Raw genomic sequence first — 70,786 nt, 5'->3', positions numbered from 1 at the left:
AGTGTATGAGGCCCATCCTCTCTGAGGCTGGGGATATGGCTTGGGAGCGGCGTGGGTGGGTTGTAAACAACCGGCTTCGAACGCGTGTGTGGGACGTGCGGAGGAGGCTGTGTGGGTGAACTGCATTCCAATCCATCAAAGTCATGATAACAACGTACAGCACATTTAAAATGTTGTCTGCCATAAACAAGCAGCTTTCAGCTGGGTTTTTTTAAGTAACAATTTCCTCTTCAATCACAGAATAGAGACGGGTGCGACACACCTGCAAGTCACGTCCAAGTCAACTGCAACCACAAGGAACCCGGGTATGGGTACAGAGCGGATGAAGAAGCTTGAGTGAATCATTACCTGTGTCACTTTGTTCATGTGGGCGGCTATTGATCTACCACTGGTGCACCTGCTTCGGTCAAAACATATTGTCATACTTTAGTGTTCTTTGAGTAAGACAAAAAGAGAATTCGTTAAGATTTCATCATTACACTGACATTATATAAAGTCAACATCAGTGACCTATCACTTGGGAGCAAAACAATAAACCCTTTTATGGTATGATCTGAGGTTTTTTTTGTAATGAAGGAATCCGACTGAAAACACATCTGCCAGTGCAGCAGCCTTGATGGGAACTTTGATAATGACTGTTGTGCTTGGGCTTGATGTATTTTATGGGCAGCCAAGGGCTGTATTCATGGGAATGGCATGGGCATGGCAGATGATCATCTGCACTGTATCCCCACTTGCAAATACTCTCAGTCATGGGCGGATTATGAACTTTTGGGCCCCTGGGCCCAGATGTATTAAGCCCCCACTAATTGTTGTATATGTGGGAGGGGGGGGTTGGGGGTCCTCCCCCAGAAAAAAAATAATTAGTTTGATGTGATTTCCTGTATTCTGGTGCATTTTGGGAATGGTCAATACTAAATTCAATCAGATTCATAGCCTAAATCCTGATTTGTTTATATTGAGGCAATGATATCATGCAAAGGCTTGGGCTTCAGGGCCCCCTGACCCCTTGGGCCCCTGGGCCTGGGCCCGGTAGGCCCGTGCAGTAATCCATCCCTGCTCTCAGTGTACATAGACCTTCCTGTCAATTATTAACCATTTCGTTTTCACACCTACAGGTTCACATGAAACTCTATGGGCCTCCAGGGCTTTTAGAAAGAATTGGCAGCATTAAGTGGATTCTGGAAAAAGACTTAACTGAATGTGTAGGCTAGGTGATACATTTTCTGGGCATGCTTTCCTTATTGGTGTGTACACACACCAAACACCAATATGCTGTTTGCATGCACACCTATGTATGTACAGTTGTGCTCATAAGTTTACACACCCATGCTAAATAGGAATAAAAAAAACATCTTTTGGAAATTGATCTTAATGCCTTAATTAAAAAAAAAAAAAAAAAAGAGGGAAAATCCAACCTTTAAGGACACCCATTTTCTTTGTGAATGAATAATGTATATAAAATAATAAATAAATAAATGTTCTTCCTTAAAATGCAGGAGCCATAAGTATACACACCCCTTTGTTAAATTCCCATAGAGGCAGGCAGATTTTTATTTTTAAAGGCCAGTTATTTCATGGATCCAGGATATTATGCGTCCTGATAAAATTGGCCTTTGGAATTAAAAAAGCCCCACATCACATACCCTTAAGCATAGCTAAAGATTGGCATGGTTTTATTTCAGTTGGCCTAGTAGCTTGGTTTGCTTTGCATTGAGAGATGATCTTATGGAAAGTACCCTTAAAGGTTGGTGTCCTTAAAGGTTGGCTTTTTCCTTTTTTTTTTTTCACTAAGGCATTAATTAATTTCTAATAGATGATTTTTTTATTCCTCTTTTTAGTCAACTTTAGTATGGGTGTGTAAACTTATGAGCACAACTGTATTTGTGTGTGTGTAAACTATCTTTCATTCACACACACACACACACTGTACTCCAGCTTGGTGTAATCCTGTGATGCCTGAGATTAGGAGCATCCCACGTTTGGCAAATGTAATCGCAACTGGGGCCTTTGGTTTGACGTTAGCGCGGGGGCAGCCCGGCCTCTGCTGCGGTCCAGCCTGCTGACATTTCACCTGTATCCGCTCCTCTGCCGACTGCAGTATAATCTAATCATTATCAGTCACATGGGCCACTCTGCCAAGGCCAACCGAGAGACTGATTTCATCTGTGACGTAGGCAGAGCAGAGAGCGCACTAGCCTGGCTCCCTATCAGGCGCTTAAAATAGCTCTCCATCCTCGATGGCTACGTCACTGGACTAATTCCTGCCTCCCTCTAGCTTGTCCTCCCCCTCATCCACCCCCTGACTTTTCCTCCCATAGACTGCCGTACCTCTCTGTCTTTTTGAATATCTCTCTCTCTCCCCCTCTCTGTCTCCCACACAAGCTTGCCGGACTCACTGAACATGAGCAGGTTTAGTCCGTGCCCTGGAGCCAGTCAGACACAACATTTTGTTTCCTCTTTGCTCGATTCACAGGAGGGTTGCCCCTGCTGTTAAAAACGAGGTATCCTTTTTATCAATGCAAATGAGATCTTTAACACCTTTAGGTTTGTAACCAACCCCTGTCAAAACCAGACAAGGAGTGGGCAGAATACACTAGTCTACACTAGACCATAAGAATAGCCAATGACTAATATAACTAGACTGCATTTCCAGCGGGAACTGCAAAAGTGTGCTTGCCCTGGTCCAGTCACCAACGTGAGCAGACAGTGGCATACGTTATGCTGAACCTGGCTTGATCCAGGCATTGTAACAGTGCCTTTCAGTGTTGGAGCAGTGGCAATATCTCAAAAGCTCTAGGATAGGGCTATTCAACTATTGGCTTGCGGGTTGAATGCGGTTCGTTGGATTTTACCTTTAGGCCTGCCTTCGAATTTAGCTTCTATGACTGAGATCAAATCAATAAAATAAAATGACAGCAGTGATTGGCTGCAAAAGCGGCGTCTTAAGCCCTCTCAAACTGGGCTATCAGGTAACCTACAGAGGAATTGAAATTATGAAATATGACCAAGGCATTAAAAAGCTGCTTGTTTGTTAGGATAATTTTTCACTGATTTATTTAAGAAAATGAGCTATGAGTGTGAATGTTATATATTCCATCCCACAAATTATGTTTTACTGGTTTATTTGACAAATAATCTATATGGATTTGCTCTATAAAGACCTTATGTCTGTTTGGGATTGTTTTGTGAGCCTGGGGTTGTTTTAAGAGCCTATTGATGTGGCCTCAGATCTCAGATGTATCTCAGAATAAAGGAATGCTTCATATTACTCTAAACCACCGTCTGTAAATCAACTGTATACTACTGTCTACATTGCACTATATTTTTTGACCTGTCTCTGTATATTTCATCATCTTTCTATACTGTGCCTCACATTGCAATACAGCTCAGATCTTTGGTTGCTATGAAGGCCAATCGTTCTAAATGGATGGTTGCTATGGCCAAAGGCCAGTTCTATCTCTGCCGTTGTCAAGCGGGCATATCGTAGAATTCTGATTAACCTTATCTTATTTGAAACATCTCTATTTTACTTAGCCCATTTCCATACAGTGGGTCCCATTAAGAAGTGGCCACTTCATTCGCGCTTACCGTGATTTACACAGTAGCATTATTAAATTAATCTGTCACCATATGCCTATGCCTACGTTTGCAAAGAAAACTTTTTAATTTGATTCACATGAAACGTTACATTTAATGTAGGCCTACATGTTGACAATGAGTAGGCTAGTTTTGGTTGTTAGTGGTGTTATTGCATCCCTTAGTTATGCCTACAATGCATCTCATATCAAATGACCATGGCATTACGCTAAACAACATAAATCCCAATTAGCAACATAGGCCTACATCTCCTCCCTATAGCTAGCCACACAAGAAATTAATGATACTAAATCTCTGCTTAGCATGCTTCTCTGCTTAGCATTCTAATAACAGAAGGGGCACATTTATGTTGACCACTACAACACGACTCATTATGTCTGTAACGTTAACTGTATAAAACACTTACTTTCATAAAGGACGCACACCATCCAGCACATACACATGGAAACCGATATTTTAGGTTCTTGGTCACAAACTCAAAACATGTCTCTCTGAAGCCCTGTTCTAGAATCTTTGCTTTGAAGGCTGCGTTGCTATAACCTGGCAATAGCCAGATGAATTTCGCTCCGCCTAGCTCCACTCATCCATCTGGAACCGATCCATTGAAGTGTTGCTTCAGAAGGCTGGGCCTAATCAAAAAATGCTTGCATATGATTGAATAAGCCACTTGTCCGTCATCTATTGACGTGCTACTTCAACCACTCACATCGAAGCCAACCCCGTGACGCTAATAACAGACTCACAGTCGCTTCTACGCTATGTCACATCTATGAAACTCCCACCCTGCGTCCTGATTGGCTAAACCATAAAGTTGGTTGGAGAAATCACTCTCAATGGAAGAGGTCCCAGATGGATGTGAGTGAAGCTAGGCGGAGCTAAGCGGAACAACATTCATCTGGCTAGGGTCAGGTTAGCGTTGCTAGGTAACATCAAATCAAAACGAAATGAGTCTTTCAGTATTAAATGTGTACGTGTGATTCCGAATGGATGTGTGTGGTTTGCAATTAGAATAAACAAGAAATAACATTTCCAATAATTTCCCATTATAAATTACATAATATTTGCACCTTCCTTACTTGTGAAGCTCACATAATTCTAATGATGTCACCGTATGTATGTGAAATGTAATACAACGTTGCCACCTAGCATTCAGATGTATTTAACGTGACATTTCTTGCTTGTGTCGTCAACTCCATGCTTTGAGGAAAACAATCTTTTTATCATTTTTTTTAGCTTATGCACCCTCACATTGGAGTCCCGAGTTCAAATACAAAATTTGGTATCAATATGTGACAGTGTTCCTGAGATATGGACGACTTCCTGTTTCGGAGCTTCGCCGCCGATTTCGTTTGGCTGTGACGGGCAAAATGCTTTCGAAAATCAAAAATCCTTCTGGTAACTTTTGTGAGGCTTGGTCCAAGGATAATGTACGTCAAGTTTTGTGGTGTTCGGACCAAATTTGTGACCTGTGAAAATTTAGTTTCGCTTTCTGTTCAATCCAATATGGCGGACGAACGACACGCCCACCTGACGTCATCTTCGAGAGCAACTTACACCGGTACTGACCGGACGTTTTAAAGTTGGAACGGTGTCTCTGTCTCAAAGGGCCTAGGCGCTAAAGCTGACAAAAATTAGGGAGACGGGAAAAATAATAAAACTTAAGAAGAACAATAAGTGCAAGCCCACTTAATTAATCTTTCCCCATATGCCTATGCCTACGTTTGCAAAGAAAACATTTTAATTTGATTCACATGAAACGTTACATTTAATGTACATGTTGACAATGAGTAGGCTAGTTTTGGTTGTTGGTGGTGTTATTGCATCCCTTAGTTATGCCTACAATGCAAGTTCCATAAAATTAGGATTACCCTGTGCTGTAACGTTATAGTGTGCTAACCTCCACAACCCAACAGTATTCTAACAGTACCCCATTCTAGTGTGCTAATCTCCACAACCCAATAGTATTCTAACAATACTCTATTCTAGTGTGCTAATCTCTACAACCTAATATTATTCTAACAATACTCTATTCTACAGGACTATGCATTTGTCGTGGATAAGATGAAGGGTCTGATAATGGAAGGCAGTGTTTCCCACAGAATTGAATTGTATTTGTGGTGGTAGGTGAAGGGGGGTGGGGTGGGTTCTGTGTTGGAGTCAATAAGATGAACAGCCTATAATTATACAGTTATACTTGCCTTGCACGACAAGTCCTGACTAGTAACTGTAACGTTATAGTGTGCTAACCTGCACTACCCAACAGTATTCTAACAGTATTTTATTCTAGTATGCTAACCTCCACAACCCAACTGAAGGAACTGTAGGGGGCAATGTGGGTTGAGGTAGAGTGAGTGTGTGGCGAACAGGCAGAGCCTCGGTCAGCAGGCTCAATGGTATGGAGTGATGACACGGAGATGGCAGGTTTCGGTGCACAAGTGAACTTTATTTGAGTTTCAATTCATCTGTTCTTTTGTTCTTTACTTGTATGTGTGCTGCATCAAAGAGGAAACAAACAGAAAATGGAGTAATCAGTGAAATGGGGTAAATCAGTACAGATCCCAACTCACAACAATAAACTGAAATCATATCGCTATATAAGGTACAACTAAACAATACTTGACATCCCTAGTCAACCAACATCATCTAATCATCGGGACTCCAACACACCAAACCAACAAACAAAGACCTTAACTTTACACATGATGGCAGAGCTACTCTACAAACTGATAAACATCACAAAAGTCATAGTGAGGGTCATTAAAGTGATGACTTATGTTAACTTAAAGACGCACACAAAGCAGGACACACTGGATTGCTGGGTTGAGATGAACAAAAGAGTGAACTGAGGGTGAGCAAACAATTTATCCTGGTCTGAGCCCCTGCTCCGGAGCTACAGGGTTTTCCAGCAGGTAAACTGGGCATGGTTAGGTGGCAGAGCCAAACAATCCTGCAATTTCTCCACAGCACTTTCACCTCAAGGACTTTGTGCAGATTTAAGTGTACATTCGAAAATGAGAAACAATATAATAATAATAATAATATATATATATATATATATAAACTTAGGGAGTCTTTTCACCAACAGTATTCTAACTGTACTACATAATACTATACTACATAATCTATACTACAATAATACTCTATTGTAGTATGCTAACCACCACAACCCAACAGTATTCTAACAGTACTCTATTTTAGTGTGCTAATCTCTACAACCCAATAGTATTCTGTGTTGGAGTCAATAAGATAAATAGCCTATATTTATACAGTTATACTTGCCTTGCACTACAAGTCCATATTGACAAGTAGCTGTAATGTTATAGTGTGCTAACCTCCACAACCCAACAGCATTCTATTCTAGTATGCTAACCTCCACAACCCAACAGCATTCAAACACTTATGCTTCAAGTGGGATTTGATTTCTTAACCTAAGGATCACCAGTACAAGGCATTATCCCACTGAGCCACTGTCAATCCTACATGTTCGCCAGTCACATTCACATGGTGAAAATGTGTATTGGTAAACACACAACAAGAAAAACTCCAAGCATACATTTGACAATAAAATGAAGGGCTTTCCTAAAAGAGTACACCAGGGGCCTATTGCACAAAACTAGGATATGGGATTAAGCCGGGATATCTTGGTTATCCTGGCTCAATTTATCCGTGATCCAGTTGCACAAAAGCAGGATAGGGGGCAGCAGGATATGTTATGGTATAAATCACCATGGCGATTTATTCTGTGGAGCTAGCCTGCTCCAGAACAGGCTAAGTTCCAGGATCTATTTAATATCATCCCTTATCTCAGTCAGCAGTCACCACAAACGGAAACCAATAGTTATTCCACTGCCCACTCCACATTGTTATCACATATAACTAGACCCACTGTCATTATTTAAACGTTTGTGATCATTAATTAACTTTTACATATCGCCATTCCCGACCTGTCATGCGACAATGTGACGTCACAGGAGTGCCTAACCATTCCGCACGTGGTGGTCGTGGCACTAGTTGCAATATTCTCCTAAACAGAGGTGTTGCTGTTTGTTGCTGTTGTACGCTGCTCGGACCCCTAAATATAGCTGCAAGCAGCAATGAGGGGGCCAAGCATTTAAGCAGTTGAGCAGGAGTTGGGATTGGATTGGACTGGACTGGACTTGACTGTGTTGTGTTAGATTGGATTGGATTGGACTTGATTGGATTGGACTGGACTGGATTCGAAGGTAACCGAATTTATTGTGTGTCCTAAAGATGTACTCCTAAGTCCACATACCAAGTTTGGTTTAAATCGGTGAAAGTGTTGATAATTATAGCACCCCTAATGGTCAAAGCACACCAAATTAATTGTGGGTCCTTAGGTTGTGTTCACGAATCAACGTACCAAGTTTGGTGTTGATTCGAGAAAGTCTTCCTAATTATAGCGCCCCTAGTGGTCAAAGTACATCAAATGTATTGTGTGTCCTCAGGATTGGGTCCTGAGTCCATATACCAAGTTTGGTTTCGATACGTAAAGGCATGGCTAAGATATGAGCTAATTTCCTGTATCTCTAGCGCCCCCCTAGTGGACGAAGGTCACCAAATGTATTGTGTGTCCTCAGGATGGAGTCCTAAGTCCATATACCAAGTTTGGTTTCTATATGTGAAAGCATTGCTGAGATATGACCCTACTTCCTGTAATTATAGCGCCCCCCTAGTGGGTAAAAGACTCTAAATTTATTGTGCGTCCTCAGGATGGGGTCTCAAGTCCATGTACAGAGTTTGGTTTCAATATGTGTAAGCATTGCTGAGATATGAGCCTACTTCCTGTGATTATAGCGCCACACTGTGGTCAAAATGTACCAAATTGTTTGAGCCTCCTCCTGATTGGGTCCTAAGCACATGTAGTAAGTTCAGTCTTGACACGAGAAAACCTTGTTGAGATATCACTTCACTTCCTGTTTGGCGGCTTTGACGACAATTTTAATTGGATGTTACCGGCGAACGGTTTTAGATTTGAAGACAAAAAGGGATAACTTTTTTGAGGCTTGGTCTGAAGATCATCTGCTCCAAGTTTCGGGAAAATCGGACAAACTTTGTGACCTGTGAAAACTTTTAGGTGTTTTTGATTAAATCCAATATCGAATCAATTACGATGACATCACAATTTGGCTTGGGTCAGCCTATGGACCTCCAACAGTACTAACAGACCCCACTAGTACATTTTAATTCCAAACACAACAGCAGCTACAGGCCAAAACACATTTTTTCTAATTGCAGCGCCCCCTAGAGGTGAAAGGTCACCAAAGTTTTTGAACATCCTCCTGATGGAGATATGAGTCCCCGTACTAACTTTGGTTATGATACATGAAATGGTTGCGGAGATATGAGCTCACTTCCTGTTTGGCGGCTTCGCCACAAATTTGGATTGGCTGTTACGAGACAACGGTTTTAGTTCCGAAGACGAAAAGGGATAACTTTTGTGCGGCTTGGTCTGAAGATCATATGTACTAAGTTTCATGAAAATCGAACAATTTATGTGAGGCGTGAAACTTTTTAAAGGTTTTTGACAAAATCCAAAATGGCGGAAAATCCATCATGGCGGAAAATGATGTCATAGGGTGCGTTGAACTTTTCTTGGTCCAAGGATTCCAACGATACCTCATATTTGACAATCGGGCCAACGGGTCAAAAGTTACTTGCATGAACGCACGTCCAACTTTGGCCTGTTGGTGGCGCTAGAGTGCTCGAGGTGCCGACTTGAAACTTGGTGAAATTAATCATTGGACTGTCCCCAATCAGTGTGCCATTTTACAACTTCTCACCAGACGGTTCTATGGGCTGCCATTGACTTCCATGGCGGAATAATAATAATAGGAAAGGAGTGTCTATTCATACCCCTGGTATGAATAGCCTTGGCCACACAACTGGGCTATTCACACCCTGTTACATAACAACAAAAATGTTGCTTGCGTGCCCAAAAAACATGGGCGACATTCGTTTTTTCATCAGCAGAAAGTGAAGAATTCTGAACGGTTTCAGCACTAATATCTGTTCAAATTAAACTTGAGATGGAAAAGTTGTGTTTTATTTTCATAATCTTTGTTCAGTGAACACATACAACCGTCAGTTTGTTAGCTGAAATTTCGTGAATATCACGTTCAGGCCTATAAACTATAATTTTACCTGCAAACCTTAACTCCTTGGGGAAGCAGATAGTGCAGTGGTCACAGGCAAGGGCTGGCACGTATGAGACCGGGGTTCGAACCCTGTGTGATGCATTTTGGCAGAGTGAGTGTGCATGTGTATCAACGTCTCTGGAGAAAAGGCGCGCAATTTGAACAAGAAATCGGTTCTCAAACTGAAGTTTTGATTGCAACAATTAGCTAGTTCATGCACCAGGGTGTAAATAGCATGCAGTACTATAAACATCAGGGTACGAATAGCATCCACTTCTAACTGTACATTGATGCAAACAGCATACCTTATTCAGAGTGTCTATTACACAGCTGAGCACTCTGTTATGTAACAACAAAAAAACATGTTGCTTGTTTTAAAAAAAATATATATATATATTATTACATTGTGTGATCAATATGCAAGATTAAATGCACAGGGGTGCAAATAGCATACACTGATATTTGTACCAGACAAGGTACTAATAGAACACATTGCTGTGTGCACCGGGGTATGAATAGCATACATTGATATTAGTACCAGACGGGGTACTAATAGGACACATTGCTGTGTGCACCGGAATACGAATAGAATTCACTTCTTATTGCACCAGGGTACGAATAGCATACACTGCTAATTGTACCAGGGGTGCAAATAGCCTTACCCTAATAGGAATATAGCTGCAAGCAGCAATGAGGGGGCTAAGCAGAATAGGCCGGAGTAGCCACGGCGACAAGATAGAACTCAGCAGACACCTGTGAGCAACACTTTCAACAAGTGTCACATCAAAACATAGCTGATTTTGTAGGGCTGAAACAGGGCTGAGTATTGCCACCGCCAGCCAGCCCCCCCCCCACCTAATCACCCCTGCCCGTCCCACCCCGTCCTGCCCCGCCCCGCCCTGCCCTTGCACGCACGCACGCATTAGAATGAACTGGATGGAACATGTTGTCTTCAGTTTCACATCAAAAAACAAAAGATCTATAAAACACATCAGCAACTACAGATCAAAATGCAATATTGATAATTGCAGCACCCCCTACAGGTCAAAGGTCACCAACGTTTTTGAGCGTCCTCCTAATGAATCCATGTAGTAAGTTTGGTTATGATACATGGCAGGGTTGCTGAGATATGAGCTCACTTCCTGTTTGGCGGCTTCGCCACAAATTTCAATGTGCTGTTACAGTTGAATGCTTCTGTCAATTGTTCCAAAAAGCAATGCACTGAAAAGGCATGGTCTGAAGATGGTCTCTGCCAATTTTGGTGAGGATCCGCTGAAATTTGTGACCTGCGAAAACTTGTACGTGTTTTTGATTAAATCCAATATGGCGGCCGAATTAATTACGATGACATCACAAGTTGGCTTGGGTCGGCCTAAGGATCTCCAACAGTATTACCAGACACCACTAGTGCGTTTTAATTCTAAGCACAACTGCAGCTACAGGCCAAAAGGCATGTTTCTTAATTACAGCGCTTCCTAGAGGTCAAAGGTCACCAGATTTCTTGAGCCTCCCCCTGATTGGGTCCTGAGGCCATGTATTAAGTTTGGTTATGATAGATGAATGGGTTGCTGAGATATGAGCTCACTTCCTGTTTGGCTTCCGCGAAACTTCGATTACTGTTACGCTGCGTGAACGGTTTTAGTTCCGAAGACAAAAAGCAATGCATTAATGAGGCATGGTCTGTAGATGATATCTGTTAAGTTTGGTGTCATTCGGACAAAATTTGTGACCTCAATGGCCACAAACTTCAATGGCGGAAGCGTAATAATAAGAAAACATAGAAACACAACACAATGGGTGCCTTCGCAGCTTCGCTGCTTGGCCCCCAAAAACGTAGAAACACAATGGGTACCTTCGCTGCTTGGCCCCCAACTAGACTGCATTTCCGGCGGGAACTGCGAAAGTGTGCTTGCCTGGTCCGGTCACCAACGTGAGCAGACAGTGGCATACGCTATGCTGAACCTGGCTTGATCCAAGCATTCTAACAGTGCCTTTCAGTGTTGGAGCAGTGGCAATATCTCAAAAGCTCTAGGAGAGGGCTATTCAACTATTGGCTTGCGGGTTGAATGCGGTTTGTTGGATTTTACCTTTGGCCTGCCTTTGAATTTAGCTTCTATGACTGAGATCAAATCAATAAAATAAAATGACAGCAGTGATTGGCTGCAAAAATAAATAATGTCACACGTCTTGCGCCTCTCAAACTGGGCTATCAGGTAACCTACAGAGGAATTGAAATTATGAAATATGACCAAGGCATTAAAAAGCTGCTTGTTTGTCAGGATACTTTTTCACTGATTTATTTTAAAAACAAATATGAGCTATAAGTGTGAATGTTATATATTCCATCCCACAAATTATGTTTTACTGGTTTATTTGACAAATAATCTATATGGATTTGATCTATAAAGACCTTATGTCTGTTTAGGATTGTTTGGTGAGCCTGGGGTTGTTTTGAGAGCCTATTGATGTAGCCTATCTCAGATGTATCTCAGAATAAAGGAATACTTCATATTACTCTAAACCACTGTCTGTAAATCAACTGAATACTACTGTCTAAATTGCACTATATTTTTTGACCTGTCTCTGTATATTTCATCACCTTTCTATACTGTGCCTCACATTGCAACACAGCTCAGATCTTTGGTTGCTATGAAGGCCAATCGTTCTAAATGGATGGTTGCTATGGCCAAAGGCCAGTTCTATCTCTGCCGTTGTCAAGAGGGCATATCGTAGAATTCTGATAAACCTTATCTTATTTGAAACATCTCTATTTTACTTAGCCCACTTCCATACAGTGGGTCCCATTAAGAAGTGGCCACTTCATTCGCGCTTACCGTGATTCACACAGCAGCATTATCAAATTAATCTGTCACCATATGCCTATGCCTACGTTTGCAAAGAAAACTTTTTAATTTGATTCACATAAAACGTTACATTTAATGTAGGCCTACATGTTGACAATGAGTAGGCTAGTTTTGGTTGTTGGTGGTGTTATTGCATCCCTTAGTTATGCCTACAATGCAAGTTTCCTCGCGATTGGAAGCTCCTGTAGACAATAGTAGACGCATTTCAAAACATCGCGTTAGGAGTCCTCGCCACTTCTTTTAAGCTGTCAACTGTACTACGTCAGCTATAAATAGCTAATGTTCTCCTTGCTACTTCAGTTTGTAAGTCAGTCCATACTACCCCATGGCTGAGCAAGGATTTCATGATTGGGCAAGGTTGCCCGGAGACATTGTGCATACTTGGAAGGCATTGTGATAGATGTACAACTGCAAATGTGGAAGATGATAGTTACCAAATGCGGCTGGATGGTTTGCCTAATGCTGGAAACTTTTGGCATGTTTTCTTTTTTTTTTAGCTTATGCACCCTCACATTGGAGTCCCGAGTTCATATACAAAATTTGGTATCGATAAGTGACAGTGTTCCTGAGATATGGACAACTTCCTGTTTCGGAGCTTCGCCGCCGATTTCGTTTGTCTGTGACGGGCAAACGCTTCTGAAAATCAAAAATCCTTTCTGTAACTTTTGTGAGGCTTGGTCCAAGGATCATGTACGTCAAGTTTCGTGAAGTTCGGACCAAATTTGTGACCTGTGAAACTTTAGTTTCGCTTTCTATTCAATCCAATATGGCGGAAGAATGACAAGGGTCAGTGACATCATTTTGAATTTCCACACTACACCGGTTCCGGCTGGACGTTCCAGAGTTGGACCGGTGGCGATATCTCAAAAGGTCTCGGAGCAGGAGCTGGCCAAAAATCGGGCTTACAGGAATAATAAGAAAACTTTAGAAGAACAATAAGTGTGCTGCTTTGCAGGCACACTTAATAATGCTGGGGGTAGAGGATGAGGTATAAGTATAAAATATCCTATGCTCAGCTGTGTGGAATGGATCTGCCCCTGACTAATGCTGGATCCCTTCCACAGCGTTACCATCTGTGGGATAACAGGTGCTGTTAGGTCTTAATTTGGGCCTATGGCAATGATTTTCTTTCAGGTCAAACTTAATGAAGAGTTAATAAGTCATGCTCCCAAGAATTGCATTTCACAGTAAGTCTATGTTTAGTCAAGGCAGTGTAGGAACTCTGTTTCTGTTATTTGATATGGACCGAAGATCAGCTGTCATTTCACAGGTAATTACTCAGACGTGCTTATTTTTGCTCTCCAGTTGACATACTGGCTGCTAACTTCATAAAGTACGTGTTCATACACCTAATATTAGTTCTGCAGTTATTAAAATAGTTTACAGTCTTCATACGTCTGCAATAGTCCAAAGAGGTCATCATCACGTCATCATATGTCAATTACACGATAACCAACAAAAATATGGACATCTACCAATATAGGCTACCGAATATGAATTTCCTTAGTATTCAAAAGACAACAGTCCAGACTATCTGTTGTTCGAACTAAAATATCAATTGTGTAACACACCAATGATAACAGCTTTTGAATCATTTAGACTACTGGAATAACATCTTTTTATCATACCTGGGAAAATCTTGGGCTTCTATTTGAAGCCAGTACTGGTATAAACTGTCTTTTCCGAAGTGCACATGGTGTACCTGATCTGTGTCAACATTCTGGACATACCTTTGCAAGTCTCACTCGGCCAAAGAGGGCAAAACAGAAGGGAGCCATTTTAAACAAATCCAACAACAAACTTTGGATGACATTTAGTCTTTTTTCAGTGTATAATCTTTAGATCCGGTGGCCCCAAGTTCAGTCGTTTTAGACATTGGGTCATATATGTAAGAGCGACAGTCAAGAGTGACATGATCGTAGGGGGATCACCCTCCCTGTCATTGCAGTGAGTGGAAAGTTGGTGGGTGGTCGGGAGTGAGGTGGCGCGTGCGTGGGGGGGGGGGCACCATTGGTGACGCATGTAGTAGTGAGCAAGAGAGGGCTACTCAGAGCAGGGTCGGTTTTCACCGTGAATCCTTTGGAACGTTCCCTCTCCCCTGGGGGTTGTCGGGGGGGTATAATTCACTGGGAATGGCTGATCGAGGGGTTGCACAAGCCCAGGCCGAAATCCACTGGTGGTACCACAGGCTGAGACTGGTACATCATCACCACAGAGACTGGTGCGATCAGTTGAAACCTTGCAAACCTGTCATCGAGTTTGTTTTTGTCATTGAGTTTGTCATTCAACACCCAGCCCACCCCATCCCTCGCATCAGGCTTACTGACTGAAAAAAGAGAGAAGAGGATCTCAATGAAAAACAAGATGAGATGCATTCCAGTAAGCATGATTGCAGCCGCATGACAAGGTTTTGATCGACCTGTGCCAGTGTCGCCGCAGCCCTATGAGGTGGGGAGGGTGTTCGGCAATTGTGGGCAGGCGTGCGCGGCGGCTGAGCTGGAATCTGCCCTCTGCCCTGCCAGCCCGGGAGGAAGCGTGTAAAGCAAGCTATGTGAGCCTTGGTTGTTCTTGATGGAAACTAGCCTGATGGCATATTTTCCAAGTGCTTCAGCGCAGAGACATGCGATTAGGAAACTGCTGAGATGCGAGCGTGCACGCACACACACACACACACACACACACACACACACACTGCAGCGAGAGAGGCAGTCCAAGCTATCCTTGGTCATGTTAAAATAAGACTGTCATGTGTAGACTCTTTCCAACATGTTCCACTGGGCCGAGAAATACTCCAAGGTCATCTGAAACTCATGACAAAGCCTATATTACCACGCCACCTTTGTGATCTCTTAAAGCATAAACTACAGTGTACAGACAGATCTCTGCAACCAACCATCATACTAAAGGAGACGAAAGTAAAGTGTCAATGATTTCTTCCCTCATGTCTATAATTGGTTTCCTAACCCATCCCACATTCATCCTACATTTGGCAGGAAGTTGCTTTTAGAAGTAAAAAAAAAAATCTGCAAGTGTTTCTATACAGAGATACTATCATTGATGCTCTTGCCTAAACTTGAAGAGCTATTTGAACAAACCAGGTGTCTTCACCAACACTTGTATTATTGAGTGTTCTTAAGTGGTTTAAGACTTGAAAACCAAGAAGCTTGGCAGATCTAAAACGCTGTGCCTCCCTGTGAGTTTTGATATTGCAAAAGTACTCAGTGTTAAAGTGTAGTATATGCTTCTTGTAATGTTCTAAAGAAGAGATTTCCAAATAAGTATACTAACATACGATTTTTTTGAGAAAGCATGGTAAGATTCAGAGCCTTAGGTTTCACCATCAGTAATTCCACACACTGAATGGCACAAAGCAGCCACTCACTGTTCTAGCTAATTGTAGACAATAGCCCTCTTTCAGGAATTTTTTTAGTTTTAAAAAAATCAGGCAGGAATTTTGAGGGTGTCTTTTTTCCCCCCCTCCTTTCTTAATCAGCATCACAAAGACAGCACAGAAAATGGTATGTCATTCCAGTGGCTCACTGCCGGTCTCTGACACCACAGGCCACAGAGAGTGTGGAGAGACAGAAAGAGAAAGAGAGAGAGAAAGAAAGATAGAGAGAGAGAGAGAGCTGTTGTGCAACTGTGTCATGGCATGAAGTTAACTCGGCTGAGTATCCCCTCTAACCCCGACCCCCACCACCCACGGCCTCCTGTTCCCTCCCTGGCCTCTTCCCACCTCCTCACCCGCCCGGAATGTGGCACTCCGCTCTTTGGAATGCGAAGACGGACCGCAAACTTCATTGTTAAGTGTCTACACATGAGCAGAGGAGGATATTTTACATTTTGGGTCTGTCCAGAAAAGCAGCCCAGTCTGAGGCAGCAACAGGGGAGGTGATTTGTACCAATTACCAAATAGATATGGCATGACACACACACAGACACACAGTTTGTGTGCACTGCACAACATGGTGCGTATGTGTGGGGTCGGGGGTGATTCCAAAATTCCATGTAAGGTGTAAGGTGAGCCTGGAATATTGTGGCCATGTTGGAAATGATAAGAACAAGATATGTTTAAAGTAGAGATTGTGAGTATCACAACAGAAAGTAATACAGTCTGTCCCCGGCTTTCAGTTGAAGCAGGACCGGCACAATGAAGAATGCCATTTAAAACCCGGCAGGGGTGCGTGCAAGACCAACACTTGTGATTACCTGAAGAGCAATTCGGTGTAATTTACTCGGAGAGCAAAGCTGATTATCCTCCCCTTCTGCCGAGGAGGAGAGTAAGTGTGTGAGTGCGAGTGTGTGTGTGTGTGCGCATGGATTTGCCATTTTCTCAGAAAATCTCCCACACATCTATTTGTGGAGTCGTACCTGGCTGGCTGGCTGGCTGGCTGGCTTTTGTGTGTGTGTGTGTGTATTGGAGCCGTTTGCGAGGAGGATGACACACACAAATGGGGTTGGGAGGCGTAGGCTGCGGTGTCAAGGCCCAACTCCCACTCGCAGCCTAGATGCAGTATCTAACAGCTGACTGAGAATCTGCAGCCTCCATCCCTCTCTCTCTCCCCCCTCACACGCAGGAACCCAAAAGGTCAGCACTTCAATCAGCTGGCCCTGTGCCACTCTCCACACCAGTGGCTCCTCCACTTCAGCCTGCACTTCGGGATGCACTTGGCAAGCTTCAGGTGGGGGGGGGTCGGTTGGGGGTTTCAATTGCACATTTGTAAACCGCTATGTGAAGATAAAACATTTTGCTGCACTTGATCAGCCTTAGCTGGAGGATGGTGGGGGTTTAAATTGCACATTTATATTATGTGAGAGGGAGCCATTTTGGGGTGTGCTGCCCAGTTTGACAAGTGGACAAATTTTGTGGCCCCTGAAAATCACCTTTCACCTACATGCTAATTCTCTGTTCTTGAGGTGTCTGGTTGTCTAAGCAGTCCAGATTGGAATGGAGGAGCTGGTTACACATCCAGTTACATATCCACAAGGGATGACACGCCGTGACAGCAGGTGAAATATAGCATTTCATGCAAAACATAAATACAAGCATGCGTCACCAGCTACTTGGAGGACCGCGGCGCCGCGTCAGGCTGCCCACAGCTCCTCGCAGCTCACCCACCTGACTGGTTGAGCGAACGCTGATGCTGTGTGTCGCACGTAAAAAGGGTTTTATGAGGCATATCTCGTCTCCCCCTCCCACCGCGCACACACACACACACGCACACACACACACACACACACGCATGCTTACGCCATGTACCTGCATACGTAACACGCCTTGGCAGTGCAGTGAAATGGATCAAAAACCACACAGCCGCGTCGCGTCAGGTACCCACACAATCTGACATCTCACAAGTTGCCATCATTCAGTTTGACTGCGTGTAAAGAATGCCAACATGCACCATGACTCACTTTCTGCCCAATTAGATAATAATACATTTAGTTTGTACAGTTTTCTAAGAAACTGAATGTTTGGGCCTTCTGTATTCTCCAGATTTGTTCATGTTTCATAACTTGTTGAAAAGCTACAGCTGCTCACCTGCAGAGCAAACTGCATGCCGAAGAAGACACTTACGTAAGGAAGTGTTTGAGTAAAGTTGAGTAAAAATGTCACGTAGCACTAAACTGAAAATGTACAGTACCCTGGTGGTGAGACGGCCGTTGTTGAGTGTCAGCTGAGGTTTATGACTACCTCTTTTCGGTAAAGACAACTGGAACAGGTCAGAGCATGCTTCACAGAGAGAGAGAGAGAGAATTCTCATGCTCTCGCAACCAACCACCCAAGTCAGCACATGACCATGCCTCTGAATGCAGCCCTGCAGGTCACACAATCACTGTTTACTAGACGTAGGCCTTTGGCCTAAAGAGACAGACAGACAGACACATACTCAAAGTCTGCAAAGGGCCAGTTTTCCTGGCAAGACCTCGTCAAAGTGAACTCATTGGGATGAGTCACAGTGCAAACAAACTCACACCTAACTACTGCAAGCCATCCTCTCCAGCCCCTGGTCTTCTTCAGGGCAAAGTAGCAAAGTTGGCTACTTTGCCCTGAAGAAGACCATGTTCGGTCGAAACATGTTGGCTCAATATTTTAAATGACCTAAGCCAGATTCAATAAAGGCTTTTTAAAGAATTCCTTCTCCTCATATATTTGAGTGCCTGGGACCTACTATTGCTTTAGCTGTATTAGGTTATTGAAGCTACACTATGAAGACAAAATACAACTAACTAAATAACTGGTTGACACAGGCAGTAGTGGAGGGACTGGTTGACTGGTTGACACAGGCAGTAGTGGAGGGACATTTAAAAAGACTCTACTGCCCTCTTTTGGAAGAAAACTGTATTGCAACAGGCAATCCAATTTGAGTCAAATTTTCACTTGATCATGACCTAGTTTATACGGTCTATGATCATGACATGTCAGACTTCTAATGAAAGACTGTATGTGTCCTAAGCTGGGTGGAGTAAATCACAAGCCACTTGTATTCAAATCAGTAGCAGGGAGAGTTTGGTTGAAAACTAGCAATCTTAGAAAACCCAACACAAATGATTGAAGGCGCACTAACAACTCATGTCTTTAGGTGATGTAGTAATCGATGTGGCGAAGGAACTTTACGAGGAAAATGGACCTGAGGTAACAGCACTAGTTGGTAGTTCAAATGAACTTGGTTACCAGAACTAGTTGCTTGTAAATGAAGCACACATGCACCATGACTCACTTTCTGGCCAGACCCGAATAGATGTTTAAATCTTGGGTAATCTCCAGCTTTCCCCCCCCCAATGTTGAAACTTGAATTATTGAAAAACTACAGCTGCTCAGGTGCACAGAGCAAACAGCACGGCTTATGACATAACACAAACACATTCTTATGTAAGTGTTATGTAGGAATGTCTAGTAACACTAGACTGAAATATGTATAGTGGAACGACTGGTATTCAGCCACTTACAGTGGATTTCCTTAAAAAGCAATTATACTGACAATTATTCGGTCTTATCATTGTATTATATACACACACATGTTGCTTCCAAAAATGCTAATAATTTCTAACTAGTTTTCAGCCAGGTGCAGAGAAAATTGGGTAATACTTTACTTGACAGTATCGACATAAGAGTGAGATGAAACCTAACCCTAACCTCTAACCCTAACCATAACTATAAACCTAACCCTCACCATATCACTTAATAATAGAAGCGTTATGTCAAACGTTTATGACACGTTCATGACTGTCATGTTACTCTTATGTCGACACTGTCAAGTAAAGTGTAACCGGAAATTGAAGTTAACGGCACCATACAACAAGTTAAGACAACTTTCGAGTCTGACTTGGTGTGTGATTGACAAAGGTTGGCCAAATTAACCGTTCTAGAAGTTTTTTATTTTATTTTTTGTCTTAAATGTGGCACGCCAGCTTGCCAACAGGAAAATGTATGTCCTTCACATGACAAATTGTTGCATATGGTTTCTGTGAGCATAATATGAGAAGCCATGGAAGAATTGTGTATTACTCTGTGAAGCCAGCAGGGTGAAGCGTGCAGTTAAAACATTACAATTGAGTGAATAATTCCAAATAAATTTATTGGTAAATTCATTGACTGTACAAAACAGGCCTGGTGGCTTGTCGTTACGGACTGGACAGGACTTGGGAAAACAAGAGAGGAGCAGGTGGTTTTCTTTTTAACCTTAACATCAACACATCATCCTGGAGAGAGAGAGGGAAAAAAACAAGGGGAGGGGAATTTCATTAGTATACATACATACTCCAATGGTGACACTTTTCAAATGAAACCAAACCAAAAGATGACAGCAAGGTCTGTGAAAATCAGGCAACTGTTGTAATCCTTACCACAGGCTGAATAAGTGCTTCACTCCAGGGCCTTGACAATGGCTTCATTGGCCTCTACGGCGATCTGGATCTCTGCACGGGCAGCCTCGTCTGAAACACCGAGTAGATCAGCCTGGGCCTTCTCCAAGTTAGCTTTAGCAGACTGCAAGAGGAGGCAAGGAACAGACTAAGGAACAACCCTTGGCATTATGACAGGTGTGGCATGCAGCCGACACCTACTCAAATAAACCACGGGGGAGCTGCCATCTTTGCCCATATAAGGAGATCTGGGTACTTGTGATTTGTCCTATGGGAAAATAGCATGGGGATATTGAATAATCACACCGGTTTAACTCACAAAGTGACAAATAAGTCTGAAATGCAGACGTTTTGCCCAACACACTTTTGTCACCTGACTGAGTGGGTTTGGTGATCACGCTTAACACTTTAGACATTGAGTGCACCTGCTTTTTAAAAGGCGGAACATTTTCACCAAAAACCATGTGCTGTATCGTGTAGCCATTCTGCGTCTTAAATAGCAAACTCCAAGTCATGATAGGGTAAGTTAAGCTATAAGCACATAGCCAATTAAACATGACCAAGGAAAAAGTGAATGGGACAACACAATGCCACGGTAACGTTATGCTATGAATTAAGAATGCTCAGCTCAGCCAGGTTTGTTTCTGCAGTCAGGATGTAGGCCTATGAATGTGAACAAATTATGCCCTTCTCCAGTAGCAATAGGCCACTTTAAAATGCACCAGAATAAAGCCATCACATCTACACCCCCAGCACCCCCACTATGAGCACCCCCAGGTGAAAATCCAGCATCCTTGGTTAAAAGTTACACTTAAAAAGGTTTTGCCTATATTTTTGTAATATAATAAACACGTTCACACTTTTTTGAAACTATTTCAGCTTGTGTTATATTTGAACACACTTTTAAAAATACGGCGATAATACCGAAAACCGTGATAATTTTGGTCACTATAACCGTGAGGTTAAATTTTCATACCATTACATCCCTACCCACAACAAATGAATCACATTCTGCATTCAACCCTTCACATAAACATGGGAATTCCTTCAAAGTCACACCATTTCTGTGGCACTTCTAAAACAATATATTTTTGTTGTTGTTGATACTGCATATGCAAAACAAGTCATATGAATGACAAGTGTCTGTCAATGTTTTCTTGACCCTTGTACAGAGTAAGGCTGGACTACCTTCATTTGCGCCATTATGACAGGTGGGTCTACTGATAGACTCAAGGGAATACTCTGTCTCCATACTCCTGAAATACCAAATCTAATCAGTGGCTTATATTAAAACATTGATTTGAAGAGAATGACATAGTGGGGCCCTCTCCAAGACCCAAACAAATTAATATGGCCTTTCTCCGCAAAAGACACTTGTTACAGTGGCGATTACAAAGTATAAATGCCAAACATTACTGAGAGTTAAAGGTCTCTCAGTGGGGATTTGACACCTCTGTTCCAATTCAACAGTGACTGACCTTTCCATACCCATTAACAGTGGGAGCCCATGAGTACTGTCATCAGTGTGAGGAAGAAGAAAAAAAAAGGTCATCCACCTTAGAGAGGCCAACCTGGAGTTCCGAATGTTTTGCCCACCTGTGCCTACCACTGTGCCTAGCACAAAGCCTCTTTTACGTTGTTCTCTGTTAACATAGACGGTATGCAACTTCTGTACAAAAAAACATGCCCAGATGCTATTTTACAAGTCCATTTAACCTATTATTAGCTGGGGAATAAAACAGAACATTTTAGCAGATATCTAACGCCTGTCATGGTTATCAGCTATATGACTAATTTGATTTAATTGATTGGTTTGCGTCAGTTTGTATTTGCATCACAGACTGTCTTTGTTTAGACTCGCCTGTTTTTAGTGGTCATTTCAAATTCCGAGATTTACATATGGATTTACATATACACATTTTAGGTCATCTTTAGTAAGTGTCTTGACATCTGGATGAGCTTTTGTCAACTATAGTAAGAGGAAAAAAATATGCATGCATATTTTCTATCAGACATGCAGAAATCGTGATTTATTAATCGATATTGGTTGAAGCCGATATTGAATGTAATCGGAAAGACTAATTTTCTAACCTAGTTAGGCAAACTGAATGAGTTGTCATATTGTAAACATCTCTGACTTATGATTTAATTGTAAATTTCCACACCGCACCATCTGTCCCTTCACTTGACATGCTCTTTATTTTTAAATCAAGATAACTGTTCTCTATTCCCAGAGTTGTATGCCCACACTGCCGCTGATGGAACTTACATTTGATATACATGTATAAAACACTTAGCATATCTTGAAGAAGAGTTCTGAAGAATAAGCATGTCATCTTAGGGCTTCTCTCAGAAGTAACATACTAAATTACCCCTACAAACACACAGATTTCTTTCAAAATGTTTAGATAATGTTCTAATAACACTTATTTGAAATAATTCCAATTTGAGGAATTTGATTATCTGATTGGCTACACGCTCTCCCCTCAGTTTGTTTGTCTTTCTTTGTCCGCATGAATCCTATCACTTGCTGAAGAAACACTCAAGACTAAATCAGCCATAAAGGCTGGAGAAATATAGAATATAGCCCTTACTAATCAACCATGACAAAAGACAAACCAGGTCACTGGAAAGCAGTGTTTTTCAAACATAGTTTTAGAGAACATTTGATCTGCGATAGGGTCGTATTTTGAAATAAATAAAGCTAACTTTCTTGATTCCCTGAATTTGTCTGGTCATCTGTACATCAAGATGGACTTTTTCCTAGCCAATGCCACAAGACAGAGGTTGTGCAATTGCAATTTGAAATGTGTAGAACAACTTATAAAGCTCAGACATGCACATACACAAATTACAGACACGGGCACTGAGACACTTTGTGGTTGTCTAAAGGAACTAAAAAAATAAAACTTTACTCAATCAGCTTAATTGTTACTTATGTCAATGTGATATTTTACTAATGACACTGCAATGGCACCTAAAAACCTTCAATCAGGCATATGTACCTAAAAATTATTATTTCAATTGAACTACTGCACTAAAACGCAGGTCAATGTACAGGATTAGGCATGACAAATGTACTTACAGGGAGATCGAGACTGTCCAGAGTCACTGCCTCCTCAGCAAGGAGCTGCACGGAGGAGTCCGCATTCACCGTGACCGAGCCACTGCTCACTGGTCATGGAAGGGAAAAAAACAAAAACACTAAACATATAGTCATCATGACCTAAGCGCAATACGGATGGAATAGTTTGTCTTTGGTGCAAAGATTTAGAAGATTTTAGAACAAACAAAATCCATCTGAACAGATACCAAACGCTCAAGGTGGTTTAGAACTAGGCTACTGATTCAAGGGCTGATATGTTGGCCTAGTTTTTAGGTCCACAACATACAATTGTTTCCAGTCACCTGGGGTACCTGTTGCTTGGGCATGCAAGATTTGCAAGGTTGCTACCTACTGGCTTACACATGTCTGAATAAAGACCAGTAAAGAGTACACTTCCTGCAGACGGAGTTTACCTTTTGGAAGAGCTATTCCTATGAAGAATCAGCACTATAAAACTATTTATATTAATGTACAATTAGGCAAAATAGTATAATAGTGACATGAAATGATCTAAAGACTTAGAATTGTTAATCACAATAATTGACAGCCCTGCTATTCTAATAAACTACCAAACGGTATGATAAAACAGTAAAACATATCAGGTAAACAGCAAAAACCCTTTCAGTTCTGAGTGTCATCTCCCACCATATATGGATTAATACCAAAGCTGTGTGCATATCATGTCCACATATAAGCAATGTTGTTATTTAAAATGATCCTCTTTTAAGGAGCCTATTTTCTAATAGGTTACAATGAATCTAAGCAGGTGCACAGCACCGAAATAGGGGAAATTAATATTTGAATATGCTGCAAAAAGCATTGTTGTCCAGACTTTCCATGATGTACACCGCTACTCAGAATGTCCAACCCTTGTCTCTGCCCTGCCACACAAGAGAGAATTCTCTAAAATCCAGTATTCCAAGCCTGGGAAAAGGACATATCACATGAAGAACATATCAATTATATGACTTCAAATTAACTGAGGAACAGGGAATGCTGCCATGCCAGACAAGATACTGTAGGCCTATGTGGCTCAGACTGACCCACCCGCAAATATAACTCCTTGTTTTTTTCAAGACTGACCCCTACAGAATAACAGACAGACGTAAAGGTTGCAGTTTGTCATACCATTGTTTCTTTACATGTAACAAATTGGGTTGCTGTCTGACTACCCCTCCACAAAAGAGCACAGTGGAACACACTGCCAGTTCCTACAAGGGCAGGGACATCCCTCTCCATTTTCAAAAAAACTCCTGAAGACCCAGCTCTTTAGAGAACATCTCCTCTTATAGCACCACTTACAACAAGTCTTGCTGATCCTAGCACTTACCAGAGGTCTTGAACTGACACTCAACTGTTTAAAAACAGCACTCACTGATGCACTTATTCTTACTGTACTCGACCGTTTTTAAATTGTCCTAAACTTGTTGAGAGAATTGCTTTAAAACTTAACTGTTACCATGGTGTTAGTCGCTTTGGTTAAAAATGCATCAGCCAAATGTAATGTAACGTAAAAAGATCCGGGCTAAAATTGAAGCTGCTGGAATCAAAGATGTGTGAAGGATATCTCACCGAAGTACTTTGCGGATGAACCATCATCACTATAGATGGTGACAACTCCAGGCCTCAGAACCTGTAGGGTCGGAACATGAGCTGGAAGGATGCCGAAAGCGCCTGTCAGTGTTGGTACATCGACCTGCTTCACGCTGGCATTTTGGAAGAACACCTACAATTATACACAATAAAAAAAAAAGTGACAGGTGAATTTGTAGTTTCTGAACAACCCTTCTGCTGCGACTGTTGCGGATTAGCAACTACTCACAGTCGTTGGTAACGTTAGACTAACATTCATTTAGTGAATACCTCAGTAAAAGCTTAACATGGCTTTGAGGACACATGAGAATTATTCTAGTTTAACACCGACTGACGTGATTCATTTAATCAACAACTCGGGCCAAAATGCTTAAACAGTTCAAGGTGAAAGGCTATCCATTCAGGGGAAGTTAGCAAGTCGGCTAATAGTGGCTAGCAAGTCGGCTAATAGTGGCTAACCAGCCAGCAACATTGCCTGGTTGTTGAATTAACTGGTGGCTAGCATAACGGAGATAACGTCAGATCCAATTGGTTGGGGCCGATCAAAGGAGAATACAATATTTACTACCATTGCAAAGTATATTCGAGCAAACAATTTAGCAGCTAATTTGGGTTAGCGAACTGGTTGACGGCAGCGTTGCAGTCGAATACACACTACCTGACTATCCGTCTCTGGTTGACATTAGCTTCCATTAGGCTAGCTTTAGCATAAATGAAATGGACCACAGGAACATGGCGTTCTGTAACTTCATAAGCTTACGTCTTAAAGCTGAATGAGTTACACAATTGACACGTTCACAGCATGCACACATTACATATACTTTACTGCTCCTTCTCGTCTGACTACGTTATTGTGCAATGCTCGAACATGAAATTACGATCACAGGGAAGGCCAACCCCTCAGCAATTGAGCTATCAGTCTTGAAACCAACATGGGCTAACTTTACCTGGGTCGGCGAGGCAAATGTGAAGGACATCTGCGGTGCACCACCGGGTGCATCTGCATAGCAACGCACTTGTCTCAAAGCAGGGACCGCACGACGGAACAAAAACCTTGCTGCCATCATTTTACCTAATTTTTAGGTAGTTCTGATATAAACTCAACCGAGAGAGAGGCCAAGGTTCTCCCCAAATGCAAGCGTGATCCCAGTCAGCGTCTGAGCTTCATACAAGGGCACTGTACAGTTACCCATAAGGCCATATCGAGTGTAACAGCATTCTGGGAAATTAAGTTTGCTGAGATCTGCATCGTGATAGGCCTACCCCCGCCCCAATGAAATGACAGGAAATTAACTTATAAGCGAAAATATTTGGTTCAGCCTGTCTATGTTTTCGTAAGAAATTATTCGTGACTTCACATCGAAAGACCACTGTTGATTGAATAAATCTTTTTTTTATATCGCCTAACTTACTATAATAAATTACACATGCATAAACATTGGAATGCTAGCTTCTGCCAGCAGATGGCGGCCTTACAACTTGAACTTACAACATAAACAGCAAGGAAGACTGATGCTACTCAACATTTTAGCAGAGCCTTATGTCTTATTAGACATTCTCTGATTTCAATATCCTCCAATAAGAGATCATTGGAAATTGTTTATATTATTTCCTGACAGCAGTGGTTTGTTTTGAGCAATGTGTCAACAAAGCTATGACAAACATCGTTACAGGCCTTTTTAGATATGGATTGAACGCTCTGAATCTAAATCAGTTCGGGGTATACCCCACAGTTTAATCAAAAGCCATGTAGACATGGGGGCCAATCCTTTCGCGCATCCTCTTGCAGGGTACCTCCTCATCTTCCAGCTTACGTCACGTAGTCTTTTTCTGACTGGGTGTTGAGAAGGTGGGTGTGTCTTAAACCTCAGGGTTTCATTCATAAATAGTTTTAGCTTTTAAATCAAAATTAAGGTGTTCGGCGAAGGTTTGGTGCTATTGGCTTTTGACTAGACATTACTACATCCACATGAATTATAATTAGGTGAGTTACCTTTCTTCTGCTATTCTAAACTGAGATACATTGGCGATCGATAATAACCTTACTATTGTATTGTTGTATTTGATTGAGTATGCATGGGCTAGGGCAAAGAATTCGATGTATCTTTCTTTAGCCTACTTGACAATATATGTCTAAAGAAAGGGAATTTCCGAAGAGTAGCCTTGGCTAGGTGTTGCATGCATTGTTAGCTGGCTACAGCTGTATAGACTCAAGCTTTAGATGGGGAATCATCAAATTCAAGGTAGGCTAGCCTATAGTCGACACGAAACGCTCATCTATGTTGTAATTCTCATTCCATGTCTTTGACACATTCTTCAGTATAATATTAGCCAGTCATTTCCACCATTGACAGGAAATCAGCGATTAAACGTGTCCCTTCGTCATCCCCTTCCATGTCAAATGCATTAAGTGAATGCATTATATTTTTGCACATTTTATGCATGTATTTGTACACGCACGTTGAATAGAATTTACACATAGTCTACTTATATAACATTTAATTAAGTAGGCCTAATCATGGTATGCAAAGAGCCTATTACATTATTCAGTGGGTGTAATTGATGAACATGATAACTATATGGAGTTTGATAGTCCAACCATCGGGAGACCCAGTGAAGAGGCAGAAGATGGTCATTATGTGATGTACAGTAGGATATATAGAATTCCATACAGTAGCAAGTCTTTGAACAAAATTGGGGGGTTCCTTTTGTGTCATGCTGTTAGTAATCATTGTAATGCAATCACAGCAACAAAAATGGCCTGACAGTGAGATTTCACATGCATTTGTAAACATGACACTCTAATAATACTCTAATATCTGAACTATAATATATGATCATTTGTAATTCTGACCTTGATCACAAAACTTATAGCCTGCGTTTTTTCAGGGAGTGATGTAACAGGACTTTATTACAATTGTAATAATAATAATAATAATAATAATAATAAAAAACAATTTCATGCCATAACATTTATTTAGTTGTTCTTGTGTTGATCTATCTATACATTTTTTTCTCTTTTAAAATGATGTGAACTCTGTTTAGGATGATTAGGCTCTGATAGTCATTATGTGAAGCTTGTGAGCAGTGAACTTGCTGTGTGACACTCCAAGCGTTTGCTCTGCAGACACCGCAGCCATTAGGAAGCCAGAGAACCAGGTGGGTGGGCAAAGGCAAGCTTAGAATGCAGAGAGAGCCAAGGCTGAACAGGCTTATCGCAGGGAGACACACCGAACACTGCTAGGCTTCCACTGAAAAACACAGAGAGAGAGAGAGAGAGAGAGAGAGAGAGAGAGAGAGAGAGAGAGAGGGTGGAAAGAGAGCAGAGTGAAGTGACACTGCTAGTGGAAAGCTCATTCTGTATTTTACCTTTTTCTTGCTGTTTGATGGGGAACCGCTGAGGAGGTGAGTGTTTGCACAGTGTGGGAAGAAGCTGCAGCATTAATGGCTATTATCTAGCAGACGGACCACATACCGCTGGGCCTCAGCTGCTGCTAAAGGTGGAGTCATCACTTTATAATGGAATCACAGTGTGATATTCTGCACTCAGGGACAGAAAGAGAGCTGGGAGAGAGAGGGTGAGCGAGTTCAGAGATTTGATGACTTGAGATTTGTGATTTACGGCAAGGAAGCGTGAGTGACTGTCTGGCACCTTGTGTTCTCTCACCTTCAGATTTTAGAAGCACTGATCTCTTCTGAGTGATGTTTGTTTTTCACTGCAAGCTGTACTAGCAGATGTCAGAGGCATTTCTACAATACATATATCAAGGAGGGAAATGATGCAGAATTGCATTTAACACACTAACTTTTTAGTTAGTTTGGTAACAGAATTGTCCCTTTTCATGTTGTCAGTTCTAGTGAAAAAAAAACATGTTTTTAAGCAAACATGACACTGTCGGATCACAGATATTTTCAAACCCCTAGGGAGAGAGAGAGAGAGAGATGGTTAACTGGAATCAAAATTGCTATAGTGCCATACGGACTGCACGACTTCCTGTGATCATTTCCTCAGGGGGAGAGGACATCGCTCGCGTGGACCATGAGCAATGAGTCTACCGTCTGGAAAAACCTAACTGAAAACCCCACAGTAAGTACACACAGAGCTCTCATCCTTCCTGTTCTGCTAGCGGATCTAACTTCATTCAAAGACGACCCGCGCTAATAGAGGACATCCTGCTCTGTGTTTCCAGTAATTAAATCCGTGATTTCATCTGAAGCTTGTGTACCTTTGAGGAAACTTTGTTGCAGACATCATCAGCTGAAGGAACGGAAATAGAGACGTGGTTATAATCACATATTGTGGTCATTCTGAAACTCACAGGTCCTGTTTTTCAGTGTCTTTGCCAAGTTTTTTTTTTATTTAATCAGGTGATCCTTGCAGTTGGGAAATGTGCTGCAATTGTGTTTGAAGACAGACTTTTTAAAATGTGAATATCAAATGTTGCAAATCTAAATGTTACAAATCTATTTGGGAGCTTCTTTTTATTGTATCTTTTAGTGAAAAATACAGCGAGGATAGCTTGAGTTGAGAGTTATTTATTGATTTAAAGGTGTTATTGATATGGAAATGTGTTTTATTGATAATTCAACAGGTATTGAAACAATGTAAACTTCTCAGACGACATTTTTGCGTTTGTTAGCTCTCAACATGGAATCTACACTATTGCATACAGATATGCTTAGCCAAATAACCAATGCAGCTCAAGTAACCAAAGCAGGAAATGCCTAGGGAAATGTCTCAGTTTCAGCACATTTCAGGCTTATCTTACAGAAATATTTTCTTTGGTTTGTCTTTTTTTGTTTTACTGCACACATACTATAGTCTATACATTTTATACATTCATGAGGTGCACAGTGAACATTTTAATCAAGTGCAGAGCCTGGAGAAGCTATCCCAAGTCTTTGATGTCTATTAGGGAGAAACCTTTCTTTCTCTCTCCCTCTCCCCCTCCCACTCTCTATCTCTCTCTCTCTCTCTTTATCCTTGTGTCAGGAGCTCACGTCTCCGCCTCTGCCCCAAGCCCTGCAACTCTTTGGATCTTTGAATACACCACTTAATGTCTCAACTCTAGAACAAAGAGCACACCTGCGCTCTTTCTCCCCAAGGCCCCTCAGCAAGCTCAGTCTACAGACACAAGGGCCTCCCCTGACCCCAATCAGTCAGGTGGCACGATGTCTTAGCAACACCATATTCAAGCCATAATGCTCAAAGGGGTGATTCTCGGGATGTCTGTAATTTTACAGAAAGGATTAGGCCCTGATGTGGCCCAGTGTCTGTCCACTGTCAGGATAAATCTGGTTGCCATTAAGTGATGAAGCCATTTATTTACCCCTGACCTCAGAATTGTTTGTGCAGGACTTTCCATTGGAAACGGGGAAACAGGATGGCTACGTCCTCCTGTTGGTCCTTCTCTCCATCTTCCTTGGGGGGACATTGGTCCTGTTGTCCGTGCTATTGATCGTCTGTCGCCACTGCTGTGATGAAGACCGACGCCACGCACGGTGAGATCAAATACACACTCCCACTCTCCTTATTTGATGTCATGTAGAGAATATGAACGGACACATGCACACCTTTGCCTGAAAGCCAGAAGTGAGTCACCACTGTGCCCTATTAGAAATGATGCAGTTTATTTATTTGTTTGTTGGGGGGGGGGGTTAATGTTACTGTGCTATGATTACACACGCAGGACAAACATTAACAAAATCAATAATTGCTATTCTAGCCACGCTGAGAGAAAGAACCGCTTCGGAGACCTAGAGGGTGTTTTTGCAAGGAAAACTCACATTGATCTCACCATTTTCTGAAGTTAACTCTCTCTCTTCACTCTCTCTCTCTCACACACTCTTTCTCTTCTCTCTCTTTCCCTCTCTCTCTCTCTTTCCCTCTCTCTCTCTGTCTGTCTCTGTCTCTCTCCCTCTCTCTGGCTCAATTTGGCGCTGTGCGCTGCTGTAACATTAGTCTCCCCCCTCTGCCTCTATGCAGTGCGTTGCAGGCTGGTTGATGTCTGGCTGGGCGAGAGCTGAGCAGACAGGGACAAATGATGAGTGTAATGAGATTTCATTGCAGCCATCGGTGTTGATTAATCTCCCCTTCCTGCAGGAGCATAAGCTCTGGCTGAAAACCGTGCAGGGAGAGGGTGTGTGTGTGTGTGTGTTGGGGATGGAGATGCAGCTTGGAAACTTCATCACAATCTGTTCCCCTCTCACCCAGAGATCTGGTCAGGGAGGAAGTGAAAGCTATCAGAGGAAACAGCATTGCAGCAGTGACCATTAGCATTTAGCTATGTTATTTGAAGTAGATTGTTTCAGCTGTTTTTGAACAACATTCAGAACACGGTGTATACAGTTTGGACATTGCAATTTTGACACTGGAGATCTTGACCTTAGATTCACCGTCTTCTGCATTTTAGGGCCAGTGATGATCCAGAGAAGACCAAAACATCTTATCTTGAGGAATCTCAGCCTGTACATGGTAATCATAACACAACCTTTACTATCTACTTCATTGCTGTGGTTGGCAGTGTCTTGGTGTTCATATGACATTAGATCTGTGGAATATCTGAGAAAGGTTCCCTTAAAAGTTATCGGACAGATCTGTGTGAGATTGATAGCAGCTGTGTAAAGAAACAAATGACCCTGGTGCCTTTTGTGCATGTGTAGAGCCTTGTGCTTGTGTGTCCCCCTGCCAAAATGGACGGAACAATGCATTCTGGCACATTGCAATACTGTAGGCACTTTCATAAAAACCTCAGCTATTTTGCATCGATTTTTAAAATAACATCCTCCTGTCACCCTTCCAAACCACCCAATATCCTCCCACCCACCCCCCTACAGAGATCACAATCCGGGTTGATGAATCGGACTGTCTGTCAGCCGCCAGCTCCCATGACATGGAGACGGAACGCTTTCTGTCCACCGGCACCACCGGCCGCCGGGTCTCCTTCAACGAGGCGGCGCTCTTCGACCATGGCAAGAAGGCACAGGAGAAGGGCCGCAGGTCAGACGCCCACACAGACACAAACAGACAAACACTTCCCTTGATTGCCCTCTGAGTCCCTTGTTGCACCGTGCCCTCATTAATTCACCCGTCTGCACACAGAGTCTCAGAAATGCTTCCTGCTCCAGACTTTAGACAGTTTATGAAAAGAAACCTTTTGAAAAGAAACCTTTCTGTCAGAAAAAAAACCCTCCAGAAATTGATTAGGTAGTATAGGGAGAGGGTGTCTAATGTGTTGGTCAGAAACAATGTTTTGGTATGTTGTTTTGTCAAAGGAATCAATGTGTTGGTCGGAAATGTCTAATGTATTGGCCGGAAATGTTTTAGGAATCGATTGGCCTGGATCTCACTGTATCTGCATGACTTGAATTGTGAATTACAAAGAAAAGGTTTATGATCACTCATCCATAGGGCTGGGCTATCCTGCTGAAATAGTCAATGGTGTGAGATCTAAAGGTGCTTGCCTTGCACACTGCCCAGACAATGCCCAACTAACGTCCCCAGTGTCGGACAAAGTTGGCTGCAGTTGCTTGCAGTCTTTAGAATGTTTACAAAACCAGCAGTCATTTCCCCACTTCCCAGACAGCTGACAAGACAGACATTTGTTACCAAAACTTGAAAAACACAGACTGATGGCGCACACTGAGCCAACTGTTGGTTTTGGTTGGACACTTGCATTTGTCTGACCAGTCTCCAAGTACCTTGAGTCCCCTCCGATAGGCTTTTGTGGTGGCCTCACTCACTGACCCTTCCATATGTACTCAGGTACACTCTTACGGAGGGGGACTTCCACCACCTGAAGAATGCCCGGCTCACGCACCTCCACATTCCGCCGCCTGCCCTCAAGATAGTCACCATCCACGAGTGTGAGTCATCGGAGAACAGCATTGCCATGACCACACGGCCCGCCTCCAAGTCCAGCCTCTCCATCTTCCAGGTGAGAGCGGAAAGAGAGCGCAGAAAATAGAATGAGAGAGAGGCTACTATAAGTCGCTATGACGCCCAGCATTGGACAGCACTCTGAGAAAACAAATCAGACAAACGAGGGCAAGCCCAGGCACTACTCGACTGTGACACTTTGATGCACAGAGGGTATTGATTGAGACACCGGGGGAGCTGAGGAGCCTCACCCAGCCAAGCTCCTTATATCAGTCCTCCTTCTCGACATGATATTGACATTCTGTCATGAGCATTGACCTCTTTCGTTACCTTAACTGCCCCCTCTCTCTCTCTCTCTTTCTGCTTGACCGTTCACCTAACAGCCCTCAGTGCGCCCCCCTCTGCCCCAGACGGCACTAACCGGCCTGCACGTCAGCCTCAGCTCAGCCCTCCCTGGGGACGCACTCAACTCCACCGTGGACACGAGCTTCAGCATCAGCGTCCCAACTGGTGCCCCGAGCCCCAAGCTCGCCCCAAGACCCTCCATGGTGAGTCACTGTGTTTATGCACCACACAAGTGAATACCACAAGTGCTTGCGCATGTTTGTGTGTGTGTGTCTTGGTGGGGGCGGGGCCCTTGTGTCAAGTGAGCAATCACTCTAGCGACTGGGTCTGTGAAGTCTGTGAAGTGTGTCTGTGTGTGATTTGGTTGTGTGTGTGTGTGTGTGTGTGTGTGTGTGTGTGTGACATTCAATGTGCAACTCCAGCCTTATAGGCACTTACAACTTTTGCCATTCAACCCACAAGTGTGGCTGTCTGTGACACAGAGGACAAGAGGTTCTCTTCCATATTTATCTCCCACACAAAGGGAACACGTTACTTTCTGCGCCCTCTTGGTTCTCCACACTCAGATTATATGAACTCTTGGTTTTCCCTGTCATGCTCAGATCGAGGTAATGGGGTCCAGCTCTCGGAACGGAGGCAGTCCCAGGAGTTTGGGTGAGACGGGGATGTCCTCCGCGGGCACATCTTCGGCCAACCCTACCCAGGGCCCCGTGCTGCAGTTCTTCTCCAAACTGAGGCGCCATGCCAGCTTGGAGGGTGCGAGCCCCTATTTCAAGATCAAGAAGTGGAAGTTTGACAGCACCCAGCGGGCGTCCAGTCTGGACACCAGAGGTAAGGAGGGGGTACTCGTCATTACAGCCAATACATGACCCCCACCCCCACCACCATCACCACCCCAACCCTCCACCCACCCCCCGTTCCCAGAGTTGTCTCTTCACTTGTACCCTAGTTCTTGCTCTCAGATAATAAGCTTCAGCAGGACACAGAACAATGAACTAAATTATATTAAGGAAAAGGAAAAGACATAAAGACATTTATTTGTCTGTGGTGTCTTTCCGACTTAAGCTATGTACTTTGGCCAAGGCAAATTCTAGAACAAAAAAAAAAACCTGATTAAAATAATTTCCGAGTTTTTTTCAGTTTGATATGACGATTCATCATTTGAAAGGACGTTGTTTCAATGTGGACACTGAGCTTGAAGAGTGCTTGTATGGTGGCCAAGAGGGAGTGGCTGTGTTGGTTAGCCAAGCCTTCTCTAGAAGACAGATGGCTGGGTGACGCAGGGCTCTTCCTCTACCGAGCTTTCCGGGGTTCAACGCAGCTTCCTGGCAGCTCCCCGTGGACTACTCTCTCTTCTTCTTCTCTCTCATTCTCTCTCTCATTCTCTCTTTCTCTCTCGCTGACTCTCTGTCTCTCACTCTCTCTCTCTCTCTGTTTCTGTTCAATTCAATTTCTCTCTCTCTTTCTCTTTCTCTCTCTCTCTGTCTCTCTCTCTCTCTCTCTCTCACACTCTCACACTCACATATACACAGAAAACACTGACTCAGAGAGAGCTTGTTGGGAACAACATCATCATCAACAATCATCTCAGGAAGCCTTGACTTGCCTGGAACCATTCATGGCATTTCTTTGGAAAAGGCTGTTGCTGTGGACATCTTAGAAGGAAAGCTGTGTATATATATATATATATATATATGGAGAGAGAGAGAGAGAGAGAGAGAATGAGACATTAGCAGTTTCCTTGGAGCTGTCAATGGGCGACTGAGGGGGGAAAATAAATTTGACAATGATGAGGTTTTCTTAAACCTCTTGACCTTTCCCACTGCCCTTTTGAAACATGCAGATGTGACGTTAAACGATAAACTAATTGGTAGAAAGGCCGCTCTTTCAGTCTTGAATTAATGTTCCATTTATGTGCCATTGGCAACAGGCTGTGCAGAAGAGGCAATCCATGCATCCATTGTTAAGAAGATAATAAGATAAGATAATATTTGGGAAAATATTATAGTTTCATTTTGACTTTACCATTCATATCACCAGTACATTTTGACTTTAACCCATTTCGTAGGGTATCTACATATATGCTGCCATATAACAGCTACCTTTACCATTACTGAACAATAGGATTGTGTCCATGTTGTGTGCACAGGTTCGCCTAAAAGGAGGCAGTTCCAGCGCCAACGTGCAGCCAGCGAGAGCATGGACCAGGAGGAGCACGACGCACACCACATCGACCTCATCCAGTACATCGCCGGCACCAAGGACATCGTGTACCATCCCACCCCCCGCATCCTCTCGCCCCCCTCCACGCCACCACCTTCCCTCGGCAGGTATCTTTAATTCCCTCGCCATCCATTCCCTCGCCTGCACACGCCGCATGGCCTCAGACATCCACCGCTGCTGCTGCTGTGCTGTTGCCCCGACCACACTGGCCTGAGATCAGAGATCCATTTCATCCAAGGTGCCCCAGGTTGACATTACAATCCTGTCCATCTCACAGGAGGTTTCTCTCCGTAAGGAGATGGAGCCTATCACGAATGTTGAGAGTAGTCTCAAGGGGAACCTCTGACTTGTTTAAACACCTTATATGTGTGGCCTGTCAGTCACAAGTCACAAGCCATTAGGTATCAGCATTAACTCAAACTTGCTAGAGCAGCTTTAACATTAAGTCATCTACCCTCTACCCTTTATTTCTCTCTCTCTCTCTCTCTCTCTCTCTCTCTCTCTCTCTCTCTCTCTCTATCTAAATGCCAAAGTGCAAGTCATGCTCTTCACAGTAGTTTTTGATCACCTTCAGAGCTTTGCATAACAGCATCTGGTGGCGCGAGCCATTAGTTGCGGGTGTGTGATGAGGTGCATAATGCTAACCCCATGGTAATTAACATGTCATAATGAAGTAGCTGTGGTCACAGTCATGGTGTGCATTGTCGATGTGCGGTAGCCCTAATTGGGATGACGTGCATGTTCTAACTTGGACCCCCCCTCCCCCCACCCACCCACTCCCTTTCCTGCAGGTTAGAGGTGGAGGTGGTGGTGGAGCCCAGCTGTAGCTCAGGGGGTAGCCTGGTCGGGGCGTCCTTCTCTGAGCTGCCGGACGAGGCTACCGCTGGGCTGGGCTGCCGTCGGGAGAGCTCAGACCACCAGGCGCTATACCGTGACATCTGGACCCTGCGAGCTTCCCTGGAGAAGTGTGTGTCCTCTGACCAGAGCAGCAGCAACGACAAGGACTCGGTCCGCAGCGGCGACATGGACAGTGTGTGCTCGCTGGGCGCCAAAGCGGAGAAAGGGGCACTGCGGAGTTACCCCTCGCAAGACATCGGGGACGAGATCGAGGAGGACGCCGACACGTCGTCGCCTACGGACGAGGTCGAGCCGAAGAGGGGGAAGCAGGACAGCGTGGACTCGGAGAAAGGGAGCGACGGCGAGTCGGGCAACCGGAAGCTGCTGCAGATGGACAGCGGCTACGCCTCCATCGAAGCGCCGGCCCGCGCCCCCGAGGAGCTCCGGCTGTTCGGCAGCGGCAGCTGTACCAGCAAGGACGGCTCGGCGCTGGAGCGCCGGCACTTCTTCACCAGCTCAGGCCACCGGGGCACCGTCTGCGAGAGCCTGGAGTCGCACGTCTTCGACGAGGAGCTTGAGGAGGAGCCCGGCGCTAGTGGCGGCGTTGCCGTCGGCGGCGGCCTAGGCTTGAGTGACACAGAGGGCGCCGTGGCGTGGTCGCCGTACGGCCAGATGTTCACGCCACGCAACACTCAACAGCAGTCGCAGCAGCAGCCGTCGTCGGCGTCGTCATCATCGTCGTCACACCCTTTCCTGCACCGTCGCGACTACAGCATCGACGAGAAGACCGACGCCCTCTTTCACGAGTTCCTGAGGCATGATCCGCAGTTTGACCAGCAGGAGTCGCCGCTGCGCTTGAAGCACCGCTCCTGCACCCACCTGCGGAAGCAGTGGCAACGCTCCAAGCAGTACAGCGACCCCGGGCAGCGCTTGGCCACCTCGTTTGACCGCCACCGGACTCCACTTCGGCGTGGCGAGAGCGTCAACTACCCGATGGAGACCAGCTACCACAGCACGCTACCGCGCATCGTCAGCGCGCCGGACGAGGAGGCCAGCGAGGGTACCCCCAGAACGCCGGACACCCCCAAGCAGGACGAGGAGCGACCAACAGACGTCCAAGAGGAGCAGGAGGACCAGAGAAAAGTCAGCCCTAGCAATAGCTCAGGGACAGTGAGGGACAAGGACGAGGAAACGACGTCTCACTCCGTCCTCGCATCGGAGTGCGCTGCGACCGAGCAGAGTAGGCAGGCCGGACTTCCGCCTGAACCACAGGACGAGCGCTGCTCACCGCCACCGCCGCAGCCACCGGAAAAGGGCTACGGGCCGCAGACCATCACGGCAGAGCTGACCGACAAGCTGGCGGCCAACCTGGAGGAGCGCCTCTATACCAGTCTTCGCAGGACCAAGGACGCCTCGGAGTGCGTGGTGGCCATTACACACGCCTCCCCCGACCACAGCCCAGTGTAGCATGGCTCCAGTCACAACCTCACACACGTCATACCGCATCTGCTTTCACACACACACCCCATGACTCACTCGTTCAGTCCGGTCGCATCCTTGGTTTCCACCAAAGATATAGAAAAAAATAGGACATTCAATAGTCTGACCATTTTGTATATTGCTGGGGTACAAGATGACACCTTTTGCTGTGGATACCATTCAAATCTCTCATCAATGTGCTCTGTTTGTAGCTTTAGTTTAACTTAACTGCCATAAAATGAACAATTATTAAACGAAGCATGTCATTGATAAGGTTCACTCTAAATCCTCCTCCATGTTTGACGTGCGCTAAAATGTTGCCAGGAATTGTGTTGCGCTCTGCTCTTTCTCTAGTTCCCTGGTTTCAACCCAGATGTCCTTGTGTCTGTATGTAGGCTCAATACTCATGTACTCACCAAACCATTCCAGCTAGTCTGTGCTTTTCTTATTATGTTTCTCCCTGTGAATGCCTCTCTCTTCCTCTCTCTTTCTCATTCTCTCTTTTGTTTTTTCTTTCTCTCTCTATTTCTCTCTCTCTCTCAGTTCAGAACCCATTATGTTCTTCAGTATGTTCTCTGCACTAGTTGATCCACTGTGAAATTGGGTGCTAATAGATACGAACATAAAGAATAGCTATTTAGACCATGTTTACTGTATGTTACCCCTGAGAGAGTGAGAGTGTGTGACTATAGCAGGGCACACTGGTTACCCGTAAACAGTGGCTGAAGTAGTCAATATTTAATAGTCATTGTGTTACCTGCCACATATCAGTGGAATGATATATCTTTCATCTTTCTTTAAAACCTGTGAAGATTACGTGATTTTATTTGTCCAACTGTGAATTTTACATTATCATCTTATGTACATGTGTACAATGGATATACATTACTTTCCTGTTGTATAAATTACAGCAACAGTAAATAACTGCAACACATTATTTAAAGTTACTTAAAGGGACTTATGTTTCCCTCGTGGCATCACACCGTGTACCTAGTCTGAAAATCTGTGTGTGTGTGTGTGTGTGTGTGTGTGTGTGTGTGTGTGTGTGTGTGTGTGTGTGTGTGTGTGTGTGTGTGTGTGTGTGTCCTCTAGTGAATGTGGCATTGTGTGTGCGGTAATGGAGGAGAATCTAATGTATCTGCTCACTGGCATTTCTACACATATTTGGCATGTAGGCATGCAGAGGCAGCTCAGCTTGATGGATTCCCTCTCCATGTTCTTGTTAATTTGTTTGTTTGTTTTTTTTTTAATGTTTTTCTTACCCTACATATCACTTTGCATGATGAGGCCTATGCTGAGTCAGCATGTATGTCTATGTGAGACATGGAAATCACCCCACAGCAGGCCACTACACATCAGTGTAGTGACATTTGTTCCTATGAAGTGTCCTTGTAATTTGGGGGTATACGCTGGAGTTAAGCTTGTGCTTCTATTCAAATTGAATATCGACAAGAGAGGGAAAAAAAACTGCCTGGTGTCACAACCAACAATGTTTCATTTTATTTATTTTTTTCCTGAGAATGTGTTTTTGCTCATGTCTGATGTCTTCAAATGTAATGACAGAAAAACATTATATATGACCAGATATCTAGTTGGCCAGAGATACGTGTGGTCCTATACAGTGAGACACTGACCAGCACATCCATATGGGCAGATACATCATCATGCTGTTCTACATGATTGCCCTTTTTTATTTCCACTTAAAAGTCAATTTATCAGACTACATTTGATAGAAGTTACCTTAATCATACTTTTCAGCAAGTTACAAGCAGTCTGTACTAAATGTGGCCGGTGGATCAACTGAGATCTGTATTGGTCCTCCCTGTGCCACATTGAACTGCTAACTGCAGGGGATTGTGATCTTTTTATGTGCCTAAAAGACGAGTTTCAGAAGGTCTGAACGAAGCATAGGCGGTGTTATTTGTGTTTATTAAATTTATCTATTAGATGAGAAAGGCTTCTCTCGCATGAGGTCCACAAAACAGACTACTGTATTTGTTCACTGGTGTTCTTTCTTTATTCCTCTCTAGTAGGAATGGGGTGGGGTTACGCAAGGCAGGGCATAGTCCTTGAAAACCATGCCATTTCCTGCCTTTACAAAGTCAGAACAAAGATACTTTTTGTTGGCAATTCTGCATATCTCCATCGCAGACATTTGCAACTAATGCTGCCATTCAATTCAGTTCCAATTATCAAATAAAACCGTTGGTCACAACATGGCATGCCTATTCTAAAATTACCATGGAAGCAATTTTGCACTTAGCTACAGCAATTCCAGGAATCTGTTCCTATATCTGTAGCATAGCTCTCTAGCTCTCTCTCTCTCTCTCTCTCTCCTTGCTTGTTCAAGTCACCCACTAGTCTGTGACCTCTGTCTGTACATGGACTGATGCCTTTCTTACAAGCACATAGTACATACTGTAGTCTCATGTGAAATAATATAAAACTGCTGGATTATGAAATAAAATACTAAAAAAAGCTGTGCAGGCATAAATTCTACTAATTATATAAGTTGACCTGGCACTTAGGAGCAAGACAAGCCATACAATTTTGTTCGTAAAACGGAATTTGAATAATTTGATTTGTGTCAAAAAGAATCTAACGGTTCTTTATTTTGTAGTTAGCTCTTTGGATCTATAAAGCTATATATTGATCAGAATTCCTTGTCATATATTGACAGCTCTAAGGCAGAAACATGCTTCTGGCCAATGTGTGGAGATGAAATGGCACATTCTACAGTACACTGTGTTACACTCTGATAACTGATGATTCTCCTGTGCAGGTTTCAGCACCCACATGGAAGATTCATGAGGTGTCATTTCATCCATTGTCCTATCAAGGAGAATGGAACTGTGCTTTCTTCCTGTCTCTGCAAAGGCTGTAGGCATTTTATGCCCTTTGGGTAGACAAATACAGAGACAAAAACAGTCAAATCTATTAACAGATTACTTTCACTGAATTTTGAGGCTGTATTTTTTATTTATTTACATTTTTGCCTCAAAATGTCAAAATTTACACAAAGGTAAAAATATGTCAATATATGCATTTCTATACAGGTTGTTTAGAATGTTGACCTGAAATGAAATGCCAAATTGCCTGACATATTTCCGGGTCCCGTACTAGACATGTATACAAGCACAACTATAATTGAGATAGATCAGTCAGTCGTACTCCTGTTGAAAGATGTTTCTGAATACTTCCAGGTAGCCCGTCCAATGCATTGATGCGTTCTTGTGCATAGTTCCTGCATGTTAATCAATGGTTTTAGTAAAGGTACAGTATTTGTTTCATATAACAATACAATACCAAAATCAGTGATGATACGCCTATATTACTTATTGTGTGAGAAAGCAGGTAGAAATAAAGTCATTGATATTTATAGTTTTTAAATGCAGAAATTGGGATCCCTGTTTATTTTAGAAGTCAAGCCATGCAGACTAAAGAGATTTTTCAAAATATATTTCCATGGAGAAAAAAAAAACAATATTTATGTATACATATTATTGCATTAATTGCTGAATTAATTATTTTAGAAATAATAAAAAATGAACAAAAGACATGAAAGAGCTTTCTAAAAAAGTATTTGTTTGCTTGTTATCTACTGAGCTTTAAGGGACCAAACAATGTAAATGTTACATTTTTGGGTTATGTTTTTTTTTTGGGGCTAGTAAATAAAGAGTAATGCATTATTTGTTGTGTCGGGTGTTCTTGCAACATGAGCTCCAACAACTAGCTTAAAACATGGCTTAGAGAACATAAAGCTTGTTCATCTTTCTCCACACACACAACACAGTCTTTCAGGGCCATTAGTCTCTGCTCTATGGCTCACTGCCATGCCTTCCCTCAGGTGTTTACAAATAAAATATTCATGATAGCAAGTCAATAAAATATACATGACACATTAATTACACATTTAAATCAATAGAAACCTATGGCCACACAAGAGACAACCTTTTTTTACTTTAGTGTAACCATGACTCCCTAATACTCATAAATGATAAATAGTGTGACGAAATTAGGCTTTTATGACAACAAACTTCACACCGATGCTGACTGTTCTTGTCTTTTTTTTCCATTGGATTTGACATGAGGCTGGGTGTGATAAAAAAAACAGTCAGTGTAAACAATATGGATCTGGATGTGACAAAGACATGAGGAAAGCCACACAGTGCTGGGCTGACTGGAGCATCTTGTAGCCGAGTCCTGCCAGATGGCGATGGCAACAACACAACGATAAACCAACATAAATACAACCCACTCCTCACTTGTCGCACACGTAACAGAGGCCGGGCTGGGAACAGAGCTGTGAGGTGTGTGATTCTCACCATACCGTCCCTCCCCACAAAGCTTCAGGACATGAGCCAGACACTGGTGCTGCTGATCGAGCCTCTGTGGCAGCATGCCCGACTCTCATACCCCAGGTTGGAGTTCAGGGCAGAAACAGCACAACTAACAATGCAGATTATACTGACATACAGAGCCTATTATATGTGAACAATTTTGAAGGAATATTCGGAGGATTTCGTCCCCTTAGAATTATAGGGTTCTATCTACGTTCTGAGTAGTTCTGAGATATTGAGCTTCAAAGTCTTAGAATTGCATAGACTTATACTGATAAGTGGAACAAACCTCTTCAGATATAATGTCCAAAAATGCATACAACTACAAGAAACACCTCACCTCATCTTCTTAAGGTGTCACAGAATAAGAATATGTAAATAACTCAATTTGACAAAAATGTCAGATAGAACTTATAATTCTAAGGGGACGATTTATAGGCCTGCTGCTGGTACACTGATTTGGTGAGTTTGCAAAGTGAAACATGTCTCTCAACACTATGACCTGACATGTAAGAGCAAACCATTACCTTACACTGTGTTCTGTGTTGCACTTTTCACTTGCACCAGGTAATTTTCTAACCTGACCCTAGCCAGATGAATTTCGTTCCGCTTAGCTCCGCCTAGCTTTACTCACATCCATCTGGGACCTCTTCCATTGAGAGTGATTTCTGCAACTGATTTTATGGTACAGCCAATCAGGACGCAGGGTGGGAGTTTCATAGATGTGACATAGCGTAGAAGCGACTGTGAGACTGTTATTGGCGTCACGGGTTGGCTTCGATGTGAGTGGTTGCACGTGCAAGTAGCACGTCAATAGATGACGGACAAGTGGCTTATTCAATCATATGCAAGCATTTTTTGATTAGGCCCAGCCTTCTGAAGCAACACTTCAATGGATCGGTTCCAGATGGATGAGTGGTCAGGTTAGTCATTTTCCCCCATGGTGACAGATAGCACAAAATGCTTCCACTGGAAGTCCACTGTAACGCAGCATATCAGAAATGAAAGCTTAAGCCAAGCTCTATGGACATCCTGCGGTCAACCAGCTCCGCATGTAGGAGTCTTCTTAAACTATTAGCCATTCACGCTGCAAATGTATTCAGCCCCCTCTTTTGGGCTGAAGTCTCCTTCCCCCTAACTCTTGTCTTCAGTGTGGCTGTGTCTGATTCCGCATGTGGGTGGACAGTCTGTGTCTCAAATCAGACCTGGAGCACGAGCATCATTTGCTAGAGTAGATGGTGGTGCCACTGCACACACAGACACACACACACACACACACACACACACACACACACAAACTTGTCTGTTCGGTCCATTACAGCTATCCAGGCGGTGTTCTAATAGGGGTTAGCCAGACAAAGCCCCCCTCCCCAACCAGCCCCAGCTTCGTGCTTCGTTGTAAAAACCAGCCATGTTATTTCACACGCTTACCTCTTGGCGCTGTATGTAGGAGATTGCCGCCCTCCACCACCTCCATCATCATCGCCACCACCACCCCTCGCTGATAGTCTTTTAACAGAGCTAGTCCTAGGCACTGGGAGAATGCGTGGGAGTCAGGCAAGTGACTCAGAGAGTATAGAGTCCACACTTTTACTGGGAGCAAATTCAATCTTTTCCACCAGATTATATAGAGAACATTTCTGGTTACACACACACACACACACACTCACACAAAAAAATAAAAATGACACTCATTACATACTGAACTGGAAATCTCTTTCACATGACATGCCTCTCCATAATGAAAGCAAACAGAAATGGGTGCCATTTGTGATTTGTGACAGAGTTTCTGCTGCCACTGCAAGCTGTGACGGCGTGGTCGTGCCACATCTCAGAGGAAGCTGTTTACAAACACTGACCTTGCCATTTGAATTGCCACATTACACAACTGGGAATCGAGGGGGATGCAATGGTGAATTGTCTGCCCCGGCACCTTGTCTAACTTCCACGTATGATGCACACTGAGTCATGCACGGAGGGAGAGCGGCGAGGGTTAAAGCAGTGGGAGCAGGCTAAATGTGAAGCGATCTCTCTGAGTTCCCATTGCAGCAGGAATGTGGGAGCTTGTTAAGCGGCAGGGCTGGAGCTCATGAATGAGTCACTGGCAGAGGAGAGATAGAGAGGAGCCCACATGAATGGGCAGGTGCCCGCTGGGAGAGGGACATGGAGAGAGAGAGGCAGAGAGATGAAGACGGACAGACAGACAGAGAGTGGAAGAGGCAGACAGAGAGAGGAAAAAAGAGAGATGGAAACAGAAAAATAGACAGGGAGAGAGAGAGATGGAGACAGAAACACAGATAGGGAGAGAGAGAGAGAGAGAGAGAGAGAGAGAAAGAGAGCTGAAGAAAGAAAGACAGACAGGGAGAGAGAAAAAGAGATGGAGACAGAAAGACAGACAGGGAGAGAGAGAGAGAAAGAAAGAGAGACAGAGAGACAGACAGACAGAGGAAGATAATGAGATAATGAGGGGAAACAGACAGAGAAGCAGAGGAAGAGATAGACAGACAGAGAGAGTGAGAGAGATGAACAGACAGAAAGACTGAGAGAAAGAAGGGCCCAGACATAGAGAGAGAGTAGGAACAGATATGACAGACTAAGACATGAGGAAAAGTTATACAGAGATATGAGCTAGAGAGGTAGAGAGATATAGCAAATAGCAACAGGCTGTAGTGGAGGCTAACCGCAAGTAAACGCAGTTTATTCACCTCTGACACTTCAGAAATAAGAGTATATCCACCTCTCAAAAGAGTTTATTCACCAATTGCAACTTTCAACATTCAAAAACCACACTGTATTATCCACATTCACAATATGCACACTCATCAACACTCTAAGAACCATTCGACACCGTCATAAACATTGGACAATAACCTCCACCATCATCGAACATGTTCTTTTTTAAAAATGTGAGACTGCATGGCGCAGTCCATCTTTTCCGTGATCACAGAATTCATAGTTTAACCACCTTTTATTTAACCACTACACCCCTGGACAGTATCACGGAATTGATAGAGATCAGAGGCAGACAGACAGAGGGCGATGGGACAGACAAACAAACAAACAAACAGACAGACAGAGATAATGAGAGAGGGAGAGAACAAATATAGACACCGATAAAGAAGAATATGAGAGCTGGAACAACAAAGAGTGGAGAGAGGAAGAGGAGTGGAGGATGAGGAGAGAGTAGAGATAAAGAGATATGTGGCTGAATGAGAGGATGGAGAAGCAGGGGTGAGCATGTGTGTGTGTGTGTGTGTGCATGTGAACGTGTGTGCGTGTGTGTATATGTGTGTGTGTGTGTGCATGTGTGTGTGTGTGTGTGTGTGTGTGTGTGTGTGTGTGTGTGTGTGTGTGCGCGCGCGTGCGTGCGCGTGTGTGTGTGTGTGTGTGTGAAAAGAGAGAAAGCACTAGAAAACTGATTAACGCGCTGCTGTGTCTCTCCCACGCAGACGCCCACACGCCTCTCCGCTCACGCATGCAGCCCATCTCCGCCAGACAGCCCCCACCCCCCACCACTCTCCCCCAGCTGCGTCACCAACGCCACAGCCTCCTCTACATGCAACTCTCTCTCTTTCTCTCTTCTCTCTCTCTCCTCTCTCTCCCTATCTCGCTGACATTCCTCTATCTGCTTTTACACGCACACTAACTGCTTCCTAACTGTCATTCCTTTGAATCTAATTGCCATTTATATTGCAGGGATTTAAGGGTTTGGTAATACGTGTGTGTGTACATGGGTTATGGCACAGAGTCACAGCTATGTTGATGTATAGCACACTGTTGATAGAGGCATTGGCGTATTGGCAAATATTGACTACATAATGTTTCACAGTTTGAAATTACTTCACGAGGTAAATCATTGTTGTCTGGTTTGCCTCATTTGCAGGTGTCCTATGCTGAATACTGCTAATAGGTCCCTCTTATATGTAAAACATTTTTACAAACACAAAAGATCTTTGCAAAATTACTTGTAATGACATGGTAGAATGGTGAAAAAACATTGTACATTCTGAAATAAAAAAATTAAAAGAACAATCAACAGAAGAAAGCTAATCATGGAAATTGAAAGGAGTCATACAATCAAGCACATGGCCCATGAAGTGAAGCACACAAATAAGCTTAGTAAAGCTATCCAGCTTTGTGTCTCATCAACCTGAAATCAATTCATCCCAAATCATTCTAATTGCTTCCCCCACTGTGCATTAGACCTGGTTAATCAGAGGAGCACAGGAGAGAGAGAGAGAGAGAGAAAGAGAGGGAGAGAGAGAGAGAGAGAGAGAGAGAGCTCGTTAATGAAGGCAGGCAGCTACTCTGGCAGCAGAGCGGGCTAACAGAGTGACATCACTGATTAGCAGTCTCTATAAATAAGTAATCAAAGCCCAGGGAAAGATACTCCAGTCTCCAGCATCCTCCTCTCCCTTCCCTCCACCCCTCCTGACAGCACTCTTTAATTGTTGGTGACCCTATGACTGCACGGGGGTGGGATGCCAATCTTCCCTTCTTTGACGCCAGTGGTGGGGGCTGGGAGGGGTGAGCTGGAGGTGCAGGTGGACATGTGTGTGTGTGTGTGTGTGTGTGTGGAGGGAAGGGGGGTTGAAATCATAGCTAAGCCAGAGAAATACACTGTGACTAAACTGACTGCAGCAGGATGACTCACAGTTGCCATGGCGACTTTCCCCCATGTGCTCTCCAATCAGCTTTTTTTCAGCCACTTTGGTGGGAGAGAGAGAGAGAGAGAGAGAGAGAGAGAGAGAGAGAGAGAGAGAGAGAGAAGGGGAGAAAGAAAATAACAGCACAAGGTTGACAACTTAAGGAGTTTCATAAAAATGTACACTTTGCACACTGCCAGACTTTCAGACATGTCTTTGAATGTGTGCTTTTAAACATGTGCATGAACATGGACATATACCCACAATCCAAAGCCTGATCCAGACAGAAAGCAAGACATATTGGCACACATCTGGCCCCTGACTTGACTTGGACTTGACAGGGGCATCAATTCGACACAGATCTGGCCCTGCTCTGGCATGGGTCTGTCCTTATTTTGGTCACAAGCTGGCGCGGAGCCACAGTGTCATCTGTGCCCTGATGCACTGGAGATGAAAGGAGGTTTGTGTTGGAGGGGGAATGGCCGCCTCTCTGGCCAATTAATAACCATCTACAGCTCTGAGTAAACACAGCCCATGAGCTGGACATCCGATCGCCTCGTCAAAGGTCCCCACAACAAAAAGCCTGAAACTGAGTACTTCCTGGTCACTGTGGACAGAGACAACAGTGAAGAGTAAAATATAATATAATATAATATAATTAGCGCTGTCAAAATAACTGATTCATTTCGATTAATTAATTTGAGAAAAAATAACTGATTAAAAAAATTAGTGCAGATGAATCGATTCCGTATGACCTTTGACCCCGAGCTGTTCTAGTCAGTAAAAATTAGACTGTAAAATGAAGGAGAGAGAAGAAAACGTGCTGCCTGGATCATTGATTGGAACATTTACTTTTAAAAAACGGCCTGATGGTGTTGATAAAAAATAAAGTGTTGAAAATAGAGTCCTCTGCAATGTCTGCAGCAAGGAATTTGCATATCACCGGAGTTCATCAACTCTATAGTCGCACATCAATGCAAAGAAATAAGTGTTGACATTGAGGGGAGTGTTAATTTATTTTCATTGTGTCCCCTAGGTTATATCTGTGGCCTGAAATGCCTTGTATGTGAAAAAAAAAAACTTCTTCCCGAAGCACTTTTGAATTTATTTCCTCAGCATATTAGGTCATATCATAGATTATTATGGCAATTATTTGAACAGTGAGAATAATTATAAAAAAAATAAAAGAGTCTTTGAACTTTAATGTCACTAATGCTGATTATTCAATGATTCATTTGAATTTAAATTTTTAAAATACTTTCACAGCAAAAATTATATATGCGATTAATTTAGATTAATTAATCACAGAGTATATAATTAATTCGATTATTTTTTTAATCAATTGACAGCCCTAAATATAATATAATATAATATAATATAATATAATATAATATAATATAATATAATATAATATAATATAAGTCCCTTTGGACAAAAGTGTCTGACAAATACCATAACCATAATAATGCAGCATAAAAGCTATATTCTGAGTAACTATGAGGCAATAAAAAATATATTTACCTGTCACAATGGCTCTGTACCTATCTGTTGGGGGAATGTCTCGTCAGTTCCTATCATCCTGTTATGTGTCAGTACACAGTAATACATTATAAGGTCACACAGTTACCAATGAAATGGCCTTGACGCAGAGCAAACCATAATTGCATTACATGAATTCAAATGACAAATACTGATCTCTATTAGCCTGGGAAAACCCAGACGTACTTCCTAGTCTAGGTCCTGGGTAAGATTTGTATGCACTTCATTTAGCGGAGAATATCTCAACTGTTATAGACTATTATGACCCCATTGAACAACGTGGGATGTGTGTCAAAATCTCTACCCGGGACGAAAGTCCTGAAAATGACCACAACAGATGACACCATTATCACACTACAGGTGAATGGGACTTTTTTTTCCCCCTTTATAGATATCTCCATACATTTTTACCAGATGAATCTTCATATTAAGAGAAATACTTTTTGTATTACACTTTGCCTAAAAAATAAAATAAAATATGCAAATGAGGCAATATCTCGCATACATATAAATTCTTGAAGGTACAGATTTTATGAGGTGATCACAATGTTTATATCACCACATGTGACATTTCGGGCCCCAGCCCTTCATCTGTGGCCCGAAACGTCACATTTGGTGATATAGCCTACCATTAAAAAAACGCTAAGGAGCAGATTCTGGTGTGCTGACTCAACGTTCTTCTACATGTTTGTGCTTTCCTGTCCAGCACCCAGTACTCAACGTTTTGGATGTGGGTGCTGCACCCTTGAACTCTTGATCACAATGTTTACAATGACCATGTAGTGTATGTGTACGAATTCTGGTTTGATATTTTTAATTGTGTTTTGTGCTGTATTGAATGGAAAATGAATTGTATACAAACAAGGGATGCATAAGTGGTCAAAAATGACCCCAGCGATAGTTTTTTTGCAATATCTTGGTCATTTTAAATTGTTATCGTTTAATCTTCCATGTATTCCTCAAATAGGTTGTCTTTGACATGAGACCATTTGGATTTGTATCTAATTGGTATATTTTTTAAGTATCAGTACCACACTTTTCCATACAGTATGTGGGGTCAAAAATTACCCCAAGCATTTTCTATGGAATTCCAAAGGTTAATCCTAGGAACCTTTTATTTTTATCAACTGTGACTATCAGGTATACATTTACAGGTGTATTATCAACAACTTTTCATAACATATCAATGTAGGTGTCATAGAAAATTACAAAAAACTGCATGTTGCCCTAAAGCAACATTGAACCATATCGAACTTGCATATGGCCATACCAAATATTCTAAGTAGGGAAGCATCTGTATATGTGAAGTGCATGAGTGTGCTTCATGAAGTTTTATAGAATGCCATCACTATGGTTGAGTATGTGCCCTGACTATCATACCAACATCCATGGCTTTTTGATGTTGCTGTGAAGCTGCAGACTTGCTACCTTGTACAGTAGCCACAAGTTTGAGGCCTGACTGATCCCTCTATTTGCTATAGGCCTACCCCCTGTGTTTCTCTTTTGAGACAAATTGCTTACTAAACTTTCAGAAAATCAGGTGCAGGTAACTTGCATGAGTGTGCATCAGTGCGCATACATGAGTATGCATGGGTGTAAGTGTGCAAACTCATGGATATATGTGTGTGGTTGTGTGTGTATGTATACTGTACCGGAGAATGTGTGGGGAGATTTATGGAGCTTTTAGCTAGTACATAACAGTGATTTAGATGATTTCCTATAATTTGTATTATTATAACTTCATATCTGTAAATATTGATTTTCATTCCGCAATGGTACAATGTTGCCTGGGGGCAAAAAGTATGTTTATATCCAACCTTGCTATTATCATTGGAAAGTTAAAGTGAAAAATATAAAACAACAGGTTTATTACCTGTGTTGCAAGGTAAAACTTTCACAACAGAGTCCAGGTACAACTATCGCCTCCCTTGCATTTGCAGTACTTGCAACAACGGATACCAGCTACCCGACAGGGACACCCATTCTTGTGTGCACACTTGCCACACGAGCAGGGATCTGGTAAACCTTCAGGTTTTGAGATTACAATCTCAGGGACTAATAAACTGCCCTTTCTTACTGGTTTGTGGACAGTGTTCAGAGCTGCAAGTTTGGTTGATATTTTGCTGGTTGTATCGCACCCAGTCAGCAAATGTAGTGCTGGGAGACTATGTGTGAGCTCGTCTCCCAGCGCTATGCAGATATCATAAAGTGGTAATATTGATCTTTTCACTCCTGAGTTGCGGATGAGCCAGAACAATTGTTATGTGTATAGGCACACAAAGACATCTGTGTCACCTGATGACAGTGTCAGTGATGTAGATCCATAAGTTGTTCTCTCACTTTCTCCAGATCTTTTTGAATTTTGTAAAATAAGGTTTCAAATATGAGTAATTGGTATGTACCAACGTATCTGTTCTTTGTGAGGAATAACTTCATGACATGAAGACATTGTAACTTCATCAACTTGTCTGAGACAATCTGGTGATGACATTTTTCCCATTTTGCAAAAAAACTAAACAAAAACACTAGCAGCTAGCTAGCTACAATACACACCAAATTAAATATAAAACTGATACAAATTCATTATAATTATTTAAATACACAAAACTACAACTCATGATAATGACACGTAAGAAGACACATGCCAACACAAAGAATAAAGAGTAGATTTCCTTACTTTTTTGATCTCACAAGTCATCTTGCTTTACAGCCATGTGCTCTGCTATGACCTTAGGTCACTATGGCTGCCAGGTAAACTTTTGTTGTAGAAAAAAAAGTTGTAGGTATTGGCGTGATGACAGCAATATTTAGAACAAGTAGGAAATGTAAGCTTTTAAAGTTTAGGTTAATAAATAACTGGCAATTCATGTATGTCACTAGTTGTATAGGTTGACTGTTTTTTAGCCATTTTCTTTAAATCAAATCAGAATGCTTACACTCTTCTAAGACCTTATAATTATGGTCACTGTGAACATTGTGATCACCTCAGAAAATCTGTAGCTTCAACGGGTTTATGTACGCATATTTAATGAGATATTGCCTCATTTGCATATGTTATTTTAATTTTTAGGCAAAGTGTAATACAAAAAGTATTTCTCTTAATATGAAGATTAATCTGGTAGAAATGTATGGGGATATCTATAAAGGGGGAAAAAAGTCCCATTCACCTGTAGTGTGATAATAGTGTCATCTGTTGTGATCATTTTCAGGACTTCCGTCCCGGGTAGAGATTTTGGCACACATCCCACGTTTTTCAATAGGGTCATATTAGTCTATAACAGTTGAGATATTCACCGCTAAATGAAGTGCATACAAATCTTACCCAGGACCTCTACTATCCGGCAAATTCGAGATTCGCTCTGAAAGTCCGTCTGGCCAAGAACCCATTCTAGCCCATTTCCAATTTTCCTTGAGGTGGGCTTTACACGATGATGATAGCGCACCCTGTTGAAGAAGCCGGTTTTTTTAAAAACTTATTTAAAGCTGCTAATGGTTTAAGACAGGGAGTTAGAAGTTTCTTAACTGCTTCCTTATGTTGGAATATGCAACACTGTAAACATGTAAGGGGTAGCCTACCTATGTGATATCTGCAACAGTGGTAGCTAGGCTACTGAAAACGGTTTGATTTTCTGTTCATTTATAGGCTAGGCCTAGGACACGTAGCCGACAGAAAACACCTAGTTGGTTAATGAGCATTTTCATCTTGGGATTTAACAGGGAACCTGTGTCCACGTTGTTGGCTTAGTAGCCTACATTACGTCAAGCTGTTGCAAACGCGAGAGACGTCCGTACTGCTAATGAAAATATACCCCGTTTTCTAACCTCTCGGGGTACCAGCTATCAGAATTAGGCCTACACGTCCCCCATGCAAAATGTTTTACCATGGTTATCCGTCGGGGTTTTTTGAGTTAATAAACTCCATAAATAACCATTAATTTGTCATTTTATGCCTGCTCCCTGTTGTTTCCTATGGAGTTGTCCGCGCTGATGTCCGAGTCCCATTGAGGCTGGACTGTCATTGGCTCATCAGCGTTCTAAGGGTATTATTGATGCACTGTGATGGATGCTGATTTTGAAAACCAAGAGCACTGAAGTGCAAACTTCATGGTGATGTTGTACAGCTTGAAACAAAACAATAATCAAATCATTACTCATGCCAACTAAAAAGTATGGTCACATTGAATGAGCTTCACAACACAGGAGGTAGCCTACATTTTAGAGGTCCCTATAAGCAGAGGCGGACAGAGTACACAGCTTCATAACTTGAGTAAAAGTGGAGGGGGAGGGGATACACCGCTCTACAGTAATTCTTACATATGGTTCCTTTAAGTAGGCCTAAAAGTACTGAAGTACTTGTTTTTAAAAGTACTTGAGTATCAAGAGTAGCCTACATTTTCTACATATTGCATTACTACTGCAACAGTGCATATATGTATGGAGTACAGAAACGTCCTGGAGTTGTGAAAAATGTTGATGTTAATACCTTGGAAAAGGAATTGAAAGTAAAATCAAGTCATTTTCATCTTTTTACCATATTGCCAGGGATGGGCAGTATTTTCTAATACATGTATTTAAAATACGTATTTCAAATACAAAATACTATTTTGTAATTGAAACACCTGAAGCGAAAACAATCATTAACTTGTTCAGCAATTGAAATAGTCTGGCGAGGTGGCCCACAGGTTGGCACATTCCCTGCATCCAGAAACCTGCTGCGTCCTTATCCATCGTTTTGTCCATGGTTTCGTCTCTTATCTAAATCTGACCATGGAGTTGACTTTGGCGGAAAGCTGAAGGTGATTGTTGATAGGCTGTCCCAATCAGTGGCGCCTGCACAATCCAATCATGTTTGAGAGGGAGACAACAAATTGAGGCTTTCCGAGATTTTTCTTTTTTCCTTTTTTTTTTAGAAGAAGTAACGGGTACTCACAGTTATGCATAGAAATGTAGTGGAGTAAAGAGTACAATATTTGCCTCTCAAATGTACTTGAGTAAAGTCATGAGTACTCCCCAAAAATGATACTCGAGTAAAGTACAGATCCCTCAAAATTGTACTCAAGTACTGTACTCAAGTAAATTTACTCTGTTACTGTCCGGCTCTGCCTATAAGATGACTCTACAATGTCAACAGATTAGAAGCCTTCCATTGTAATGTAATTCAATTCTAAATAAGCTGAATTTCAATTGCCAGAACACCAAACAGATGTAAGAATGTACCTCAAAGTGCTTTATTATCCATACCCTAAGTCATCATGAGAGCATAAAGATAACAAATACCACAGGTGAAGTTATAAGAGTAGGAGGAGTCTTGAAGTTACTATAGCAAACATATCCTTAAGCTAAACAAGCAGATAGGCAGCAGCAATGAAGACACGCTTTCTCAAAAGGTCGAACACAGCAGACATTTAACAGGAAGATGTGTGACCCACAGGCCTGGCACTGTGGGCAGACTGAGCAGAGAGCACCAGAGCGGGGGCACTCCAGAGTCTCTGCCATTGTGTGGGTGTGACATCTTAATGGCAGGCGAGGATTTCACATCAGCTCGCACCTCATTAGGAAGCCCTCCCTCCTTCTCTTTCTCACTCTTTCCCTCCTTCCCCCCCCCTCTCTCTCTCTCTCTCTCCTCTCCCCCTCCCCCTCTTCTTCCCTCATGGGAAGTAGAAGAAGGCACATCACAAGACAGCCCACATGCTGCCTGATCGGGTGCTTGATCAGGGCCAGCACTGGGCCAGAGTTGTGCCGGATTCGGTGGCTATCCGGGAGAACACTTTAATGAGCACCTCAACAAAACGGCTGCTTCCTCTCTATACCTCCATATCCAGCACCACACCATCACCTTCACTGTTATCACCCCCCTCAAGCACAGTCTTTTGTCTGGCGAGTCACAAAGCACATTCTTTCTCCTGATCCATCTCCATAGGGAATCAAATTATAAGACAAAAAATCAGCCTTTATTGCTTGGTAATATAAAACTAAAGTGACATAAAATGTCATGAAGAAAAACAGCTCTAGGCTTTTACTTGTAATGAGTGAGCATAAGGATCTCGTTCAACAAATAACTTCATTTGATTTGTCTGATGATTTGCCAAATCATTGCTGCAGTGGCAGAAAAGGGGTAAGCTGCCGTCTGGCGATGCCTCGACTATGCAGAATTATCAATACAATGTTTCAAATAATCTCTATGATCTGAAGTTTTGAGGCTTTGCATCAGATACCCACCGTCATTCCACATGAACATAATCTATCTAGCCCCAGATAAGGAGTTATATATGATTTAAATAATCACAAAATTGGTGGAAGTTTGTTTTCTAAATCCCAAAATGGACAATTTTTTTTATAAATACTTCAGCACTTTACATTTTTTATTCAAACCTGTTGCATAGAAAGCAATCACACCATTTCAGTATCACTCCCATAGCACATTACACAATCTGTGAAACTGTAAGCATATGCAGCTCAAGCGTTGCTTGCTGGCAATGAAAAGTAAATGATCACAAATTAACTACCAGACATGTCAATATCATCACGCTAATTATATCATGGTACAAGTAAATGACCAGCACACATTCATGTTAAGCATACCAGTGAATAGATACATGACCAGCATATATTGGTGATACTAGTGAACAAATAAATAACCAGCATATAGTATTTTCATGCTAGTAAATGACCAGCAGTAACATGCCAGTGGTGCCACTGAACATGTAAACAACCAACAAGTAGCAATCATGCCAGTCATAACGATGAACAGGTAGATGACGAGCAGTATCAATCATGCCAGTCATACCAGTGAACATGTAAACGACCAGCAGTATCAGTCATGTCAACTGAAGAACAGGACACCTCATGAGAGGCATCATTAAAACTGCATTCCCTCCAGCATGCCCCGCCGAATGTTAATATTTGCACAGAGCTGCATAATTAAATTTATGGAGCCATCTGCCCTTTTGCTTGGTTAAATATTTATGTGAGCCTCTCCTTCTTTAGGGTGTCCCCCCGCTTCTGTTGTTATTGAACTACGACGTAGCCTACAGCTGTGTTTCCTTGTAATGTCAGTATATGACTTAGATTTCTTCTGGCCTGACTGAGTCTGTATTGTTAAAGTTGTGCGAAACAGTTCATTATATTCAGATTCAGTTGGATTCAGGTTTTTAACTTGCCGTTTGCATTCCTCGAAAACAGACTACTGCATCATCTGTTCATTTCAGCTATCTGTCTTTGCTTATTTTACAGCAGTCAGCAGAAGCTACTATCAAGGCATGCATCATCCTAAATGGGTGTTCATTCTCTTTAAATTAGCAGTTTTTCTAATTGAAAAAAAGAACCTGAAAAAAAGATGTTCTAGAAATTAAATGATATAATAAAATTCTGAAGCATGCATCAAAGCCTCTACAATTCTTTAAAAGTACTTTATGCAAAGTGAAAAATCAAAACGAATGCTCAGGAGTAGCCTATTGGGAGACTTTTCACTGACTAGGCCTCCCAAAATCATAACATGTTGGTGAATAATCATGTCTCCACATTGTAACATATTATGAGCATTAAAATACTTAATTCTTTAACTAGCTTCAGTTTAGACAGAGTGAGGAAAACCCTCGAAACAGATAGGCTACTTGCTATGTACAGCATAACTATTTCATAATATTCTCTCTGTGCCCCCCCCCCCCTCGCCTCAATAGTACACCCACCTGCCCCTCATCTTCCGTCAACAGGGAGTTTGGAGTTTGAGCACAAGGATACGCTTTAGTCATTTGTTGTCATGGCAACTGCCGCCAGTATTTGCCACAGCATCATTTCTCTAGTCGAGAGTTTTCATGGCCGAAAAAAAAAGAGAATTAAAAGTTGGGATAGAGAGACAGTGTCTGGAATGGTTTACTGGCTAGAAAGAACAATGTCCTGCAGTAACACAGCTATAACCCCAAAATCAACCGTGAGTCAACATTCACCCTGTTTATATTTTGAGAGAAAATATACTGTCCCTCTGCTCCAAGTAGAATTAGGCAAGATGCCAATGAACAACATCACAAAAATATCCCCAAAGGGCTTTCCCCTCTGAATATGTGATGTCCTACTTACAATGATGCTTGAAGACATATTCTGAATGGCCACAACAACATTCACACTATGCTGGTCAAAAATGTCAGATAGGCTACTTGCATGATATCGGCTGAAAAGAATCAAAATCTAATCTAAATCAAAAAAATTAGCATTATTTTCATCAAAGCCAAAAATTTGCTATGCATCAATTAAAAGGGCATGTGAAAAGGCCACACAGCCTTTCCATTTGCCAAATTACGCTATTTGCATAACAACAATGCTTTGATGGAACACATTGTTTGTGAGAGCAAATCCAAAATGATTACTGTGCAAAAAAACAGCCTTCATGGTTTCCAGGTACATTAGGGACATTCATTGAAAGAGACCTCCTTCTCAGGCCTATATTTGGGTAACAAGTGCCTCACTACTTCAGACAATACCAGTGGAGATGCTTGTTCGGTTTTGTGCAGTAGAATCCTTCATTGGAGGTCGTGCTTAAGCAGTTATCAAGCACCATAGAAATCTTTCATCACAAGCTGAACACAGGCATGCACACATACACACATACACAAATGCACACACACACACACACACAGAGAGACACACGCACACACACATACTCTCTCTCTATCTATCTATCTATCTATCTATCTATCTATCTATCTCTATTTCCTTTAATGCAACAGTTTTGTACTAATGTTATTTAACCCTCAACATTATCAAGTAACATTGGTCAGTAAAGACTCAAGAGCAGCATAATAAATTTTATATCATCAGAGCACCATCTAGAGGTGAACATGCATCACTCTGCCATCGTGCTTGGGATCCCACAATTATATTCACCGTGGTTCTCTCTGTGTGTAAGAACACAAATGGTTATATTACTCTAATATATCAGTTTAGCTGTTAAGCTCATGTGCTAGTATCAATCACATCTGACATATGAACTCATCACTAAATCAGAAGTTTACACAGAAGATGACATGAAGGGTTCAGATGCAAAAGCCTCTAAATGCCACCTACGTCAAAAATTAGATAAAGATGGTGAGTGAATGCTCTCCTCACATAGTATACGTTAATCAAATAATTTAACTTCCAAACCCACTAAATAACACTCTCCTCCTGGTCTGAAATATCAATTTCTATGCAAAAACCTATAGGAACCGGATTTTAAATGCTCATTTAAAAGAAATGTGGTCAGATGGATTTAGAGGGTTTTGCATCTGAACTCTTCACATCAATATTATATAATCACATAAAATGTGCAGCTCAGGTGCAGTTTATTTTCCAGAGTCAGAAGTCTCAAATCACCTCTCTCGTTCAGTGCCATTTAAAATGCTAACTCTGTCGCATTACCAGTTGGATTCACAGAGATGGAAAAAATTCAACTGATGCATGTGCAAAACCCCTCAGTCCAGTGGCATGCTTTCAGTCCACAGTCATTGCAGGGAAAGTAGTATGGCAGGCTCAGGCTGCATCCTCGTCATGACTGGGAAAGAGCTTAAAACTAGCTACACTGTCTAAACAGGAAGGTAAATATTTGTGTCAATATAGCTAGGACACATAATTCCATTATGAATGACTCATCTTGAATGATTTCAAGGATTTGATTGAGGTGATGATTAAAGTTCATGGCATTTACCATCATAGGGATTTCATAAGCAGCCAACTGTTCACACAAATAAAACACTCACTGTCACTGTGAAAAGAGTCGGCAGCACCTACGTGAAATATACAAAGTAAACATTCTGAGAAAGAAAGACATTCTGAACATAACAATGAAATCATCACATTTCCTGTCTGTGTTTTGCCATTTTGAAATGCTTAATTGTTCCTGAGAAATAATAACTTCAGCAGATGCAGTAATCATTCAGATCTTGAATGACAAATCACTGTTTGACACACAGAAAGAACATCTGTTGCATCACTTACTGTTTTCATCTGAACTGACTTATTGCTCAGTGAATGAATCAAACTTTTCAACAGGCTGTAAATGTGCAAGGCTGTGTAGGTAGGCTGCTGGGATATGGTAAGTTGAAAAAGGCACAGTGTGTTCGACAAATCTAAAAACAAACTGTGTTCTTGGTTCTTGTTGTGTGTGTAGTAGAATCAAAGCAGTCACAGGCAGAGATGATCTATAACTTTCTTTACTCAACGTCTTCACGCATGCTTCTCTCTCCTTCGTATACGTATTCTATTGAATAACATAGGTGGCACAGTGCCACTAACTGGGCAGGAGGTGTATTGCACTATACCACAGCTCTTTCATGTGCTCTACTGGGTCATGCAATTTGAAACCAATAAAATGTCAAAAACTGAGAATCAGATGACATGTGACTACTGAAAGAACTGTGTATCTGAATCATGAGCTTTTTTAAGTGCTTTGACACCAACAACTACATATTGCACTTTCAAGGCTGTTACAGTTGCATCACTGTATTTCAAAGCATCACCAGCATGCAGCTATAGTGCTTGACTTGTGTCACAGATCAAATTATTAAACAGATAAAACATTTCAACTCATAGTATGCCTCCCACAACTAATTGAACACAATTTGAATTGATTCATGTGTCATAAATACAAAACAGATAGACAGTTTGGATGCAGTTTGTCCCCCCCCCCAGTTGATGGCAGCATTGTTAGAAAATACATCTGCAGAGCTCAGTACCAAACTCAACTCATATGATAACATATGTCATTCATAAGTTTCCATGAGGCACATTTTGCAGTGCTGTCATGTTCCCATCCCACCAGTTTGGGTGGCCACAGCTCTACTTTCTCATCTGTGGTTTCATAACATATTCCCAGCTTGACTGCTAACAAACCGCATGGTCTGCTGAACAAATGCTGAGGGACGCAAAGAAACAATATGCCCAGGGGCGGCTCCAGTGAGCTTCCAATTCCACAGTCAAGTTATGCAGCTCGGGGATCCCAAATATGTGACCCAAGATGAGATGAGACGGGATTCCACCGTTCGGCTCGCCGGTGTTGGCCACCCACCCAGTTGGTAGAGCAACATGCCCAGGGTCACAGCATTCCATTTCTGACCAGGGGACCCCCTTAGCAAGAGCACAAACAGGGCATGTCTACTCAGGAGTGTACGCAGAGCATTCAGGAGAGCATGTGCTCCGCTCATTCCTTCGCCATCAAAGCAACTCTAAGCCAAGGCCACAGATGGGAAGACGGGAGGAGCGGGGGCTGGAAAGGGGTGATAGTAGCTCGCCTGATCCATCATACCAGTCCTGAGTAGGAGGGAGGGATAGAGGGCCGGATAGTTGGCCAAAAGATGTCAACACGGGCCCATCCCGGCACCAAGTGAATTGCCCATGCATAGCCCATGTGCCGTGTCGTTGGGACGCCTCGTCTGCAGCAGGTGCCAGCAAATGACCAACAGGGAAGGCATCTGGGTGTGTGTGTGTGTGTGTGTGTGTGTGGTGTGTGTGTGTGCGCGTGTGTGTGTGTATTAGACGATGAGCGGAAGGGAGCGTTGACACAATGATGTCTCACCCTTGTGCGTACTCAGAGGGACGGTGGACTTTGTAATGGCTAAACCGTGTCTGAATGACAATCATCCACAGCACCACCATGCCAGACAGACAGAGGCTGATGTGCACTGCCAGATTTGTCCTTGTCGTCCTTGGTGGTCTTGGTGCATCAAAATTCAATTACAGTTGAGACCACACTGTGAAATGCCATCACTGGGTATTATCTCAATTATGGTGTATTACTGTAACATGGCAAAAAATCCCCAGTAAATTATCATCACAACATAAAAAGAAAAGAAATCCTACTTCTTGCATGGTAATTAAGATCATAAGCTGGTTTAACAGCAAGGTTAAAAGCAGGATATTGTGTTTGCTTGGCTAATGCTGCCATATGGTTCCTATTAATCCAGACAGATTCAGAACATGACTTACTAGGCCCATGTAGCATGTTTCATTAAATGGATTAATCATTGTAAAAGTTTATGGATTTTGAAATCAGTTGACGTCACTGGAACCTTCGGAAGAATACTGGAAATGAAATCACTCCAAGACTCATGTTAGTGAGGTCCAACTTCATGTGGGCCTCTTCAGCGAGGTCCAACTTCATGTGGGCCTCTGTAGAAAGTGAGAGAAATAAGATGGACAACATTGTATGAATAAGAAATGTAACTGCAGCTGTATGAATCTCTGGACATCAGGAGAAGCAATCTCATGTACTTTTTAAGTTCTAACACAGCAGCTGTTGGCTAGCCTATATTGTGTCCAGTGGTTGCTTCTGTGATGGCTTTTGAAACTCTAAGAGACAAATCTGTAACATAATTAAGACTATTCAACATGTGTGAACAGTAGAAGCACGTGTTTTAAAATTGTTTCTCACCATATCAGCAGGGGGATTGATGTCCAGATATCACTCAAAGTCCAAATTTTCATTTTAATGGTGAAGTTACATGCTCCGTAAACCCATGATACTGACTACAAAGTGTAGAGCCTAGACTTAATGTTACGACGCTCTGGGGCTTTTCCCATATTTGGCTGGACCTCAAAAGTCAAAACTTCCCGTCGCAGCAAAATAACTGGCTGAAGAGCATTGCCCATCCCAGAGGCATAACCCAGGCAAGGCAAAATATTTATATAGAGGCGGAACGACATCATCCACAACACACTCATTCACGTCAGAGAAGGCAGCAGAGTCCTTTTGGAGGAGACGGCTCCATTCTTTTGAGGAACGGACGACACGACTTCTGACGTTTTTAAAACTTATCATAAACTTTTTTGAGATCAACATGAACGCTTTCGTCGGTCTGCATTGCACATTACTTTTTGCGTTGAGCCTGATATTTGGAAAATATCCTGCCGATGGTAAGATACATTTAGGTCAATCACTTTTGACTCTTGTGAGTTGCTACATTTCAGATGCTCACGAGCAGGCTAAAAGATCAATCTGCCTGCAGTGCTATGAATATTATGTCGACTTTTGTCGTCATGCTTGATGTATTTCCTTGCTTGTTTCCTGGCTTGTAATATGTCTATTCACACAATCAGTGTGAGAAGTGAACTCTCTGAACTTAGGATTTAGGCACTGGAACTCAGATTCACTTTCCTAAAGACTCAAGGTCTCTGCAGATCTCTAAAAGCTTTATTGTGCGCAGGTGCACATGGGATTTATAAACGTAACGACTGTAATTATTTTCCCAGTGTAGGCATTGGACAAAATACTTTACTTTCCCCCAAAGTATTTCTTGCTGACAGATCTGACTCAATTTACAGAAGAAAACAAATAATGTGTATATATATATATATATATATATATATATATATATATATATATATATATATATATATATATATATTACCTTTAAATGTTTTACCTTTTATTTAACCAGGGGATTAGCCTGACGAGCCAGTCATCCCAAAGTATTTCTTGCTGACAGATCTGACTCAATTTACAGAAGAAAACAAATAATGTGTTTTTATATATATTTTATATATATATATATATATATATATATATATATATATATATATATAACCTTTATTTAACCAGGAGATTAGCCTGACGAGCCAGACCCACATTAAAATGTAATTTCTTCTGCACGCAATAGGACAGCGCTATGAGTCACATGGTTTCCCACCAGCGGAGCTAGTTGGCTAGTTCAAACTTTTGCCAACTTAATAAAAGCTTAACTCGTGTCACACTGTTCGCCAACAGCAACATTATCTTATTTGTTTTCAAGTAGCAGGGAATTCAAGCCAAAACGTTGCAACTCTGCCATCAATCATTATGTTAAGCCCGCCTAACAACTCTATACACGATTTGATTGGCCTGATAGAAGTTTAATTTTTCAAGCTCACAAGCCAACGGAGAGTTGCTAGACTAGCCCTGGCAGCAAATGTAATTTGTTGCCGCTGGGGTGCGTCTAGGTTTCTAGGCTTCCAGGGGATAGAATACGTTTATATTTGTATCTCTTTTTCAAGTGGGCCCTGGAGAAGAACTCAGCACACAAAAAGTAACATGACCAAAGGAAAAAGACAGCAATGACAATAATGATATACAGACATAAAACTGAAACAATATCAAATTTAAAAACAGACAGATTGATAAAATTGATTTAGAAATTCCTTAAAATTGATTTATGGGATGAAGAGCTCCCATTTTAAGTGTTTCTGCAGCTCATCCCAAGCAGCTGTACTACAACTAAAGGCTGCTTTGCAAAACTCTGATCCTACTGAGGGAACGTCAAACAGAATATACCTGCTAGAGTGTTAATTGTACCTATGCCTTACTAGTTTTTAAGAGTGAAGACATAAGATGGAGGCAGACCTATAATTGCCTTGTACACATTACACAAAGATCAATGAGTGCATTTCTCTTTGTACTTAAAGTGAAGGCCAACCAACCATTTCATATACACAGTGATACACTTGGATACACATTACCATAATCTAACACAGGCCCAATCTTATTAGGTGTAGCCTACATAATTGATCAGATGTGCCATTCTTACCTATTTCTTGTCACTGACATTCGAAAAATAAGCTCAAGTCTTTGTAAACATGTAGTTTGGTGTGAGAACCAGGGGATTTAAAGGGTTTATCTGTGTGGTGTCTGGTGGAAGAACCAGGGGATTTAAAGGGTTTCTCTGTGTGGTGTCTGATGGGAGAACCAGAGGATTTAAAGGGTTTCTGTGTGTGGTGTCTTCCAGCCGGGATGTGCTGGCTGCAGCAGAGCCAGGAGCCGCGTTGTGACATGGTGCTCAAGAGGGGGGTGACCCGTGAGGAGTGCTGTGCCGGTGGCCGTCTAGACACCGCCTGGTCCAACACCACTCTGCCCATCAACGAGGTCAGCCTGCTTGGATTTCTGGGAATCGTGTCCTGTAAGCCTTGCAAAGGTGACCCCACGCATACATTTCCTCAATACTTGATATGGTGCCACTTAAATGATGATAGTTTGGTCTTCGTGAAGAACCTAGTAGAATTGTTATATATATAAATATAATACCTTAATACTAGTAGATGGTGTATTATTTGAGGATAAGTTAATTTTGTGTACATCTGGTAAATTGGGGTTGATATGTTGTAGTGTATACAGTATCAGGTTTGTAATCGCTGATTGTAGTAGCATTTGGAAATACTTATGTGGCTTTTGAAGCTGCTGTATATTTATTTATGAAAATGCAGTTAGTGTGCTGTTAAATATTTATGTTGGTTACACATGAGTTCTAGACCAAACACTCTTCACTTTCTCACAATATTGTGATGCACATAATTCTACATTCAGTGTCATTCACACAATGCATGGGAAAAGTGACTGGCACCAATAACAAATGCAATTATGTGCTGTGGCCTCTTAAATATGCCTTATAGTGTTTCATATTTGTGGTATGGATCTAAGCCAGATGTTCCATCTAACTCTCTCCAGCTGTTTTGAGTAGGTTCCACTCTCAGAAGTCTTAGCCAGGTATTCAGGTTCACTCAAGGATATATTCAGTTCCCCCCACCCCACCCAAATCTCCCAAAAGAAGATTGTGGAAACATTTGGACACCCTCCCACAACCTGTTAGCATGACACCAAAGCATACACATGGCGAGGAGGAAGTATAATAAATCAAAAGAGGTGTTGAAAGAGCAAATGCTGAAGATATTACAGGCTTTGCTGGAAAATGGTGTTTAAGATAACGATTAGGTCTGTCTTACTCAACAGTTGCAACACAAGTGATTAACAGTTCCTGGCTACATTGAGTGTATGAGTAAAGTTTTTGTAAATGCTACATTTACCACACTGCTAATCTTCAGCACTGTGAGCTAATCGCATGGTTACATAACAGTCTACTCAGAGAAAGCATATTGATGGCACCATATGTCCTTCACATTCTTATGAAAGGCCTAGATGTACTGCTAGATGTATTGCTTGCCGGCAGCTGGCTACTGGCTGCTACACCATGCTGGTCTAATCCAGTATATTAGATGCAGTAGCCAAAAGTCTCCATTTCTCCTTCTCTTGAAGTCCTGTTAGCATAGCAGCTTGCACAATGCTGGACAATGCTCAAAAAAGATTGGGGGGGATCTGAATTCCATCTTACCACAGGAGAAATGTCTGCCACATGCTCAGATGTTTTTCATAACAGCACACACAATCAACATCGGTGAAATTTTTGAAAGACAGAATGAAAGAGACTGTTCTGGAGTTTTTTCTGTGTTTGTTTGTCTTCTGTGTGTGTGTACAGTATGTGTGTGGATGGGTGCGCTTGTGTGTGTGTGTGTGTGTGTGTGTGTGTGTGTGTGTGTGTCAGTGCTGCTTGACTTCGATTGTCATAAAAAAGGAGTGTGGACCTCACAGAATGGCCTTACATGTGTGCTACCGATGTCAAGTGCTTCAAAGCATTCCTCAAAGCTTGACTAATGTTCCTTACCTGACCCATCCGCTTTCTTACATTATTTTTTTCTGAAGGCTACATAAATCCTGACTGTCTGTCAAAAGATCCCTCCTCCCCCCACTTCTCCTCTCCCTCACAAAAACAGAGTGGAGGATGATGGGAGGTTTCTCCATCAGGCCTTTGGAGTCTGCATCAGAGGACAGCAGGGTATCCCAGTGGAGACTCATAAAACGATACTTTAGTACAACATCTAAAGGAAACAGAATGTTCATTATATAGATACCCTAGATAGCGTCTGTCTAGGGGATGATCCTATCCTGATCCTCAAAGCCAACATGGTTCCTCCACAGAGTCTAAGCCACAGCTTGATCCTTACCCATCAGGTCAAAAAGCCTCCAGTGTCAAGTGAACTTGTGGGATCCAGGTTCAATTCAGGAACTTGAACTTCATCTTTGTTCAGTTTCTCTGATTGAGTTGCTGGTGTGTGTTTACAGAGAACTGCGATGGTGTCAAGTGTGGCCCTGGGAAGGTGTGTAAGATGAAGTTGGGGCGGCCCCAGTGTGTGTGTTCCCCCGACTGTGGCAGTATCTCCGGCAAGCACGCCGTCTGCGGCAGCGATGGCAACTCTTACCGAGACGAGTGCGACCTCCTCATGGCCAGGTGCAAAGGGCAGCCAGATCTGGAGATCATGTACCAGGGGGAATGCAAAAGTAAGAGCAGTTTTCTTCTCTGTACTCTTGTACAATGCCTAGTTTTCGGTTTTTGATCGTGTTGCTGGTTTCCCCTCAGAGTCTTGCTCCAACGTGGTATGCCCTGGCACGCACACCTGTGTGACTGACCAGACCAACAGTGCCCACTGTGTCATGTGCCGCACAGCCCCCTGCCCCCTGCCCATGGCAACTGAGTCCCCCATATGTGGCAACGACAACATCACTTACTCCAGCGCCTGCCACCTCCGCAGGGCCACCTGCTTCAGAGGGCGGTCCATAGGAGTCCGCCACTACGGCCATTGCGCAAGTAAGGCCCAGCATTCCACCTGGGAATACTGGCAATTCTTGGAAGGCGGAATAGCCTAAAATAACCAGATGTGGCCTAAATGTTACAGCACACAACTGGCTGAAGTCTGACACAGAGTGTATTTTTGGTTTTAACCGATGGCTTACGTCTGGTTTTGTGTGCAGGTGTAGAGGGGAGTGAGGAGAATTCCCTCGACTAACTTCTGAAGACATTTCGGGCGTGAAGTGATAAAACTCCCAGCACTTGGTTTGGATTGGATTGCCTGCTTGCGAGTTCCTAGTCGAGAACTAACGGCCCCCCCTGTTAGTCTCCAGCAGCTTCAGTCTTATGACAATACATGTGGATGTGGAGTAGACCGTGGGAAGAGCAAGTCTTCTGCAAAACGGGAGCCACTGACATGTTAATGCATGCGGTACATATTACATGAAATGATTTTTTGAATTACTTTTTTTTTTTTCTGAAATGTCTATTTTGGAGAGGTTTTTGGTTCACTTTGGAGGATTTGTTTTGCAAGATGTGTATATTGTAAATACAATACCACTACTATTTATTGGAGAAAATATAAAATACCTATTTAATACCTCTGTCATCTAGAAGTCATATACCCATAGATCATTTTGAAATATATTTATTGTAATATCATCTATTGTTATGTGGGCAGCGCATGTCTGATACCGGTAGAACTGTTTTCAATGACATATTTGTATTGTGTATTTAAATGACAGTGCGGCCATTTTGGCAAGCTGTGCTGGAATCTTAATCACAGAGTTGTAGAGCGTAGACAAATGCCAAAACAGAGCAGCGTCAATCTGTCTTTACATTCCCCTGCCTTTGTTTGGAGGTGAGTCTAGCCAAAAAATGGAGTTTACTACTCTGCCTTAATGTGTGCAACAGTTTGGGGTCTGGAAAATTTAATTACCTACCAATCAATAAAATTACCAGCTGGATGCTAATAGACTAGACTGCACAAAACAGTTTTCAGTAAATCATCATTTTCATTGCCTTTGTTTTTGTGTAATGATGGGTTATCTGAGTTCATTCATTATTTTTCTGCTCCTTTATTGGTTACATACACACATTCTAAATGCGATTGGCTATCCGGTCATGGAAAAAAACTCTTAAGACTTTCTAAAAGGATTCATCTGAAAGCATTCCATGTTCAGTTGTAAGTATTCTAATGTATCTGTACAGGTACTGTATTGTACTGCATTTCATGTTCTGCCCTGCTTGTTGATAGAGCTACTTTCACAATCCTGTATAAATATCTACTGTTAAAATTTGATGGATAAATGTATCAAGTTATTTTTGTATTTTTCTACTGATGTTTGAAATTAAAAATGTTAAAGAATATTTTGGTCTCAATGTGTTTTTATACTCTTGTAAATGTACTCACAACTTTTCCACTACATTCCGAGCAACATAAACAAACACATTTAACTCTTTAACAAAAAGTTTTTGGATTCAAGTGGATCTTTCCATTGTTCAGCAAAGGTAGGCTAGCAAAACCTGTTTCCATTTATTTCATCAGGTCCAGACAGAACATTGGCCAGTTAATGGACAACATAACGTTATTTCATAGAGCCACGAGATTACTAAGGCCTAGGGAATCTGAAATGACCGAATGTGAAGATTGTTATCTCTTCCAGAGCACTGCACCAGTGTCTCTCTTTCTCTCTCTCTCTCTCTCTCTCTCTCTCTCTCTCCTCCTACACACACGCACTCTGCGTGCCATGCACATGGATGTCCCTCTGAGCAGGAAGGAGAGATGAGAGACGAGGGGATCAGAGTGGGTGGAGGTGCTGCCCCTCGTCCCCGTCTCGGAGGCTCCCTTCTGATTTAGGTGGATGAGGTGAGGGATGAAGGGGTACTGAGTCACTTTCCTGTATGAAATACCTCCCTTGTTTTCCCTCCTCCATGAGGCACTCAGTTCTCTGACGGCACAAGCATCTGGTTTGACTTTGGGGAGATGTTTATATTCTGATCCAAGCACCCTTTTATTACATTGGGAATGGGATTAAATGTTTGCTCAAACAGGCCATAACAATGCTGTAAAAAAAAGGGAAAAAAGGGCTGCTCTCCATCCATCTTGCTGGATGTGCGTAAAGGAGCCTATTGTTCACTTTCTCCGATTTTTCTGAAGTTTTTAAGTTTCCACTGTGAGTTTTTGAATCTCCTCGGTTTTAAGGGGGGCAAAAAAGACCGTCCCATCAAAAGTGTCACATCTCTTCCTTTCCGTCTCTCATGACTGGCTATGCCCATTTCATCAGAACACAATAGTATGACCTCAAAATGATCTAATGGCTACATGTTGTTCAACAGTCTGCAGTCTTGCCAGTTTTAATGATCTCTGGGGAATCAACTTCGGGGCGTTTCAGAAGAAAAGTATGTGCTCACATACCAAAGGACTTGACATTAAATCCACTATTTATGACCAAGGATATGTAGGCCAATTTAATAGAGAGGGAGAAGCTCCGAACATCTCAGATTAGACCCAATAGCCTTAAGAAACATCCTGAAGATATGATGAGTTGAATGATATTCCTCATACTGTTATGATCTACAGTTGTCATGTGTGAAACTTGACCATAAGCAGTGTAATGTGCAGTCTGGTTCTAATAAGTGACCAATCATCCTTGAAAGTGGCCTCTGCTTCCTGGAGAGAGGGTATGAGAGGCTTTGTAAAATATTACTTGAGAGCATGAGTGAAGAACTCTGAAACGGATGTTGATGTTATCAAAACAGTTCAAAACAAAGTTTACATATTACTAACAGGTCTTTTCATAGAATATAAAGGGTATGACGGAATGACAGACTAAGTAAAAGCTCCTATTTTCTTTTATTTTGTAAAATGTTCCTTTACAAGCAGACATTTGCAGCAAGACAGAATGCTGGCCTATATTTAGAAACAACATTTTGATTTAATAAATGGAATAATCATTTTATAGGATACATTTATTAACAGGGTATGTTTACCAAAAATCTGCACAGAGTAAGAAGGTGAAAACAAGCACATTTTGGTTGGAGAGATGATGATCTATCAGAACTCAAAAGTTAAGCAACCTTTAATCGTTCCAAACAAGAAGTGTGCTGAAACTGTTTTGCTGAAACTCAAACACAGATTTGATCTCACAGACGAGTCCACTGGGGAAAGCCTGACCCCTTTCCTCTCCCTCTGTGTGGTCTGTGACTGGCGGCGCTGCAGGATTGGCGGGCCGGACGAGGCTATGTTCCTCGCCCACTCCTCGGTCCCCTTCTCACAGGCAAAAAAGTATAATTCATTACCTGGCCTTTCTCCAGTAAAGTATTTATTTAATATGGGTCAGAGAATACAAATAATACTCCCACCAGGCAGAGAAAGGCACATTTCTGACTCATGAAGACTTCAGCTAAATTGATTTTTGGCTCCCTTGTGACAGAACAATGTCCATAGGTAGAAGCAGCTGGGAAGTTGTTCCCTGTAACCCAACTCAGGAGAAGCTTACATAAGACTGAATGTGCCACATTCAAACCAACACAACATCCATCGACCTATTTTTTGTGGTGGAGTTCTGCACATGCCAGCATTCACCTCCCACTTGTTGACGTCAATTTATTGTTGTCTTGTGTGCCACCAATGACTTCCAAAGTGTAGGGCATTTTCTGAACATTCAAAGATGTGGAAAGCCTCATCGATATCGGGGTGGGGAGTAATGAATCTGAGTAAAAGTCCACAAATTCCAAAGGAGGCGATATAGTGACTCACAACAGGAGCCATAGCTTAAGGTGATCTCACTAGCCATATGGAGACCATTTCCTCTCAGCCTTGCCCATCAATACAAAAAGCACCCATGGAGCAAGACCTGGATCAAGCCCTATGCAGGAGCTCTAGAATAACAGTCTGACGAGCCTCCCATACCATCCGAGTCCATATTATTGTTGGTCTTTACTAATGGTACTGTTTTCAGTGCACTCGTCCTTAACAAAATCCATTTGACACATGTGCTGCCTCTAATTCCTTCCAGCCGTTGATAGTGATCTGACTCGGTCATGGCCGATAGCCAACTCCATCCACTATGGTGGATTTTCCAGGGTTTCAAGATATGGAATGCTAACGAGCTGGTTACACTGGTTCTCAAATTATATTATAAAGCTGGGACTTTCAATTTTATAAGGGTTTTTACATGTAATTTCTGTGACCATTCTGAACAATCCATTCCAAAGACCAGCACACACTGGACTAGCATCAGAAACTTTAAAATGCATGACAATTACACATTATTTCCACCTTGTTGTGAACACAACAACAGTTACCTCTAACTAGGTATGTATGGCCATAGACGGAAGTCCTGGCTTGTTCACAACATATTTGTTAATCCATTGCAATCGGATGAATAAAGGCGTGAAATTCAGCTGTTAATTGTGCCCACATGGTGCTCTGTCATCCATACTCTCTGGCGGGGAAGTGATGGAATCATTGTGTCTTTTGCAATAGGGACAATATTTATGACAGTCTCTCACCACCACAATGGAAAAGTAAAACTGTGAAGGATTTTTCCCAGAAAGAATATTTCAAGGGGTCTGGGCCTTGTGATTGAAAAGACTTGATTCTGTTTAATCTGACCTTAATTATATGTTGTATCTTGTTCTCTGCAAATGCTTAAAGTGTTTCCATCTTCCCCTTAAGTAAATGCTTTAGTGGGTAGCAAAGCCTCTATAGCCCTCCATGGCAGTCCATTTCCAGGATGCTGTAAAGTGTTTCTCAACTCCTGCTCTGACACATCCCGTCAGCAAATGTACATTTCGTGATGGACTCCGCTTCAGGAGGAGGGCGGGGGTGTGTGTGGGTGGGGAGGAGTAAAAAACAAGTGAGCCATGACTAAGAGGCCCAGGAAGTTCCAGTCTGCTGTTATTGCTGTGTCTGTGC

At 42.4% G+C, this 70,786-nt stretch overlaps 3 protein-coding genes and 1 long non-coding RNA gene across 8 annotated transcripts; 2 read left to right on the top strand and 2 right to left on the bottom strand.

Annotated features, from left to right (window-relative positions):
- Nucleotides 1–20,175: 20,175 nt before the first annotated feature.
- atp5f1d (ATP synthase F1 subunit delta) lies at nucleotides 20,176–26,374 on the bottom strand. Its single transcript, XM_048253750.1, has 5 exons — nucleotides 26,129–26,374; nucleotides 25,161–25,314; nucleotides 23,568–23,656; nucleotides 20,465–20,606; nucleotides 20,176–20,320 (listed from the first exon to the last, which is right to left on the bottom strand). The coding sequence occupies exons 1-4, from the start codon at nucleotides 26,246–26,248 to the stop codon at nucleotides 20,484–20,486; spliced, it is 486 nt and encodes a 161-aa protein (XP_048109707.1). The 5' UTR covers nucleotides 26,249–26,374; the 3' UTR covers nucleotides 20,176–20,320; nucleotides 20,465–20,483.
- A 718-nt stretch (nucleotides 26,375–27,092) lies between these two features.
- On the top strand, nucleotides 27,093–39,740 carry cbarpb (CACN subunit beta associated regulatory protein b). Of its 5 annotated transcripts, none has more exons than XM_048253278.1 (10): nucleotides 27,093–27,165; nucleotides 29,194–29,268; nucleotides 30,538–30,683; nucleotides 31,595–31,656; nucleotides 32,019–32,181; nucleotides 32,947–33,118; nucleotides 33,444–33,608; nucleotides 34,008–34,236; nucleotides 35,555–35,735; nucleotides 36,420–39,740. In XM_048253278.1, the coding sequence occupies exons 2-10, from the start codon at nucleotides 29,221–29,223 to the stop codon at nucleotides 37,930–37,932; spliced, it is 2,679 nt and encodes an 892-aa protein (XP_048109235.1). In that variant the 5' UTR covers nucleotides 27,093–27,165; nucleotides 29,194–29,220; the 3' UTR covers nucleotides 37,933–39,740. The 5 variants fall into 5 exon arrangements, with proteins under 5 accessions (XP_048109235.1, XP_048109232.1, XP_048109233.1 ...); XM_048253275.1 differs by having other exon boundaries at nucleotides 27,103–27,165; nucleotides 29,106–29,268; XM_048253276.1 differs by lacking the exon at nucleotides 27,093–27,165 and adding an exon at nucleotides 27,175–28,586.
- An 18,897-nt stretch (nucleotides 39,741–58,637) lies between these two features.
- LOC125301210 lies at nucleotides 58,638–61,039 on the bottom strand. Its single transcript, XR_007194690.1, has 2 exons — nucleotides 60,870–61,039; nucleotides 58,638–60,607 (listed from the first exon to the last, which is right to left on the bottom strand). It is a non-coding gene; the product is annotated as an uncharacterized LOC125301210 (long non-coding RNA).
- A 113-nt stretch (nucleotides 61,040–61,152) lies between these two features.
- fstl3 (follistatin-like 3 (secreted glycoprotein)) lies at nucleotides 61,153–67,233 on the top strand. The gene is made up of 5 exons (XM_048253588.1): nucleotides 61,153–61,351; nucleotides 63,196–63,381; nucleotides 65,361–65,576; nucleotides 65,656–65,883; nucleotides 66,048–67,233. Exons 1-5 carry the CDS (start codon nucleotides 61,276–61,278, stop codon nucleotides 66,080–66,082), a joined length of 741 nt encoding a protein of 246 aa, XP_048109545.1. The 5' UTR covers nucleotides 61,153–61,275; the 3' UTR covers nucleotides 66,083–67,233.
- The last annotated feature ends 3,553 nt before the right edge of the window (nucleotides 67,234–70,786 follow it).

This window comes from Alosa alosa, chromosome 9, assembly GCF_017589495.1.
Source record: "Alosa alosa isolate M-15738 ecotype Scorff River chromosome 9, AALO_Geno_1.1, whole genome shotgun sequence".
In the NCBI taxonomy this organism is placed as follows: Eukaryota; Metazoa; Chordata; class Actinopteri; order Clupeiformes; family Clupeidae; genus Alosa; species Alosa alosa.
Note: the sequence above shows the minus strand (reverse complement) of the source record. Positions and strands in the feature narration are given on the sequence as shown.

Bases quoted from the DNA above. Each gene is read 5' to 3' on its own strand.
- cbarpb (XM_048253278.1), top strand. From the start codon at position 29,221: ATGAGCAATGAGTCTACCGTCTGGAAAAACCTAACTGAAAACCCCACA. The intron at 32,182-32,946 runs GTCAGACGCCCA...ATATGTACTCAG, and splicing joins GCACAGGAGAAGGGCCGCAG to GTACACTCTTACGGAGGGGG. The intron at 35,736-36,419 runs GTATCTTTAATT...CCTTTCCTGCAG, and splicing joins CCACCACCTTCCCTCGGCAG to GTTAGAGGTGGAGGTGGTGG.
- fstl3 (XM_048253588.1), top strand. From the start codon at position 61,276: ATGAACGCTTTCGTCGGTCTGCATTGCACATTACTTTTTGCGTTGAGC. The intron at 63,382-65,360 runs GTGACCCCACGC...GTGTGTTTACAG, and splicing joins GTCCTGTAAGCCTTGCAAAG to AGAACTGCGATGGTGTCAAG. The intron at 65,884-66,047 runs GTAAGGCCCAGC...TTTTGTGTGCAG, and splicing joins CCACTACGGCCATTGCGCAA to GTGTAGAGGGGAGTGAGGAG.
- atp5f1d (XM_048253750.1), bottom strand. From the start codon at position 26,248: ATGATGGCAGCAAGGTTTTTGTTCCGTCGTGCGGTCCCTGCTTTGAGA. The intron at 25,315-26,128 runs GTAAAGTTAGCC...GTATAATTGTAG, and splicing joins CATTTGCCTCGCCGACCCAG to GTGTTCTTCCAAAATGCCAG. The intron at 23,657-25,160 runs GTGAGATATCCT...TTCCATGACCAG, and splicing joins TTCATCCGCAAAGTACTTCG to TGAGCAGTGGCTCGGTCACG.